Below are 71,054 nucleotides of genomic sequence, written 5' to 3' on the forward strand. Positions count from 1 at the left end.
ATAAAAGAGCCTCGCCTGCTGGGGGTGATTTAAAAACATCCGACTAGAGGGATATACTTATTCATTGATCGTTGAATGTGATTTTTTACCATCCCTGACCAAGAATGTGACCAACAACGACGAATCATACATTCGACTACCACATTTTATAGATCTTCTTTTATGTGATAAAAACATTATTATTCATTGTCATCCTATATCGTGTTTTCATTCAATGTTGATAAGAAATGTAAACCGACTGACCTTCACATAGCAGAGGTATAAAATTGTTCAAGTTTTTCAAAATTTTCCTCTATCAGAGAACCATCAACCAAATGTGTGTATTTACCGTTAATAATTGTATCAAATACCCTCCGGTCAGTCAACGTTAACAACACATATTGCTACAAAAGGCGCTTCTGCTCATGATGCAAACCAAATGCAAAACAAAAATCCAGTTTCTGCGCGGCTAAAAGCAAAACCGGATCTGTATCAAGCGCTGGTACCAGAAACTAATATAAAGTGATGATTCACATCGAGCACCGAATTACTACCATTCTGCGGATAGTGCGAGGTGAACATCTAGTTCCACATTGCATCTATAATATTAAAATTTCGTAATTTATTTCGCTCCACAGAATGGCGCTTCCTCAGTTATTAGTATTCACGTGCTTTTTGTTGCAGCTCATCTTAGCCAGTGGAACACAAGATCTGCGTGAGCAATATGACGACATCAGTATCCTTCAGAGGCGATGTCCGTGTGTTCCGATCAACACCTGTCGCACGCAAGTCATTAGTTTGAGTGAACAAAACTACCTCAACAATTTCTTCCGCTGTCCAGATGAAACCCTCAGTCATTGTTGTGGTTCTTATTTCTCCACTCTTGGTGATGATGATTTCTACTTCGATGGGCGGAATGGAGAGAAAGTTTTTGTTGTTATGGCGCAACCAGTGACCACCGAGAAACTCACCGCTTCTGCTGTTATAACAGTTCTGCCGGAAGCCGTGCCCACGACGACAGTTATCGCCGATACAACTCTTGAAACAACAACTTCTGATGCAACTGAACCTTCAACAACGGAATTCACAACAACTACGGAAATGTTCACTGCTACAGAGGTCATCACAACAGGGGCTTCTGCAGAGGAAACCGAAACTACAACAGCTGCTCATGTGACGACAATGACAGCTCCAACTAAGCGACGCTTTCGGAAACTGTTAAGTAGAATTAAAAACACGTCCACGTTGAAACCTCGAAAACCATCAACATTTTCTAGCACAACAGTAGCATCCCAAACTGGCCATCGAAGTACCTCTACGACAACGGAACGAATTTGGACCATTCCAACTCGAAAAGCGCTTTACAATCCAGAATTTCGGAAACGATACCATGCGGGACGGTTTCAACAAGGACGAGACGAATAGGCTTTCTCATCTGAAATCAACTGTCTCGATGTGTTCAGTTATTGTTAAATATTTTAATGGTTAATAAACTTACACAACTGTTACAAATTGAGTTGATGTCCAGCCGGAACATGTGTTCGCAGGGTTCGAACCACACCGCTCTTAGACCTTCTTAACAATTTGGACAACGTCTTCGTCGTTCAGCACGTGATCGATGCCCACTTTCTGGGGCTGATGCTTGACAGAGGAACCCCACACGAGGGCGCTGAAACGAGCAAATCATGAATTCATCTCTACTCATCTTGTATTCGCGAGCCAATGATAGATTACTATTTAAATTCCTTGGCGATTGTGCGATGCAACTTATTGCAGAAACTCTCGATGCTCGTATGTTCACTGTGCAACACGATTGGTGAACTGTAATCCGGAAGCTGTCCCTTCGGTTTCGTATAGCTGAAAATAATGTTTCAAAACATTAGCTCAATCATATTTTTTCCACAAATAAAGCTTACATTCGCACGAGTTTCAAATATTTCCACATCATCTCAAGCAAATCGTCAAAGTTCCAGTGGTGATGAGCAGAAATGGGCACACAATGTGGAATCTTGTAGATCACATCCAACTCTTCGATGCTGATCTGATCGATCTTGTTCAGCAGATAAATGCAGGGAATATAAATCCGATTGCCTTCGATCACATCAATCAAATCATCGGCTGTGGCATCGTATTTCAACGTAATGTCCGCATTATGAATCTTGTACTCGGACAAGATTGACTTGACGGTATCAAGATCCAACTCAGACTGAGTCACGGTGACGTTCAAATTGACTCCACCTTTGTCCTTCCTCCGGTAGCTAATATTCGGCGGCTGCTTGTTCAGCCGCAATCCGAACCCTTCCAACTCGTGCTCGAGAAGTTTCTTGTGGGTGAGAGGTTTCAACACATCCAGTACCATGAAGATCAGATTACACGTTCGAGCCACGGCAATGACCTGCCTACCACGACCCTTACCATCCTTAGCACCTTCGATGATTCCGGGCAAATCGAGCAACTGAATCTTCGCACCTTTATACTTGATGCAACCCGGGACAGTTGTGAGCGTTGTGAACTCATATGCTGCCACCTCGGAGTACACTCCAGCCAAGTTAGACAGCAGGGTCGACTTCCCCACCGATGGAAACCCAACGAACCCAACTCGAGCATCTCCGGTTTTGGACACTTCGAAACCCTGCTCCGAAGCACCGCCGCCTCCCTTCGGGGTGATCAGCTCACGGCGCAACTTCGCCAATCGAGCCTTCAGCAACCCCAAATGCCCAGCTGTGGCCTTGTTCCTCTGAGTACGGGCCATCTATTTTGGGTAAAAAAAAAAAATAACAATTATCATAACCTCATTCACGGAACATTGCTCCCATACGAAAACAAAGTTCAACCAACCTCAGCCTCGATTTGGGCAATCTTTTCCAGTATCGTACTCATGGTGGACGGTCAAGGCGCGCCGCAACTGCCAGCTAATAACAAACCGTAACTATTTACGTAAAATGCAGGAAAACATTCGTTCTCGATAAGGAACAAACCGGACAATGCGTCCGCACTGTGGATGGTGCAAAAAAAAAAGACGTGCACGTCAACACGGACGATTTTGAAAGCCGAATCAGCTGTCAATTCGTGGATTGACCAAGGCGCCTAGAAGTATATCCTAAGGTGGGCCAACTTGCTAAAACCAAGGCGCCTAGAAGTATATACTAAGGTGGGCCAACTTGCTAAAACCACTCTTCAGCCATCTTGGAAGTCTATTGTGTTTTGTTTGTAAACAAAACACAATACGCTATTGCCGAAGCTCGCTGGTGATCAGTCTGTCTCTTTCACGCTACAAGGAAATAATTCCCCTTCTACTTTCTTCCGTGCTGTTTTCATATACCGCTCCCCTACCCAACTTAGTGACGAAACGGCCTCACCTAGTACCATAGACCCGTCTTGGCTAAAACGACTCTTCAGCCATCTTGGAAGTCTACTGTGTTTTGTTTGTAAACAATACACAATACGCTAATGGCGAAGCTCGCTCGTGATCAGTCTGTCTCTTTCACGCTACAAGCAAATAATTCCCCTTCTGCTTTCTTCCGTACTGTTTTCATATACCGCTCCCCTAACCAACTTAGTGACGAAACGGCCTCACCTAGTACCATAGACCCGTCTTGGGATTGACAACAGTTGAGGCGGTATCCTTCTATTTTACCGAATTTGTGGAACAAGGCGGTAAAATGATAGAGATTCATAAAAGATGAATATAAATATTATCAGGTGAGCCAATGTGCTAAAACTATTATACGGAAATTTAGAAATTCACTGCGTTTTTTTCCAATTCGTTTATTTATAACGGTGCTCATACACTGCTTGACCGAAGCCAAATATTTGACTCTTTGACAGATAAAAATTGGTCAACGTGTACTGATCAAATATATTCTACACAAAACACGACAAGCAAATATTCAATTATTGGATGCCTAAAATATTTTTTCAGTCTGTTCTTCGAACCTGTCGGTACATGGTTAAGTTACCTTGAATATTTCAGTTCATTTTTTCCATGTTCGGTGTTTGATATTGTTTACTACTGTTGAAAATTAAAGAGTGGCAAACAAAATAGTGTTTGTACAAATATCAAAACAAAACTTATCTGTCAAAAAATAACAAATATTTGACCTCCGGGCAAACAGTGTACGGCCACCTTAAGGCTCATTCGAAGTAAGGAAGTAACGGGCCATCAACTCAATGTTTGAATGACAAAGGATTTTTGTCATGCGTTGATTCGACACTAAGGCAAGGCGCAAATTGAGACGCATATAGCGCGAGTAACTTGGCGCGATATAACGCCTGTTTTTGTGGCTAATGAAAACAGATAGAACGGCGCAAATTGGCCAGGTGACGCGCGATGGTGGAGCGCTCGTGAGACACGACTCGCGCGACGCTGTGGCTGAACCACAGTTTCTCGTGCTGGTCATGCCGGTTGTGGTAGTTGTGTTGGTGAACAATCATATAGCGCCGTGGTGGGGAACATTGTATGGCTGTACTGGTCGGGTGATTGTGTTAGTAAATAAATATATCGCGCAACTCTGTGTTAATCAGTCATTGTATGCGAGTGGCATGTTATTTACACCAAACTGCGACTCAATATGCGCTCCACCACGCTACGTTTGTGGCACGTATGAGTCGTGTTGGTAGTCTCGCGTTTGCTTACGAGCGCTATACGCTTCTCAATTCGCGCCTAGCCTAAATGTTGTGCTCGCCGACACTAGATGACAATTCATCCGAATCTATCTTTGACAGATTGGTTTGTTTACAAGTTTTAGATGAAGAAACTATGAAATCGATTCATAAAATTCAAAATATTCGGCAAAATATTGCAGTTTAATAATGTTGATTTCAAGCATTTTAAATTTACAGCCCGATATCAGTACAATTTCTACGGCAGCAATTTCAATACTCGCATCGTCATTCAGTTTCTTAACGTTTTTGATGGTAAATAAAAACAATAAACATTCGATCGAAATACTCACCGATTGTTTGGACCGATTGCATTGAATTGAACATTCACTTCACCGTGTAGCAGCACATTCGTCACAACATTTGTCGATTCATCGAGTCAAATGTTTGAGTCCAACATTCGAGTGAAACGTTGGACGAATCGTGTAGCGCCCGCATAACCAACTGGCGTTTGACTCTAAGATGAGTTTTCTTCACCTCCGCTTAAGATTTAAGCGAGGCTTAACGGCAAGTTTTTTCCCATTTCTTCACCTCCGCTTAACGGCTAAGCCAGGGTTTAATAAAGCCTGGCTTAGGCTAAGCGTCGCTTATCTTAAGCGGTGGTCTATGACCGCTTAACGCCGTTAAGCAGTCGATTTTCAGTTTTTGCTTTTCTTCACTGTTGTGCTTTGGTAGTAGTAGCAGATATTTTTTCAGCCATTCAACTAGTATTAAAAACGATTTTATACAAAATGTCTTGTTATCGTAATTGTGTTTGGGATACATATTATTGGAGATTTTTAGATGATGATGAAGAAAATAGTGAACAATACGGCGAATTACTATTAGCACGTCGTCAATATAAAATGCGTGTTCGAATAAATATTGATAATTGGGACGATCTGGATTTCTTTATGAGATTTCGTCTTCAGAAGAGTACGGTCATGATGATACTGGATATCATACAACCTTCTTTAGAAATCGATGAGACAAGGTAGAAAATATAACCTGTATTGCAGCGTATCTGAAAGATATAATTCTTACATCCTTTGTATCTATGTTTTGCAGATCGCGTTATATTCAGCCATTAGTACAATTATTGGTGGCTCTTCGATTCTACGCACTAGGGTCGGTGCAGATAGCCGTCGCTGATTTTGCTGGTATTTGCATTTCTTCTGTGTGTCGTATCATTCGTCGTGTATCTTTTGCGTTAGCTCAATTACGGTCGCGGTTTATCAAGATGCCGAAAACGCAGCATGAACTACATGCAGCAAGTCGTGAGTTTTACTCAATCGCAAAATTTCCTCGAACAATTGCTTCAATTGATTGTACGCACGTCAAAATACAATCACCTGGTGGTGATCATGCCGAAAACTACAGAAATCGAAAATCATGGTTTTCGATAATCGTGCAAACAGTCAGCTCTGCAAATTTGAAAATTTTGAATATTGTCGCAAGGTGGCCTGGAGCATCCCACGACCAACACATCTTTAATAACTCTTCACTGAAGATGCAGCTTGAGCGAGGAGATTATGGACACTTTATAATCGTAGGCGATTCCGGGTATCGTAATACAAAAAACAGGAAGTGGGTTATATCTATGGTATAACCGCAAGGGTGACGTAGGACTATCGTTGATTTAGAGATCATTTGTTTGAAGTTGAATCTAAATCCATTATGAATGAATGAATAAATGAATATTTGGGGGACTTCGAAAAAGAGAGCGTTACGTTGGAGGCACAAGGTTTTATGCATCCAATATAGGATACGAAACCTTGTTCTGAAGAATAATCTTCAGAAGCTAACCTGCTAACTGTACTTGATTGACAAATCACAAACCCAAATGTATTATATGGATATTTTATGGATAGAAAACATTAAAATAAACTCTTTCGCTTGAATGTCATTTTTAATTCCAAGGGGAACTGGCAGATTATTTTCCAGCAACGATTAGATATTTCCACATTTTCCTCGATACTGGAAGCCAACCAGTGGTTAATACTAACTCGATAACCATCTGTTAATAGTACTTGATGAAAATTTTTGGTCACAGTGTTACATGGATAGAAAACATTCAAATAAACTCTTTCACATGAATGTATTTTTAAATTCCCAGAGGAACTGGCAGATTATTTTCCAGCAATGATTAGATCTTTCCGGAACTTTCTAGATGCTGAATGGCATCCTGCGCGTGTATGTGTCGATCCTTCGCCGTCCACCTCCTCCAGCACGTTAGGCAACGATGTTGTCTTGTCGATGTCCTCTCGAAAAATGAATGTGTCTCACCACCAGAATATCGCTTAAGTATGCTTTTTGTGTGTGATTGAATCGAGAGAAGGTGTGGTTTACGATGGCAATTTGGAAGGCAAACTAGAGGGGAATGAACTCTCTGAGCTCGGAACTTTCGGCGACTGAGCAATAATCGATTGCGGGCGCATACAATATTGGATACGGAAATATCCTACTGATGGGGAAGAATAATTTTCTGAAGCTATCCTGTTAATTGCGATTGATTGAAAAACCACAAAACCAAATGTATTTGGTCACAGTGTTACATGGAAAGAAAACATTCAAATAAACTCTTTAACATGAATATATTTTGAAAATTCCCAAAGGAACTGGCAGATTATTTTCAGTAACGATTAGATATTTCCACATTTTCCTCGATACTGGAAGCCCACCAGTGATTAATGCCAACTCGATAACCACCTGTTAATAGCACTTGATTGAAATATATTTGGTCACAGTGTTAAATGGATAGAAAACATTCAATTAAACTCTTTCACATGAATATATTTTGAAAATTCCCAAAGGAACTGGCAGATTATTTTCCAGCAATGATTAGATCTTTCCGGAACTTTCTCGATGCTGAATGGCATCCTAACGGAAAGAGTTCTGCGCGTGTATGTGTCGATCCTTCGCCGTCCAACTCCTCCAGCACGTTAGGCAACGATGTTGTCTTGTCGATGTCGAAAAATGAATGTGTCTCACCACCAGAATATCGCTTAAGTATGCTTTTTGTGTGTGATTGAATCGAGAGAAGGTGTGGTTTACGATGGCAATTTGGAAGGCAAACTAGAGGGGAATGAACTCTCTGAGCTCGGAACTTTCGGCGAATGAGCAATAATCGATTGCGGGCGCATACAATATTGGATACGGAAATATCCTACTGATGGGGAAGAATAATCTTCTGAAGCTATCCTGTTAATTGCGATTGATTGAAAAACCACAAAACCAAATGTATTTGGTCACAGTGTTACATGGATAGAAAACATTCAATTAAACTCTTTCACATGAATATATTTTGAAAATTCCCAAAGGAACTGGCAGATTATTTTCAGTAACGATTAGATATTTCCACATTTTCCTCGATACTGGAAGCCCACCAGTGGTTAATGCCAACTCGATAACCACCTGTTAATAGCACTTGATTGAAACATATTTGGTCACAGTGTTACATGGATAGAAAACATTCAATTAAACTCTTTCACATGAATATATTTTGAAAATTCCCAAAGGAACTGGCAGATTATTTTCAGTAACGATTAGTTATTTCCACATTTTCCTCGATACTGGAAGCCCACCAGTGGTTAATGCCAACTCGATAACCACCTGTTAAAAGCACTTGATTGAAACATATTTGGTCACAGTGTTACATGGATAGAAAACATTCAATTAAACTCTTTCACATGAATATATTTTGAAAATTTCCAAAGGAACTGGCAGATTATTTTCCAGCAATGATTAGATCTTTCCGGAACTTTCTCGATGCTGAATGGCATCCTAACGGAAAAAGTTCTGCGCGTGTATGTGTCGATCCTTCGCCGTCCACCTCCTCCAGCACGTTAGGCAACGATGTTGTCTTGTCGATGTCCTCACGAAAAATGAATGTGTCTCACCACCAGAATATCGCTTAAGTATGCTTTTTGTGTGTGATTGAATCGAGAGAAGGTGTGGTTTACGATGGCAATTTGGAAGGAAAACTAGAGGGGAATGAACTCTCTGAGCTCGGAACTTTCGGCGACTGAGCAATAATCGATTGCGGGCGCATACAATATTGGATACGGAAATATCCTACTGATGGGGAAGAATAATCTTCTGAAGCTATCCTGTTAATTGCGATTGATTGAAAAACCACAAAACCAAATGTATTTGGTCACAGTGTTACATGGATAGAAAACATTCAATTAAACTCTTTCACATGAATATATTTTGAAAATTCCCAAAGGAACTGGCAGATTATTTTCAGTAACGATTAGATATTTCCACATTTTCCTCGATACTGGAAGCCCACCAGTGGTTAATGCCAACTCGATAACCACCTGTTAATAGCACTTGATTGAAACATATTTGGTCACAGTGTAACATGGATAGAAAACATTCAATTAAACTCTTTCACATGAATATATTTTGAAAATTCCCAGAGGAACTGGCAGATTATTTTCAGTAACGATTAGATATTTTCACATTTTCCTCGATACTGGAAGCCCACCAGTGGTTAATGCCAACTCGATAACCACCTGTTAATAGCCGCGCGTGTATGTGTGTGTAGCGATGTCTTCCCAGGGAACCGTTTGTGGCATCACTCTCCTCCTGATAGATTCCCTTCTGGCCTAGGGTGCACAAACAGGCTCTTGGTGACACCGTTCATCCGCGCTTTCATGATAAATAAAGAGCTTCACCGCAACAGCGACAACATGCTCCAATCGCTGTTCAATTAGAACTGAATGGATTTCCGAGCGCCGCTCGCTTATATACGCATTGATGATTTCAATAGCCTGTTTTGAAAGCAATTTTAAGACTATTGAAACAAGTTTTTGGATCAAAAAGTAACAAGTATATAACGCGTAGACATTTTATCTTTCGAATGAAGTGTTTATCATACCATTTCGTTCAGTTGTTTAGGAGCTATTAACGCTCAAAATCTCGGTCTCCGGCGTAACGCTTTCGTTTTCGAAACATTGATTTTACACCCCGGTATAGAAATGAAAGACGTAGTCCTACGTCAATATCTGGCAACACCGTTTCTTAGATGTGAAACCGCAGCCGAAAATTTGTATAACGAAAGTCAAATCCGTACTCGTAATGTTGTGGAGCGATCATATGGTGTTTGGAAGCGACGATTTCCAGTACTTTCTTTGGGAATGCGTGTGATAATTTCTACAGTACAGCTAATAATTGTTGCATGTGCAGTGTTACATAATATAGCAATCGATGCCAAAGAGGAGGTTCCACCACCAGAGATAGAAGGATTTGAAGAAATGTTAGCTGCAACAGTGGTTCCGAACGCTTCAAACACAGAGATAAATGATGCAGGTTGTGTTCGCGATCACTTGGTTCAAAACTAATTTGCTCAACTGTAAAAGGATCTTACGTAAATAAAAGACTTGTGTTTATATTCATATACATCAAACTTTAATTGTTGTCATCGTTTATTATTAGTAGGTATATACCTGATTCAGTCACTCATTGAACCAGAACTGTTCGTGGTTGTTTCCGTATTATTTCCGATGGAATTGTTCAACAATTTAATCCGAAGCGCATGCTCCTCCCTCATATGCTGATAACGAAGCTGCTCCATTTGTAGCTTTATTTTGTCGGTTTGAAGATTGATGTGAGCCGATTCCAATTCAGTTCTTCGTTTTTGGACATCGAGACGATGAACCTCCTCCATCATCTCTTCATTGCGTTCTAAAATTTTCTTTTTAAGGTCCTGCTCAATGGTCTTCTGGCGCTTCGATTTTGCCTGAAGGAGATTACTTTTCGGCCGTTTGAGCATAGCGGGGCTGTATTTGTCCCATGTATCACCAGATTTTGGGACAGAACTCGTACTTTTGCTGGGACTCGCTAGTTGATCTCGATCATCACCGGTTGATCCTTCAATGTGATCACTTTCGATCACTTTATCACATGCAACCTCATTGTTGATAGCAGATCTAGAATCGTCATCTAGATATTCAACCTCATAACCATCGCTCGTTGCTGCTTCCACTTCAGCATGAGGCTCTATCTGAGAATCTATCTCGGGCTCAATCAATGTTGTGGATTCTTTTGGCGCAGCAGCAACGGTTTCTTCATCATCATCATCGTCGCAAAGAGATTGAAGTCCATCGACAGACAACGCGATTACTAAAAACGGTATTTCGGATGGGCTTGGAAAAAAGATTTAACACGCGGGAATTAGCAAAGAAAGGAAACACGTTTATTCTCGATGAATATATAATTTGGAATGACAAACAGTATCAAGGTATGTGATACAAAGGTAAGCACACAAGTGGTGCTGTCACAGTATTCTATATCAAGGTATGACAAGTAGCGAGGGGTTGCCCACTCTAACACCCCCGCTCAACCACTGCAGCTTGCCAACCCTATGGCTAAGCAGTTCCGTCGAAAGGCCGCAACAGGTAGACCCTTGGTCAGCATATCTGCCTGCTGAATCGATGTTGGGACATACTCAAGAACGATTTGCTTTTGTTTAACCAAGTCCCTCAGAAAGAAAAACTTCACATCTATATGCTTCAACCTTCCGAATCCCTTGGAATCCTCTGCGATGCGAATCGTTGATTGGTTGTCTTCAAAATACGTCACGGGAGTATCAACCTTACAACCCAAGTCTCGGAGCAGGCGCTGCATCCATAATCCATGGCAAACGGCAACGCACAAAGCTGTCAGTTCAGCCTCCGTCGAAGAGAGCGCAACAGTATGTTGTTTCCTAGTGATCCATGCCACAGTCGACCCAAACACCTTAAACACGCTACCGCTCACTGATCGCCTATCGTTGGGATCGTTTGCCCAGTCGGCATCCGAATATACCTCCAACTCCTTTCCTTTACCTCGAAGGTAGACAAGTCCTACATCCAGAGATCCTCTGATGTAACGAAGGATTCTTTTTAAATGCGTCCAGTGCTCATCAGTTGGACAACTCTGATACTGACTGAAAAAGTTAACAGAAGCTGCCAGATCAGGTCTCGTTGTCAAACACGTATACATGAGACAACCCACTAATTCGCGATAGGGTTGCACAGTTCGCTTTTCCTCTTCACCCTTCGGAAGTTTTAGCCGGTTCTCAATTGGCGTCGAACAAGGCTTACAATCTTCCATCTTGAACCGTCGCAAGACTTCCTGAAGGTAGTGTCGCTGGTCGATCTGCATCACTCCATGCTCTCTGTCGTAGCTGATGTTCATCCCGAGGAAACACTTTATTTCGCCAATGTCCTTCATCTCAAATTCACGTGAGAGGCAACTCTTCACGCGTTCTACGGCCTGCAATGTCGAACCCACAATCACAACGTCGTCTACATACAAAACGATGATAACGATGTCATTCTTCGTTGACCATATGTAGAGGCACTGATCGTTCAGGCTTCGCTGAAAACCCAAACATTCACGGATGACTTGGTCGAATCGGTCGTTCCATGCTTTGGAAGCTTGTTTAAGTCCGTACAGAGACTTCTTCAAACGACACACAAGATTTCCATCACTCTTCATCCCCTCAGGCTGCGTCATAAAAATCTCTTCGGTGAGCGAACCGTTCAAAAAGGCGGTTCGAACGTCCATTTGATGGACCATCATCTTTCTCTCGTTCGCAAACGCCAGCACTGTACGCAGGGTGTCCAATCTTGCAACCGGGGAATATGTTTCATTATAATCGAAACCGAACTGCTGGCTGAAACCTCTTGCTACTAAGCGAGCCTTATAACGGTCAGGCTGGCCGTCAACACCCCTCTTCACTGTGAATACCCATTTGCACGTGATGGGTTTTCGGCCCTCTGGTAGTTTCACCAGTTCCCAGGTCTGATTTTTCATCAGGGACTGCATCTCTTCATTTACAGCAACCTTCCATTTATCCCAGTCGTGCCGCTTCCGAGCTTCAGCTAGTGAGTTTGGGAGCTCCTCAACGTAGCTTGCGGCATTCAGCGCGTACGCAGCGTACTCCATTTCATAATCCCTGTGCCAGCCAGGGACCGTCCGCTTCCGCTTCGCTGTTTGGTTCTCTGCTTCTTCCTCGGATTCGTCTCCCTCACTAACACTGTTGAACTCTTCATCCTCAAATACCTCCGATTCGGCATTACTCGATTCATTCTCCAAGTCAGCCCCCGCTGAACCGCGCACTGAGCCATCGTCAGCTGCCTTCACTAAGAATAAATCATCAGATGACACACCTTCAACTGCTTTGGTGGGAGAAGAACCTTCCAGGAACACAACGTCACGAACATGAACTATTCTCCGCTGGTTCGGATTCCATACCCGATAACCATTGATGGCATAACCAATAAAAATTCCTTTCCATGATTTAGCATCAAGCTTACCTCGTTGTTCCCTAGGAACGTGAACGAACACGCTGCACCCGAACACCCGAAGCTTTGCCAAGTCAGGCTTGTTACCTTCCCATCGCTCGTACGGAGTCTCACTGCTGTCGATCGCACTCGTGGGGCTGCGGTTTAAAAGATACGCAGCCGTCTGCACGGCTTCTCCCCAGAAGCATTTGCTGATACCGGAATCCTCCAGCATCGTCCGGGCCTTGTCTACCAGAGTGCGGTTCATCCGCTCGCTGACCCCGTTCTGTTGGGGTGTGTGCGGAACCGTCCACTCTACGATAATACCCTTCTGCTTCAGGAACTTTTCAAAATGCTTGCTCCGGTATTCACCGCCGTTATCGCACCGCAAACGACTGATCCGTTGACCAAACTTTGCCGTTGCAGCCGCTTCGTAGTCGCGAAAACACTCGAACACTTCATTCTTCGCACTAATGAGAAATACCATACAAAAATGGCTCCAATCATCCACGAAAGTCACAAAGTATTTCGCGCCACCGACACCGACTGGCGTAACCGGACCACAAACGTCCGAATGAATAAGTTCAAGCACTCGCGACGATCTCTTTTCTGTACGAGACGGAAATGGATTCCGCGTCTGCTTGCCGATCAAACACGACTCACACACAACACTGTCTTTATCCGTATGTGACAACTTCAGTCCCGTTACCATCTCGTCTCGATTTAACTTTTCGATACTACGCACGTTTAGGTGGCCAAGACGTTTGTGCCACAGTTCCAGATCTTTTGACACACGACCGGTCGTCAACATCGAACTTTCACCACGTCGCTGACTGCAAAAGTCTAACTGGTACAGCTTACCGACTCGAGAACCACACGCGACGATTTCACAACCACGATGGATTTCGACTTTTCCGTTTTTGTACACAACTGTCATCCCGGCTTCATCGACACGCATCACTGAGAAAAGATTGCATCGCAAATCCGGCACATACAATACATTTTTCACCGTGCACTCTATTTGCTTCCCAGCGACGTTGCTCATCACTTTCACGGTTCCCGAATACTCCGCCCTTATCGTTACATTGTCCTTCGCAATGGCGATCTCCACGGGAGTCTTTAGCCGCGTCATGTCTTCGAATAACGATTTATCGTTCACTAAGTGATCGGAGCAACCTGAGTCAATGTACCAATGCACTTTTCTCAGTCGTCCTTCTTTCACCCCCACAAAACACACGCCACTCGTTTCGGCTACGTTAGCCTTCGATTTATTTTTGTCACTTTTCTTCTCCGAATCATAATTCTTCTTGTTCGGACACTCGGACAATTTGTGTCCTTCAACTTTGCACCCGAAGCACTTTATTTTCTTCTTCGTCTTCGGATGTTGCTTCGTACCGGAAAACGCAGCCTCATTTTTCGGGACACACAACTCTACGCCTTTTCTCTTCGTCTCCTCATCCAACAGTCTGCATTTCACAAACTCGATGGACAGATTCTCCTCGGGCATTGTTTCCAATGCTGTTACAACAGTCGAATATGAAGATCCAAGCGTTAACAGCAGGTGGCACACCACATCGAGCTCTTCCAACGCCGCACCGGTAGCCCGATATTCCCGCACAAGTCGATCAAACTTAAGAAAATGCTGCTGCAACGTTCCGCCGTCGAATCGAAGTGTGAGCATCTGTCTCTTCAGATGCATTCTACTAGCTATGCTGCGTCGCTCGAACACCCGCTGGAGGGCGTCCCACACATTCTTCGGAGTCTTCTGATCGTGAATGTACTCCAATTGAGAATCGTGGATTCTCGACACGAGTAAAGATTTACACCGCCGGTCTTGCTTAGCACGCTTTTCGCGACGCTTCCCTTTTGCTTCTATCACATCCGCAGTATCACCCGGCGCGTCCTTCAGCGCCTCAACTGTGTCCGCATCCGTATAGACACACTCCAAGAGCTCCTGCTCCTCCAGGAGAATCGTCATCCGATACTTCCATGCGGCATAGTTCGAGCCGTCGAACAGCGGAAGAAAGTGCCGCTCGTACTTTTCCTCTTCCATCACACGAAACCGATTTTTCACTTAAACCCGTCGAACAATAACGACACTGGGCCCATAACCTAAAAACGGTATTTCGGATGGGCTTGGAAAAAAGATTTAACACGCGGGAATTAGCAAAGAAAGGAAACACGTTTATTCTCGATGAATATATAATTTGGAATGACAAACAGTATCAAGGTATGTGATACAAAGGTAAGCACACAAGTGGTGCTGTCACAGTATTCTATATCAAGGTATGACAAGTAGCGAGGGGTTGCCCACTCTAACAATTACTTCTCGTAGCTCAGCCATCGCTTCTGATTTTGGCCGCCATTCTTCAGGGCCTCGACCGCCACCAGTGGCTCTACGCGATAATGTCTCCTTTGAAACCGCCTGACGGATGTTCTTTTTTATATTTTCATATTTCTTTTTGAGTACTGTCAGCGTTCTCACCTGTTTGATAAAATTGATAAAAAAAAAATATTTGTATTGATAGAGCCATAACCCGATCATAAATATCATAATGCTTTGAATGCCCACGCATAATAACAGGGACAGTTTCGGCAGCCCAATATCAATGAGAGTTGAATCAAGTTGAATTAGTTTTAGATAACATCAATCCTACTTTGATTTGATCAGTAGTGTATCCAGGGGGAGGGGCTTAAGGTCAAAACCTCCCCCAGAGCCTAAAATTTTCATTTACATCCTCTTTTTAAAATTTGTTCGACACAAATCCTCCCTAGACCGAATTTCTGGCTACGCCACTGAGCGATGAATAAAATCTGGTTTGCCGCGCTACCACTGTGTCACTCTGTCGCTGTCATTGTGCTTGGGCCTTAAAAAGGTCTGGCTCGCATTCGAAGTATATTCAAAATTTACAGATTGCTCAAACTAAAATCGTGCGTAACGAAGAAACGCAAATTTACTTGTGAATAGCACACGAAGTACTATTATACTTACCGTATTGAGGCAGCTCGTATTGAACTCTCTAGTGATTTCCTCCCACATGCGAACTTTATCGTCGTTCCTTTTAACGTCGCTGACCTTGCATTCAATTACGTCTTTTCTATTCAATGCTAATCTCAGCAGCAATTCTTCTTCCGCATCTGTGAAATTAATCGAGCGGACTCGCTTTTTGTCTCCGAGTTTCGGCGTCATTTTACTTTACCTTTTTGTTCAAAGTCCCAACGAGTTGTTAAAAACAGAAAAATAGATTCAATTCTTCTACTACTGACACTATCTCATAAGAGCCAAAGTCTTATTTATAAAAATGACTGTTTCCTGGTGTTATGTGTTGAGAAATATGTAATTCTCAAGGAAACATTCATCATTACTGTGAAAAGAAAAACACATGCTGTTGCATAGAATTGATGAGTAAAGTAAAAAAAAACATAACAACATGGAAAATCCATGAAAATCATTTATTACATTTACGAAATTGGCCCTCATTAATGATCAATGTCGAATTTCTCGATTGCGTATCACATCAAAACAATCATCGTCGGCTTAAAGTGACAGGTCAAATGGAAAAATAGGGCGACCAAACGGGAAATATACCTAAGCGCGGCTTACGGTAAGCGAGCCTCTCAGATTGCTAAACCGGGGTGAAGAAATGTAATTTTTTAAGCCTCGCTTAAATGTGCGGCTTAACGTTAAGCGAGGCTTACCGTAAGCCAGGTTTAACGCGTTAAGCGGGGCAGGTGAAGAAAACGGCCCTAAGTGGTGCGGACTCAATCCACTTAATTTTCAAGCAAATACATGCATTTTTTCAAGCGATTTCTTGCAATAAATTCTCAGACTACCAGAGATGCCAGATTTACAGATATGTTTGTAAATTCACAGACATCTGTAAAGTACTTTTTATTTTTGTTGCAAACTTTTTGAATATAACCATATTTCAGAGATTTTTGAAAAATTAGAGGCTCTATTCATCAAATCAAAGATATTTTCCTCACCGTATGACATTTTTCATAGTTTTAATATATAAAAAGTTTTTATTTTTATGTTGTATCAAAATACATGACGTTAGTCTATTTTTTGAGTCATTCATTAACGGGAAATTGAATTCCCATATGATTGAAAATTACATCATGATAAGCGTTGTTAGTCCATTCGATATTTGCGCTAGCGAAGTTGATCTTTGTTCGAAAGTGAAAAGGGGTTTTCAGGCAAAACAACGCCCTCCTTTATCTTCTATATAAATCTATATAAATAAAAATGGAAGGCCAAATGTGTTACTAATCGCTAAATCCGATGAAGGAAAGGGAGCCGTCTTCATTTTGTTGTATTTGTTGTATTCTGCCCATAGAACAATGTTATGGTGAGAAAAAGTTTAGAAATTCGTTTTAAAGAGTTCATATCAAAACAATAATTTTGGGGCGGGACGAAGTTCGCCGGGTCAGCTAGTATATATAGAGCCATTCTATGCCAAACCAATAAGTGGTTCTCAATGGGAAAAATGATTTTTTTCAAGAATGAAAAAATATATATCTCTGAAATCGAGATATGTCATGTAAAACATCCTCAGCTTCCTAGAAAATATAGCGTACTCTAGTCCAAAGCCATGAAAACGATAAAAAACAACTGCAATCGATTATTAAGAAAATAAGACCCAAGTCCAATATTTTTTAATAAAAGCTAGCTAATTGGCTTCAATTAGATATGTCGATAATCTAAATCGGTTCAGTGGTTCTAAAGTTATGAATTTTTGAAAAAAGTCAGTTTTGGGAAAAAGTTGGAAAAAATGATTTTTCGGACAACCCTAAAATGGAAATCACCCTAACGAAAAAATAAAAAAAATACGGGTCTAATGTTTTGGGATGAAGAACAAAAATACCACTTTCATCGAAATCTGAGAACCACTATATCAGTTTGGCATGGAATGGCTGTATATATGCAAAATATACATATACAAAATATACAATAATATACAAAAAAAAAAACAATCTTACGTGCATCGCGATGTACAAAATCTGTGAAAATTAACGTTAGCAGACATTCCTACAGATCCGCAACTTTTACAGACATTTCCACATTTTTAACAGACTTACATATTTTTACAGATATTTTTTAAAAATCATCTGGAAACTCTTCGTTCCACTTTTCATCGAATATTTTCAAATCGCAGGAGTAAACATTTACGTGACTGTGACTTCGTTTGTTTTTATTTCATTCGGAAAAATATAATATCAGGGAAAGTGGACATTAAAAATGCGTTGCTCAGTGAAAGGCTGCCCGAATACGAGTGAAAATGTTCGCTTAAGCGTATACCCTCAGAAACGTTTTTACAGACGCGCTGGGTCGATTTTTGCGGAGACGAAAAACTAGTTCCGAATAAGGGTTCCCTATCTGTGGAGTAAGTACGATGTTTGAATTATTGAAAACTAAAAGTGTAGCGAAACTTTCATACACATTTTCAGGATTATTTTGATAGAAATACATCGTTACATTTCAACCGGAAAGGAAACCTAGTTAGAAACCGTAATGCCTTCTCCACATCTAAGCCGGTAGTTGACTCAGAAGATTACGTCCATCATCAACACGAAGCGCAGATTGCTTTACCGTTACATTCATCATAAGTTTCATTATTTTTGCCTTTGATAACAATACCTTTTTTATAGTGTTGATTATCATAAGAAAAATAACACTCCTGATCGTTGGATCTTTTGACGTAGGACTACGTCTTTCATTTCTATACCGGGGTGTAAAATCAAAGTTTCGAAAACGAAAGCGTTACGCCGGACACCGAGATTTTGGGCGTTAATAGCTCTTAAACAACTGAACGAAATGGTATGATACACACTTCATTCGAAAGATAAAATGTCTACGCGTTATATACTTGTAACTTTTTCATCAAAAAACTTGTTTCAATAGCCTTAAAATTGCAGGCTATTAAAATTGCAGGCTATTGAAATCACCAATCGGTATATAAGCGAGCGCCGCTCGTAAACCCACTCAGTTATAATTGAACAGCGATTGGAGCATGTTGTCGCTGTTGTGGTGAAGCTCTTCGTTTATCATGAAAGCGCGGATGAACGGTGTCACCAAGAGCCTGTTTGTGCACCTTAGGCCAGAAGAGAATCCATCACGAGGAGAGTGATGCCACAAACGGTTCCTCGGGAAGAGATCGGAGCAGCCGCCACACACACCCATACACGCGCGGAACTCTTCGTTTGAATGCCATTCATCATCGAGAAAATTCCGGAAAGATTCAATCGTTGCTGAAAAATAATCTGCCAGTTTCCCTGGGAACTGAAAAATACATTCATGCGAAAGAGTTTATTTTAATGTTTTCTAATTATATAACACAGCGACCAAATACATTTGGTTTTGTGATTTTTCAATCAAGTACAATTAACAGGTGGTTATCAAGTTAGCATTAACCACTGGTGGTGGACTTCGAGAGAAATCGAGAAGAATCTGGAAAGACGTTACTGCAAAATAATCTGCCAGTTCCCCTTGGAATTGAAAATTACATTCAAGCGTAAGAGTTTGTTTTAACGTTTTCTATCCATGTTATACTGCGACCAAATACAATTGGTTTGGTGATTTTTCAATCAAGTGCTATTAACAGGTGGTTATCGAGTTAGCATTAACCACTGGTGGGCTTCGAGTATCGAGGAAAATCTGGAAAGAACTAATCGTTGCTGAAAAATACTCTGCCAGTTCCCCTGGGAATTGAAAAATACATTGATGCAAAAGAGTTTATTCTAATGTTTTCTATCCATACAACACTGCAACCAAATACATTTGGTTTTGTGATTTTTCAATCAATCGCAATTAACAGGAAAGCTTCTGAAAATTATTCTTCCCCACCAGTAGAAAATTTTCGTATCCAATATTGTATGCGCGCGCAACGGAAAATGTTTCGCATCGTGAAAATAATATAATTTTCAATCGATTATTGCTCAGTTGCCGAAATTTCAAACTCAGAGAGTTCATTCCCCTCTAGTTTGCCTTCCAAATTGCCATCGTAAACCACACCTTCTCTTGATTCAATCACGCACAAAAAGCATACTTAAACGATATTCTGGTGGTGAAACGCATTCATTTTACGTGAAGATATCGACAAGACAACATCGTAATTGAACGAGGTGAACGTGCTGGACGAGCTGGACGGCGAGGGATCGAGGGATTCGTTACCTAGCCTGATCTGACCTGAAAGACATGCAGTTTGTTTGGAACTGTGAGGGAGGGCAGGTAAGCCGTGCCATCAAAAGGAGAAGAGAAGGTGACCAAGAGAGTATCAGCAAAGATATTATCGTTGCTGAAAAATAATTGCCAGTTCCCCTGGGAATTGAAAAATACATTCATGCGAAAGAGTTTTTTTTAAATGTTTTCTAACATATAACGCAGCGACCAAATACTTTTGGTTTTGTGATTTTTCAATCAAATGCAATCAGCAGGAAAGCTTCTGAACATTATTCTTCCCCATCAGTAGGATATGTTCGTTTCCAATATTGGATGCGCACGCAACGGAAAATGTTTCACATCGCGAAAAACATAATTCTCAATCGATTATTGCTCAGTCACCGAAAGTTTCAAACTCAGAGAGTTCATTCGCCTCTAGTTTTCCTTCCAAATTGCCATCGTAAACCACACCTTCTTTCGATTCAGTCACGGACAAAAAGCATACTTAAGCGATATTCTGGTGGTGAAACGCACCATTCTTTGTGTGGACACCGACTGGACAACATCGTTGCTGGACGAGCTGGACGGCGAGGGATCGAGTGCCTTTCTCAAGGCAATGAGGGTGGAGGTATAATGCAGGAGTTAGAGTAGAGTTCCAAGGGCCTTTCTCAAGGCTAGAGACGAATGAACTGAAAAGTTTAAAATCTCTATAATACAAAACCATTCTATCCATGAAACGCATTCATTTTTCGTGAGGACATCGACAAGACAACATCGTTACTGAACGAGTTGAACGAGCTGGACGAGCTGGATGGTGAGGGATCAAGGGATTCATTACCTGGCCTGACCTAACCTGAAACCCATTCAGTTTGTTTGGGATTGTGACGGAGCGCAGAAAAGCCGATCCATCAGAAGAAGAGAAGACGACCGAGAAAATACCAGCATCGAAAATTGGTTCCGCATGAGACATCGGAGCAACCGCCACACACACACACACACACACGCGCAACTCTTTACATTTGCTGGTTATCGAGAAGAATCCGGAAAGAAGTGATCGTTGCTGCAAAATAATCTGCCAGTTCCCCTAGGAATTGAAAATTACATTCAAGCGAAAGAGTTTATTTTAACGTTATCTGTCCATATAATACTGCGACCAAATACTTTTGGTTTTTTAATTTTTCAATCGAGTGCAATTAACAGGTGGTTATCGAGTTAGCATTACCCACTGGTGGTAGACTTCGGGAAGAATCCGGTAAGATACCGCTGCTGCAAAATAATTTGCCAGTTCCCCTTGGCATTGAAAATAACATGCAAGCGAAAGAGTTTATTTTAATGTTTTCTAACCATATAACACTGCGACCAAATACATTTGGTTCTGTGATTTTTCAATCAAGTGTAGTTAGCAGGGAAGCTTCTGAAGATTATTCTTCCCCATCAGTAGGATATTTTCGTATCCAATATTGGATGCATAAAACCTTGTACCTCCAACGTAACGCTCTCGTTTTCGAAGTCCCCCAAATATTCATTTATTCATTCATTCAGAATGGATTCAGGTTCAACAACGATAGTCCTACGTCACCATTGCGGTTATACCATAGATATAACCCACTCCCTGTTTTTTGACATTTCAATTGGATCTTTTTTGACAGCCACTTTGATTCAGTCCGCACTACCTAGGTGCGAACCCAACAGCTTTCGGGTTGAACCTAGTTCGAAACTAGGTTGAAACTGAGTGAATAAAAAAACGTTTTGACAGCAGTTAGTTTGGCACTGGGGTACAAAAGAACAAGGGAACAAAAACAAATTCGCTATCAGTGCAAAAAGCTATCAGTGCTCTTTTGAAAATTAAATCGTACGGGAAGTGGTTAACAGTCACGCAACTCAGCCCTTCACAAATTTTCGAGTGTGTCATAACGACAGTAAATCGAGCAGATCAAAACAACAATATTTTAGGCAACCTTACCATGTACCGACATGTTTGACGAACAGACCGAAAAAAATATTTTAGGCATCCACTAACTGAATATTAGTTTGTCGTGTTTTGTGTCGAATATATTTGATCAGTAAAGGTTGATGAAATTTTATCTGTCGAAAAAAAGGCAAATATTTGGCTTCGGCCAAACAGTGTATAATCCAGACATCAATTGAATATAGGCTACCCAAAATCAAAATCAATATGGCGTCATTTGTTTACCAACATATCATTTGCGAGGATTGAAATCGTTGAAATCACGGAGAAATGCGCTGCTTTATTTCTAACTGCATGAGCTATTTTCATATTTCGGTTTCACATGGAGGTGTTCACATTTAACATGAAATTTAAAGTTAGTCACTATTCGACTATATAACCGGACCGAGTTGTAAACAACAGTAATTGACAAAACCAAAATGTCAGTGAACCGCAGCAATATCCGCGTTGACGGCATTGAGTTTGACATTTCAAATTAGGGGGTGAAACGTAAACAAACGCAGTGAGAAAAACTATAATTTTTGTTCAAAGTTATCTTGAGATTCTATAGCTTTCTGCAAAAATGGTGAGTAAGAAAATATCATATACCATATGCATAATCTTTTTTCACCATTCGTGCAAATCGTACTTGTATTGTTCGTCCATAATTAATATTCAAAAACTAGTATGATTTGCGAATTGGAATTTCATCTCTCGTTTCAAATCAAAATTATGAACGAAAATCGATGTTTCGAGGTTTCTTCCTGAATCTGTGGTAAAAATCTTTAGTTACTTTAGTGCGATTTGAACAAAAAATAGTTCCGGAATATTTCTAATGCAATGAAAAGCTAATGAAAACCTTTAATATTTCTTTCTTAAACAGGCATCCAATGCGATAAACTCTTCGATGATGACGGTAAATTTGCAGCTTGCCGATATTTTTCAATACGTCGGAGGAGGAAGCAGGTTGATAGTCGAAGGTGAACGGGTGTTTCAAGCTAACCACTTGCTTCTTGTCGGAGTTCAAACCGTGCACGAGGACGGCTTTACCATATTTGCGACTTGTTTGAAGTCATCATCACCTAGAGCTGATCCACACAAAATTTCCATCCGCACCAGACCTTCCTTTGAAAAGTGGTCTTTTCAGTGTTCGTGCAAAGCTGGAATGGGAAAATGCAAACACATAATGGCCGTTTTAAAACATCTTCTAATGTGTTTTTTTGTGATTTTCTTGAATACAAATGGCAAAAATCAATTTTTCTATTTTTAGGTTCCCTTCAGTTCCATTGCTTACAGTAACAGATTTGCAACAAAAGTGGGGTAAAATTGCAGAAAAAGTTGCTGACGATATGTACAAGACAACACCATTGACCGCATTCTGCAAAAAAATGACGAATACAAAAGATACGACTGAAGCTGTCTCGCCGGCGGGTTTGACTCACGATGAGGGTACCAACATTCTTCAGCTTTTCGTGAAAGGTTTGCTTCCAATTTATTGATCGATTTTTTAAAATAAAATTTTAATTATTAATTATTAGGATTCCCTGAAAGCGGTCTGGCATACGAAAAGAAAGGACGAGAAATGAAAAATATTGACAAAAATAATGAATCTGATGTTCTGAATACACTTCTCGATATAGATGTGCAAAGTCATTCTACAGAATCCATTGATTCGTTAATTTCTATTGAAGAAAATATGACTTGCAGTCTACTTAAATCCTTCCTGAGAAGATCGTTTCATCCTGATAACTTCACGATGATCGATCGTGAAATAATGGAATTTATAGGTCCGTTAGAAAAGGATCTGCAACTTCATTTCGAAATTAATGTGAAAGTATCGGAATACGAGTCTTTGAAAATATGTACAAGAACTATAGAACAAAGAGTATCAACACAATGGAAAAAAGAACGAAGCCGGCGCATCACTTCATCCAGTGCATACTCTGTGTATACATACTACACAAATCAACCCGACAAGAACAAAAATTGGAAAAGTAAAATCCTGAGTATGGTGACACCGAAACATCTTTCAACACCAGCAATCGTACATGGGATCCGATGCGAATCAAAAGCCATAGCAGCATATGAGCGAGACTACAGAAAAAACGTTTGGAGTTGTGGTTTCGTAAGTTGATGTCTGGTATGGCTGTTCTTTTTAAAATCATCCGTTCAGTAAGCCTTCTCGCAGCTAGAATAAAATATTAGACATTAGTATTTTAGAATGCAACAGAAAAACACTACTTACTAGGAACAACAAAGTTTGTAATGCTAAAATGTAAGCTGCAAGCTTTCGACGACGGAGATGGCTCATAATTCAGTCGCAATTTTGTCAACCAAACCTTATACCGTTTTCTATCCGCCTTCGGGGGAAAGTTGTGGAATGAATATCCTTGGCCATTCCGTGTACGACATCCAGGAACTATACAAACCACTTTACTAGAATGCGGTGTTATAGATTGAATCCCGATATTTTCATCACAAGGCTCGTTGCAAGGTTCACTTTGCTTCCACTCGGCCATTTTCTCCACGAAGCACTGCACTGCAAATGAATTGTATCGTAATGTTTTTCGCTTTATTATTAAAGACAATGAATTGACAGAACTGTTTAATATAACAGCACTTCATTTCTTTTCAAGTTTCATTCATAATTTTATTAAAGAAATTACCCTAAAATCTCAGTCCTCCAGATGCGCCTATTTTTTCTGCCTCCTACAAACGCTGAATGAGGCCAGAATATTCGTTATTCACCGTAATATGCTGTTTGAAAGCTGTTTAAAGATTCCTAAAACTAGCAGACGACACAATCAAAGAATTACAATGAGTAATCACTGTATCAAATTTGTATATTTTCGATGGCGGTTTGTTTATGTTTTGCCCCCTAATGAGAAGCCAACACCTGCCAACACCAGGAGGCACTACCGTCGCACTGTCAACGCGAATTGGGTACACTGGCAATATGAGGGATTTGACCCCTGATATGAGCACCCTAAAGCCGGGTTCAGACGGTGCGAGCAAGCATACGAGTCGGTCTAGTCAGTTACTGCAGTGCAGCTACTCACACCGTGTGAACACATCATGCCAGTTATTGTCATGTGTGATCCGGCGTGCGAGCTACTTCAAAGTTTTTTGAATTTACTCGCACTCGCATGCTTCAAAACGTCAAAAACAGAATTTAGCGTTCGAATCAGGGATGCCAAATGTAAAGAAATGTCTCTATTTTTAAGATATTTGAAAATATGCGAAGATATTTATAGACTTGAAAATTATTGGAAAAACAAATAAAACCCTCATAGTTTCTTAACGAAATCATTGTTATTCTGTTTTGCACGCTGGCGGGGCACGCTTTCTTTTTGAGATAGTTTTCTGGAGAATGTCTAATATAGAATCATTATCAGGCACAATTTTCATTCAAAATTCACTCACAACTTGCGAAAAAAAGTAAGGTTCTAAGAAACAGAATACATATTCGATTTAAAAAAGTACATTTTCATTCATTATTTTAATTTTTGACGCGTGTGAATAAAATTTTAAAAAGTCTTCTAGACTATCATTTAAAGCATCACATACTTCCGGAATTATCTTAGCTATGGATGCTTTCGAGATTCTAAAAAATATCGACAACAATCTGAACAATATTCCAGAAGAAAGGCATATCAATGTCATTTATATTATCACTCTTGCAGGTACAGCATCCTTCATGAGTGTATCTTGGCGTTGTATTTGTGGAGCAATTAAATTCAACAGTTTTTCCACTTGTTCAGGTGTTATTCTCAACACTGCTCTGTAATCTCTATAAAATTGTGTAATGATACATTCAACTGAAAACCTAAGATGAAAACTACCAATAAAGAAGTCGATTTCGGACCAATCATTTGACAAATTCGGACCTGATTGCTGTTTCTGACTATTTGATGGACATTTGAAAAATCGCCTGGCATCCCAGGTAAACCCGTGCCGTAGTATCTAGTTTCTCGCCAGCAGCTCACACTATGTGAACGGACAAGGCGAGTCAACCAATTGTCAAGCGAGTCCACCGGGTCAGTAGCTGCTCATTGTCAAGTCAGCTACTAGCAACGTATAAATGGGCCTTAAAGTTGGCTAATTGTGGAATTTGCATTCGTAGATAATTGGTGCTCAACTGTAAGTGCTAAAATTTAGTACCATTCGAAAAATTTGACAGTTGCCGAATCGAAATCAAAAATCAATTTGAACTGAACGTTAATCAAGACCACTCTGGAATATATTTAAATTATAATAGGAAAATTAATTAAATTATAATAGGAAAATATTCCTAACATGAATATGATGTATAAAAACTGTGAGTATATTCATCTCGTTTCTTATCGAAACAGTTGTAAAATGTTTTCTTCCCATTTTCGCTTCAGCACTGATGAAGTGTCCTCGTACACCGGCTCCGATGAGAAACTCGAGCTTTCTCATGTCCGCTGCAGCCATTCTCGAGACACCGACGTTGCTGAAAAAAACACCTACCATTAGTGCCAACACTAATAATCGTTCAAACGTATCACATTTACAAACACCCTCTGCTGCTCCGAAAGCCGCGATGCAGTTGCTCATGTTCAATCAAATGCAAACATCCGCAGCTATTTCAGGTTCAGGAGAGTCTCCTTTCAGCCACACATCTTTTGAAAAATTCAATTTCGTAAGGTTCTCGTGCATCTTTGTTTTTCAATAGTGTTTGACCGTGGATTTTCAAATTTTTAGAGTAGCAGCGACGGCTTTAATTTCGCTACCTCAAATGTCCCGAGAGCCTACACGAACCACCCAACAATTGCTGCCAGACATCCGCCTAATTTTAGCAATGAAAACTTGAACAAGCGGAAACTAGAGGAAAGATTTTCTCAAGCTGGAAGGCAAGCAAAACGGGTATCGTTCGATATGTTCCCATTAAAACCGAACAAATCATTAAATGCAAACAGGCGGCTTTCAAGGGTTTCCCAAGCCATCAGATCCAGCTCTTCGATGACCACTAAACACACACAAAGTGAACTAACTAAGTCAGTTCCGAAAAGGTTGCGAATTCTAACTGGAACGGTTGAAAACGTTCTAAAGCTCACCAAAACTGCCCCGGAGGGCAGCTCACCACTGGTTGAGGTCTTTGCCATGGTGCTCAACATCAAAAGTGGCACGTACGAATGCGAGAAGGTGTTGCTTCTGAGGAACAAAACCGGTCCCATAATGCAGGGAGTTTTCTACGAAATCGATTTTCGTATGGAGCTGATAAGCGTTGGGGATTTGGTGCGCTGCGTTGGCCGATTGACCGGAGGAAGTCGACTGCAGATTTTGAAGATTGCGCAGGCGACCCCGGAGGAGGAGCGAATGGCTCAGCGTCTGCAAACGGTAAGTGGATTTGTGTTGGCGATCAAACGTTAATATGGAAGACTATTACTGCAATGGTCGGGTTAGATTTTGAGTCAAATGAACTAGACATTATATTGTTGTCACGTGAATTTAATCAACAATAAATATGACACACGATTGTTTTATCAAGAGAATTCTGCAACAACAGCGTCATATGTTTGTACCAAAAACTATTTAGGCCGAGATATAAAATATTAGTGCTTAAACTATTCTCAGTTTTCCACAAATGCGTAAAAGGTTAGTCTCGTCTCTCTTTTCTCCACCCGCTATTATTTACAATTAAGCTAAAGCCGAATCGATTTTCTCATTTTTCTCGCACTTTCGTGGGTGACGAATGCTCGACTGCTCCAAAGCGTATAAATTATGCCGACTGGAATAAATAGTGTACTTGTGTGTTAATGCCTAAAAATATACATCTAAAACACTTTTATAAGATCTCAAGTTTATGTTACGGTAAGATTATTATGCTTCTCGAGCTAGACTGCGACTAGATATATGGATGTGCTCGAATGTTAGTCGACAAATAGGATAATCAAAAACACGGTGAGGCCACTCAGGAAAGCCGTTATGTAGCCCAAATGAAACCGTCGTTCTTTATCGGAAAACCTCCTGTTGAACAAAAGAATGATTAAATGCGTTAACTTGGTTTTCGGGAATAGATCATCTATAAGAACTTACCTTTTCTTACTGGCGGAGAACGGCGTCGGTGGATTTACCCCTGGGATGCTGCTGTCAAGGTACACCACATAGTAAGTGAACCACGTTATGACGGCAGCAAACATCGCGGCAAAAAGCAACAGTGATGGGTCCTGAACCAGAGTGTGTACTTCCTGCATTTTCGATCGGAAGATTGTGTCCCATCGATCGTACTCGATGGTCGAAATAACCCGATCTCTGGCGAACTGTCGCCACTGCCGTATCGTGGCCAGCGCTGACGAAAGCGACCCTGAAACGAACAGTTCGAGAGAACAGCGCATCAGAGCTTGCGTGTTTGATGATGAAATATTAAGCAAGAGAGAAACTGAAATTTTCACGCTATGCGAGAGATTCCGACACGTTCAATTTGCTTCCTTTATTTGTGCGAGCGATGAATGCGACGGTTTGGCGAGTGTTTGTTATGATGATTTCATTATTACTCAATCTGCGTTCTGCTTGCGTCGGTGGTGGCCGATTAGCGGATTTTCTCCATATATCTAGTAGTGTATATGCAACGTTTTATTCGGTCGGTAGATGCAATTGACCACGGTGTGTGACATGTTTCCAGAAACGCTTCATTGAAAAATATATATTAACAGTAGCTGACCCGGCACACCGACCCGACGTTCTGCCATATAATTTTTTTCTAGAGAACATTTTGGGTGTTAAATAAAGCATAACTAATGTATTTTAAGTGTCGATCTATGAAATTATTCGAATGTTATCGATAAAAAATGAAACAATTTCAATGGGAGTTGGTTTAATGTTTCATGATGCAATGTATTCTATTAACGTAACTAATATGTTTAATCTCTCAAAAGTTAAATGTAAATAGAAAACATGTTTTGTCGTAAGGTAAAAAAAATGCAATAAAGAAAAACAATATTCATATCGTTCACATGCTGTCTCGTTGGAGGAAAATAAGCGCTTCTCATTTTCAATATGCATTTCTAAACTTATTTGTCTCGTTCATAAATTGGGAAACCAACGATATGCCAGACACCAATGGAGCTGATGTATCGTTCTTATTTGGAATCGCATTACTTCTTTATTCTCATGGAAGGAGTATTCACAGCGGTATTATAAATTGGAAACACAGCCATATTGCTTCCTTTATCTACGGACTTGCAAATGTATTAATTCTAGAGCAACATGTCAAAAGGGCCTATCTTCTTTGATCGATTCTCTTCATCTGCATTCTCTTTCATTAATAACTCAGCGGTAAAAGCATTTCCTGATGTGTTCTACGATAAGGAGTGTGAAAGGGAACCTCGTTTATTAAACTACATGGCAAAACTAGAGCAAAATCTAAGATAAGATCAGACAATAGGGGGTCTTTTACGGACCAAATTTCTGTCAGATACGGACCAAATTTCTGTCAGTCGTTCTGATTTCTGATTGGTCGATTTCGATAAATTTTGTAAACAAAGTCGATTTTTCCAGTGTTGCCAATAAAAATAAATTACGTTGGGTTTGTATTGAATTTAGAAAAAAAATGAATTTAATTGATATTACGATACTTTGTTTAGAGGAAATGTGAAGGAATTGTATACACGTTTTACCTAATTATTTTGTTACTATATTTTGATTGAATTGAAAAATTTATATATATATATATATATATATATATATATATATATATATATATATATATATATATATATATATATATATATATATACATCCATTTCATGTCAAACCGATATAGTGCTCCTCAGATTTCCATGAAAAGTGGTAGTTTCTTTCTTTATTGCAAAATATTAGACCCGTTTTTTTTATTTTTTCGTTAGGGTGACCTTTTCTTATTTTAGGGTGGTCCGAAAAATCATTTTTTTCAACTTTTTCCTAAAAGTGCCTTTTTTAAAAATTCATAACTTTTGAATCACTGAACCGATTTAGATGATCGATATATCAAATTGAAGCCAATTAATCTTTTTTGGAAAAATATTAGGCTTGCCAAGAAATCGAATTTTGTTTTCGTAACTATTGATTGTAGTTGTTTTTTGTTATTTCTATGTTTTTTGTTTTTATGTTTTTATATTTTATGTTTTTTCTTGAAAGCTGAGGATTTATTACATAACATATCACGATATCAGATAGGCTTTTTTGTGTTTTTGAGTGACTTTTCAAAGTTAACCGGTCGTTCGTAAAATCATTTTTCCACTCTTATCCAAAAATAATTTTTTGCAAAAATTTATTACATTTGAACTACTGAACTGATTGAGATGATCGACATATTAAATTGAAGCCAATAAGCCAATCTTTTTTGAAAAAATATCACACTTACCGGAAAGATAGGATTCTAGTCGCATAGGTCTAGTCTAGTCACATAAGAATATTGAACGAAGACTTAAAACATGTTAAATTTACAAAATAATGACTCTAAAACGAAAAAAACACCTCTCTAGAACCCTCTTTCCAAGTTCAATACTTTTTTCAATATTTTTTCTATTAAAAATCTACCTCATTGGCTTCAATTAGATTTATTGATCATCTGAATCGGTTCAGAGGTTCAAAAGTTATGATTTTTTGAAAAAGTCATTTTTGGGAAAAAGTGGAAAAAATGAGTTTTCGGACAACACTAAAATGGAAATGGACATAAGTTTAGTTTCATAATAATCTATTTGGTTTCTGATACTAATATATTTTATTTCTACCATGCCATGCTCCTGCTATCAAATTTTCGTTTCCTTGTTTTTTTGTTTTCTCCGCTTTTTAAACGAAAAGATATAAATTTTTTTATAATGTCATTCCTTGTTTTTTCACAATGGAATAAAGTGGATGGCAAAACATACATTTCTCCTGCCATTTTCTTCGGCAAATCAACTTCGTTAGGTTCCAAATGCGATTTCATATTTCGGAATAGAATTTCCATTGCTAAGAAGAAATTAAAAGTCTCATCATTCACTATGCAGATGGGAGAGTTAGAAGCTGTAGCTCGCAAATATGAAAAAAAAAAGTTTTGCTGACTACCAATCTCTTGTTACACTGCTGACATGTTCTTTCCCGCTGAATAATTTTTTTGATGATGAAACCAGCTATATAGAACAACGAATTTTGTTCTGTTCTGTCGAGAAAAGTTTTCGCTTCATCGACGGTGTACTCATAGTCGAATTCAATATTCATATCATCCACATTATCACTAGAATTAGATGAAGCTGAAATTCGATATGATGTCGATGCTGCTTCATTGTCCATCAATTTCTGGGCTGAACATTCTTCACGCCGCTTTGATAGCAAATCTATCAATCCAATAAGATGTTGTTGTGTATCGGCTGTATACGAAGCATTCGGTACTACGGTCATGTATTGCGAAAGAGTCACAATTTTCAAGTTATTGCTGAATTGCAATGGAGTTGGGCGTCGTTGCTTTGCACGAATCAATGAGAAAAGACTCTCCAGACAATCTTGGACGAACCTCACAATTGCATTCGTGCAAACGATTACACTTGTTTGCCATGGTTTCCAATGTCCGTGTCCTACTTGGAGATCATACATTAACCGCACCATGGTCTTCAGATGAGCGATATCCTCGTCATATTTCATAGGATCATTCAAACAAAATACTTTTTCTTCTGCCCTATTATTGATAAGCTCGAACCATCGAGCAAAGTCTTCTATGAAGCATGCGGTAGTAAGAAGCTCCGGTAATTCTCGTATTTCCGCATGAAACTTCAATGCTGCAGCCACCGTCCTGTTGCAATATTTTGTTGCGTTGCATACTTTCATTTTATCTATTGAAGATGTTCTGTTGTCAAAGCACACATCCGAGGCCGTTAGTCTGTGACAAAGCCGCAACGTGTTGTTTATTTCGGAGTTCACGATTGTGGTTAAATGGTCTCGATGAACAATATTGGATGTTAGCTTTTTTTCACGAACATACCAATCCGGAACTTTCAGGTAGACATTGTTCAACCAGCCATGTACTGTATTTTTAAATACGTGTACGGGATCGGGTATGATCTCTAGCATTCTGTTCTCAGCGTTTGGATGAGGTATCGCAGCATTTAATGTCTCATTTTTGCGACGAATATCGATCCCCAAATCCTTCCACATGCGCTGGTTTTCGGACCCGGAATCTGTTGTTATAAAATGGACACGCAAACTGATTCCCTCTGCTCTTGAAACTGCAGACAATACAGCATTCTTCAAAAACTCTTTTTGTATAGAGTTGCCGGTGTACTCGAAAGCAACCACCTGTTTCCAGCGCGCTGCGATTCCAACTAGCATGAATACCAAAGCTTTACAGGCTAAAGTTTGGGACATAGGAAGCGTTGTTGTTCCAACAAACTGCTTCGTATTTTGGCAAAACTCATTTGCCTCGTCTATGCTCATTTCGTCTAGAACCAATCCGCAGTCCTTTTCTTCAACCGACATTGTGGAGACTTTATGTTGTAGCAGCTCGAATATATCTTCAAGAATACCTACAAAATATCATTTCATATATTAACATGCGATGAGACATATGATTATAATTACATACCAGGACTGAAACGAACTCCTTCAATTTGGCGTAGTAGAGTCCTCGTGGATGGGAACGGGAAGCCTTTTTGAATAAGCTTGTCGTATCCACCTTGACATGCAAACCGAATTTGTAAATTTTCCGTAATCGTTTCATTGGACCAACGTTTCACTTTTTTAACCTCTCCTGTTAATAGCTTAATTTGATCTTCTCTGAAAAGCTTCTTCAAGGGTTGTTTTCCACGAATTCTCGAGGTCAGATATCCGCATTTTTTCTTCCATTGTTTTACAATTCTATTAACGGTTACATCAATATAAAATATTAGAAAATAACATATTTTTTGACACACTACCTTTTCAGCTTGGAAATTTGATGTTTCAAACGAAATATTTCTTCCTGTAGTTGTTTATCTCCTTCATATACGTCAACCAAATCATAATTGTTCTCAATACTTTGTATCTCTTCCCATTCCTCATACTCGGATGCAGCTAAGGTCGGAATTTTCGTAACTCCATTTTCATTGTATTTCCCATCAACAAAATGAGCCTGTATATATACTAGTATTAGGATATGTTTTAGAATTAGTTTTTAATACTTACGCTACATATTCTTGTGCTTGATTTGATTTCAAAGAATGGAACTTCTAATTCACTGTTCACGCAAAATCGAATCCATTCTTTCCGAATATTTTTGTCTTGAGGGAACCGATAAAATTTATACTCAGGATGAGTATCCGTCCTTCGCTCACAATTTAAGGCTTTACACTTCATTTTTATTTTTGAATTACGTTTTGTATGAATAAAATGGCTTCCTAACGTTGTTTTGGTTGTATTCCTGCTCATATAATAAGATAGAATGTTTTGGTTCAGACAATGAGAATCTGCATAACGCTGTAACGGTTGTCAGATTAGATTTATTTGCTAAAAAAAAATCCCAAATTTGTTTTGGAAACGATTATATTATAGATATGGGTATTTGAAAGACTTATTTTATCCTTTTAAAGCATATTTTTGAGATTGTCTATTTGAAAATATGCAATAATCATTGAATTCGCACCAACCAAATGTTACGATTCATTAAAATAGAAATTTGAAAAATCCGATATTTTATAATATTTGGCAGCTCTGGCATCTTCATGTCATGGCTTCGTTTTTGGACGACGAAGAAGAGTAAGAAGCCAGTTGTCTGGTCTTGTCTTAGAGCAAAATCAGTCTGAAAGGCCGTGGATATCGAAAGAGAAACGATCAAAGAAGATAGACCCTTTTGACATGTTGCTCTAGACGGAGGCGATCTGGCGTAGTGGTAACATCCATGCCTCTCACGCTCAAGGTCACGAGTTCAATTCTCACTCCCGACATTCTTCCAAAAATGGAAATAGAAGTGACGAACCAGCCAAATGAGTTGAAAGTCACTATAATACAGATAAAAAAAAAAAAAAAAAAAAAAAAATGTTGCTCTAGAATTGCTCTTTGCTCAGCTGAAGCTAGTACTACTCAACGATTTTCTATTTCAATGTCTGCATTGTTGATATTAGGCTTTCAAAAAAGTCCTGCGGTATTTCCGCGAGGTGTCGTTGTAAGCGCGTAGTTCTAGTTGTATTCATTGTATCGAGTCATACTATAGCTTGTTGGAAAGGTATTTTTCTTGGACAGAGATTATCAGTGGAAAATAAAAGGCCGAGTTTAGTTCACACAAGAAAAAGAAATTATTATTTCATTCACTCAACGTTTGTAACACTCCGATAGTTCGAAATAGAATGAGGACAAAAATGGCGCGCACAACACGTTTCTACTTGAGCTAATTGCGCTGTTGCCATTATCTCGAAGTACCTCATATTACAGCAGCAAAGTTTCTATGTAAGGTGGCACAGTCGTTGCACTCATAATACTCCTTCTCAACATATAGTGCCACCATCCGATGATAGTCCAAGCATACTTGAGAATTTTCGCTGTTTTGTAGTCCCTAAAGGCTTAGTAAGCACGTCAGCCGCCATATATTCAGTGGGACAGTACTCTAGCTTCAAGAGACCTTGCTCACACAGCTGTTTGACGAATTGCTCTCTGGTTTCTATATGTTTGGATCGACGATTGGTCCTCTCAGAATTCACAAAACTAATACAGCTTTGATTGTCTTCCATCATCTTTGTAGGTTCATTGTCATGTTCGCCCATCTCGTTCAGCAATCCTTGGAGCCACACCAATTCCTGAGTAGCCTCGCTTAAAGCAACATACTCCGATTCCATGGATGACAAAGTAACACAAGACTGTTTACGACTGGTCCATGAAACAGCTCCATTCGCGTAGCAGAAAACAAACCCAGTTGTTGATTTTCTCGAGCTTATGTCCCCAGCCCAATCTGCATCAGTGTACCCTATCAGACCATCACCATTTCTGTTGTACGCCAGCCTCACCAGTTTTGTCGCTTTCAGATAGCGAACCACTCGCTTTGCTGCCATCCAGCACGCCTCCGTAGGTGCACTCACCTTTCTGCCAAGGATCGCCGCACTAACGGCAATATCTGGTCTAGCACATACCGCAATATAGAGAAGAGCACCAACAAGACTTCTATACAATGTTCCATCAGTGAAAGTAGGACTTGCATCTTCTGTTTTCAGGAAACCTTCATCCATTGGTGTCTTCGCATTTTTCGCATCACTCAATCCAAATTTATCGATGATTTTTTGTATATAACCTTCGAGACTAACACTGTAACCACCATTTTCACGTTTTATCTCTAGTCCCAAGAAATAATTCAAATCTCCGAGATCCGTGATCTCAAAATGTTTCTTCAATGACTGATACGTTGATTCAATCATTCGTTGATCTTCACAGCAGACCATTATATCATCCACATACACTAGCAAAAACACTCTTTTCTCATTTTCCATTTTCATGTACAAGCACTTATCAGCACTGCTTTGTTTGAAATCATTTTTCAGAAGTACATCGTGTAGCTTTTGGTTCCAGCAACGTGCGGACTGTTTGAGTCCGTATATACTTTTCCTCAATCTGCAAATAAAGTGCTCTTTGCCTTTTTCTTCGTATCCAGGTGGCTGTCTCATAAATAATTCTTGGTCGAGCTCACCGTACAAGTAGGCTGTCTTGACGTTGAAATGCTTAAGTGTCATGTTTTTCTTCGAAGCAAGAGCAAGCAATACACGAAGAGTTGTATGACTCGTGACGGGAGCGAAAACTTCATCATAATCCTCTCCGAACCGTTGCGAATAGCCCTGAGCTACCAGACGTGCCTTGTGCTTGATAACTTTTCCAGCTGCGTTTCGCTTCAATTTATAAACCCAGCGACAACCAATCACCTTCCGTCCTGCAGGTAACTCGACTAACTCCCATGTACCGTTTTCCGAGTGTGATTCCAACTCATTCAGCATTGCTTCTTTCCATTCTGCATTTTCTTCACAGTCAAAAGCTTCCCTCAAATTCTTGGGTTCACATGCTTCCACAGTAGCGTAGGCCTCCTCAACCAACCGAACTGGTGCAATTCCTTTGTTGTTGCGTTTTGATCTGCGCGCGGTCTCGTCCAGTGAAAAACCGTGGAACGAAGGTTCCCCATCGGACGCACTGTCGTATTGCGTTAAATCAAGATCCTCATCGCCTAACAAATTTTCCGAACCTGCAGAAGGTGCAAGTGGAAATGTAACCACTCCTTCTGAAGTCACAGTCTTCAGTTTGGAAATACTCTCAACATTAAAATGTTCTTCGAACTTTGCATCCCTGCTGATTGTAATTCTTTTCGTTTCCAAGTTTACGAAACGATAGGCTTTCTGCCCCTCAGCGTAACCGACAAACACTAATTTTTGAGCCTTTCTATCCAGCTTCTGACGTTTCTCTTATGGGATATGAACGAAAGCTTCCGAACCAAACACGCGTAGATGCCCATACGTAGGTTTCTTTTTGTACCAAAGTTCGTATGGCGTAGATATTACCGACGACGAAGGCAAACGATTCTGCAAGTATGTTGCAGTACTAATCGCTTCACCCCAGAATAGCTTTTCTAGCCCTGAGTCTGCTAACATGCACCGTGTCATTTCAACTAAATAACGGTTTTTCCGTTCGGCAACCCCGTTTTGTTGCGGGGAATATGGAGCCGTACGCTGATGCGCTATTCCACAATCAACGAAAAACTTCCGCAAATTTCACTGGAGTACTCACCACCTCCATCCGATCTAATGATGGTGGGGTAGCGCCCAAACTGGTTTTTCACCAAGCTACAGTACTCTCGAATGCGCACCTCTGCCTCAGATTTCCTCTGCAGCAAATAAACGATGGTATAGTGGCTGTAATCGTCCACCAATGTCATGAAAAACCGAAACCCCCTCGCCGTTGACTCTTCCATTGGCCCACATAGATCAGTATGTACCAAACCACCGACGGCTGTCGTCTTTGAATCCAACACTTTCGGAAAAAACTCACGAGTTTGCTTACCTTCACAACACGGTCCGCAAATTGATTTCAAATCACACTGATTCAGCTTCATGCCGTGTCCCAAATTTTCACGTACTATCTTCATTACAGCTTGCGTGTCACGATGACCAAATCGACGATGCCAAAAATGCAAACAGGAAACGCCGTGTTTTAAATCCGTCAGCATAGCTTGCTCGTTAAAACGTTTCAAATTATACAGACCACCCTGACGCTGGCCCACAAGCACAACATTTTTGTCTTTCAGGACTCTACACCCATCCTTATCGAATGATACTTCAAATCCCAAATCTGTGATTTTGCTAACCGATAGTAGATTCGCTTGAAAAGAAGGCACATGCCACATATTGTCCAACATCACATTCATGCGACCACCATTGCCGTTTACAGCTACAAGTTTACTACTTCCAACACCAGCTGATTTGATGCATTTACCGTCGGCCAAAGAGATTGTTGATTGCTTCGATTTGTCTAGTTTTTCAAGAATGGATAAATCGTTCGTCATGTGAGAAGTAGCACCGGAGTCAAAATACCACAAACCGGCTTCTTCAGCTCTTCCAAAAAACAAACACAGATCCATGCTATCTTCTGATTCGACAGCGACGTTAGCTTTTTCACTAGCTTCCTTCTCTTTTATATCGGCCGCCCATTTTCGGCAATCTCGCCGGAAATGGCCAACTTTCTTACAATAGTGACATTGCTTGTCCTTCTTCTTGTCACTTTTCTTTTCAAAGTTATTTCTGAACTTTTCACTTGTTCCACAAGACACCAGAACTTTTTCTTCTTCACCGATTTCTTGCACTCGCCGCCGACCTTCATCCAGCAGTTTCCCCTTCACAAAATCAACCGTAAGATCTGCATCAGGCCGGCTCTCTAATGCTACGATCAACCCATCATACGATTTAGGAAGACTCGACAACATTAAAGCTACAAATGAGGGATCTTTCATTTCTTCACCAAGTGCAATTAATCGAAGCCGTAATGACGTGAGCTGCTTCAGGTGTTCTCCTATATTACCACCCTCCGGCATTCGAGTAGCAAACATCTGCCGCATAACGTGGATTTTGCTAGAAAGAGATGACCGCTCGTGATAGCCTTTCAGAGCATCCCACATCTCCTTCGACGTAGTCGTTTCCATAACATGAATCAACTGGCTGTCTTCCAGTGCCAAACCGATCAACGCCCTTGCCTTCTCGTCATTAGCGAGCCACAAAGCACTAGGTTCCTCCGGTTTCGTTTCAGACACAACAGCCAGCACCTTTTCACGCGATAGCAAAAGCTGCATTTTAAATTTCCATATCGTATATTTCTGATCACTCAACTTTTCAATGGAAACATTTGATTCCGCCATTTTCACTATCAAAATTTTCAAAGTCAATATTCACTTCTTCTCGCGACAACGAACTTCAAAACTTAACACTTTCTGCAATTTCCTGGGCCCATAACCTCTTGGACAGAGATTATCAGTGGAAAATAAAAGCCCGAGTTTAGTTCACACAAGAAAAAGAAATTAATATTTTATTCACTCAACGTTTGTAACACTCCGATAGTTCGAAATAGAATGAGGACAAAAATGGCGCGCACAACACGTTTCTACTTGAGCTAATTGCGCTGTTGCCATTATCTCGAAGTACCTCATATTACAGCAGCAAAGTTTCTATGTAAGGTGGCACAGTCGTTGCACTCATAATAATTTTTGCGCGCTATAATATAGTGCTTGACAGTGTTTTGTTTGGTTAAGTCGTTCGTGAGTTATAGTGTCGCAAATATGGAGCAAAATAAAGAGAAAATCCGACATATTTTACAGTACTACTATGACAAAGGCAAAAATGCATCTCAAGCTGCCAATAAAATTTGTGCAGTTTAAGGACCCGATACAGTTTTCATTTCCACCGCACAACGATGGTTTCAACGTTTTCGTTCTGGTGTAGAGGTCGTCGAAGATGCGCCACGCTCCGGAAGGCCTGTCGTCGAAAATTGCGACAAAATCGCTGAATTAGCCGAGAAAGACCGGCATAGTAGCAGCCGTAGCATCGGCCAAGAGCTGGGGATAAGCCATCAAACCGTTATTAAACATTTGAAGAAGCTTGGATTCACAAAGAAGCTCGATGTATGGGTGCCACACACGTTGACGCAAAAAAAAACATCTTTGACCGTATCGACGCATGTGAAACGCTGCTGAATCGCAACAAAATCGACCCGTTTCTGAAGCGGATGGTGACTGGCGATGAAAAGTGGGTCACTTACGACAACGTGAAGCGCAAACGGTCGTGGTCGAAGCCCGCTGAAGCGGCTCAGACGGTGGCCAAGCCCTCATTAACGGCCAGGAAGGTTCTGCTGTGTGTTTGGTGGGATTGTCAAGGAATAATCTATTATGAGCTGCTTCCCTATGGCCAAACGCTCAATTCGGACCTATGCTGCCAACAACTGGACCGCTTGAAGATAGCACTCATGAAGAAGAGGCCATCTTTGATAAACAGAGGCCGCATTGTCTTCCATCAGGACAACGCCAGGCCACACACTTCTTTGGTGACGCGCCAGAACCTCCGGGAGCTCGGATGGGAGGTTCTTTTGCATCCACCGTATAGTCCGGACCTTGCACCAAGTGACTACCACCTGTTTTTGTCCATGGCGAACGAGCTACGTAGTCAGAAGTAAGAGAGGCCTGTGAAAATTGGCTATCCGAATTTTTTGCCAATAAGGAAGCGAGCTTTTATAATAGGGGTATTATGAAGTTGGCATCTCGTTGGGAACAAGTCATCGAACGAAACGGCGCATATTTGACTTAAAACAGATGATTGTAACTAATTTTATGAACAAATGAAAATTAAAAAAAAAATACCGCAGGACTTTTTTGACAGCCTAATATTTGTGAATGACATTATCAGTATTTAGTCGTTGATATATTAGGTATCTTGTCGTTGGTGAACATATTTCATCTACCATGCAAGGCGACAAAGGTTTCGAATTACCACATGGATCATACAGTAACATGGTAACAGTATCGAACAGTTATTCATATTCCGGAATCCGATTGGTTTGAATAGAATAAAAGACATAGTCCTGACCAGGGCTCTGCATAGTCTTAGTCAAGGATGGAAAACAAGAGAGCATGATGTGATTTACGATTAATCGCAAACTGCACAGATCGCAATCTGTGCAAACTGCGACTAACTATTAATCCTCACCCATCATAACCAAATGATTTTCTCTCGGTAACTCTGAGTTGACCAAAGCATTGCTAGACTGGAACTAGTTCGAGTAATTGAGTTACTCTCCGGCCTCGTTTTGTTTACAACTCCTAACAAGAATTTGCTCCATGGGAATGAGTGTCTCTATGACGTACGCTTTACGATTCTCGCTCTCTCGTCCGGGCGTTCAATTTTCCTTTCCGAGTGCGTTTACTTCGATGAAACTGGGTAAAATAAAAAAATGCGCTACAGCAGATAGGACGACTTTACTGTTTAATGTTTCACAGAGTATTTCTCAGATGGTGTTTAAATTAATCTACAAGAGCTTGAGCTTGAGCTTGGGTAGACTGTACAATTCGTAGTTGCTCTTCGTGATTGACCTGTACGGAATACTTGGAAGCTTCTCAATCATCACTTTCATCATTATAACAATAGCGATTATCTGTTTTCGCAGGAAAAAAGTTGTATTTACAGTTCGTTATCCCCGTTCGAACAAAAAGTCGAAACAGAAGAAACTAGGAAAATCTCAGCAACTGGCCGAGGACGTCCAATCTTACCCCCCGGAGGAATTACGTGATGGAGCAAGCCACGTGACATCAACACCAGCACAGAACGCATAAGTCAGCATTCTGCTCACAATAGGAAAACGCAACATCATCAACAACCATGAACCACGCCACCCGATCAAAGTCCATAGACGCCACCATCGAATCCGAAATGTCTCATCAGCAGATTTAGGTTATTTAAGATCTCACCTTCGAATAGCTAGGTCATTATGTGTACAACCTTGTAGTGATAAAGAGTGAAATAAATGTTTTTTTTCGATTAAACCGTGAATGTAAACGTAATTATATATATAGAGAGAGAGAAAGCAAGAGATAGAGATAGAAAGAGAGAAAGCAAGAGATAGATAGAGAGAAAGCAAAAGATAGATAGAGAGAAAGCAAAAGAGAGAGAGAGCAAGAGATAGAGAGAGAAAGCAAGCGATAGCAAGATAGGAAAAGAGAGAAAGCAAGATAGAGAGAGAGAGAGAGAAAGAGAGAGACAGCTTTTGTCGGTTAATGTAAAGCCAATCTTATGTCACTCAACGCTTCGAAGTGCTCTGTTATTGCCTTCTCTCGGAAACCACCAACGATACAATTTGAATACGAGCTTTTAGGTTGTGTGCTAAATAGAATAACAACCATCAAAGACCGAGTATCCAAAGCTTCGTAGCACCAAACATTTCGCCGATATATAGTGCCTCAAAACTCTATACTGTTCTCTGGTTTCCTCGATCTTGTAGTTCTCGTCCGTAGTTTGGGCTCTATATTACGCTTCGTTTTACTACCCTGGAATTATCCATAGAAGATCGTTGAAAGCTTATGGAACTGAGTTTGCTTAGTGAACGACGTAATACAGCAAAAGTTCTGGTTGTTTTCGATCTCATCTAAAGAAAAGATGGTCGTCTTCTACTTACAGCAAGCTACATTAGAGTAGATTTCAGAGTTTATGGTTCAAACTGTTGATTGTTGTAAAAATATTTAAAAAAAATTAATATATGGTGAACATCTTAATAGGAGTTCAGACTGAGTATATTTATTACCAATCCTTCTTCAATTGCACTAACGTTCCTGAGGAACTTTGTCGTCTAAACGTAGACTATTGTGTCATTTTTATTAGTACTTAAACGAGATCTCTTTTGCCAAATTAGTTTTGAATGCATTCTGAGTGGCAAGTTCTACAATACGCATGACCGCGTGAAGAATAATTCCCCGGTCGAATTGGTTAACTGGGCTGCAGGTTTGATTGGCTGCAGCCCAGTTAACCAATGACTGGATTAAAATTGACTTGAGAAAAATTTATTCAATCTTATAACTTCTAACGAGATAGCTATAACAAGAAAAATCTCGTTTTTTAACAAGAAAGTGAACTCTTCTGGATAAGATTGATTATCACTGCTATTTGTTGCTTTTTGTGGACTAGCGACTAATAGTTTCAAGCAACACAGTTTACTTTAAATAGAATTCACAGTAAGGGGTTGTCCACATACCACGTGGACAGAAAAAGCATGATTTTAGACACCCCCCTCCCCCTCCGTGGACAAGCGTGGACATTTCTTATACACCTCCCCCTGTTGTCCACGTGGACATTCCTCCGGTTTTGAGGAAAAAATCAAGAAATTTTATTTTTTCGCATAAATTTCATTTCAAGTTCGTTTCTATTTTCTATTCCATATGTTTATTGATAAAAATTATAGCCTTACCAATGGTAACGATTTGTCTTGAAATCTTCGATGTTTTTCAACATTCTCCGGGAGTTCATTATTTTCTTCCGAATTCAATTCACGTTATCTCCATATCCATTTTAAAATACCCTTTGTGAGCTTATTCTCGAGTATTTTTATTAAAGCTGGCTGGCTGTTTGAGTTTTCAAAAAATCAGACAATAAAATCAACCACTTTGTTTGAAAACAGAATTTTCTCGTCTAAACATCAATGACTTTCGCTTTTACAGGTTCGGTAGTGCCTGATGGCTATAATGAACCTAGTAAAATCATCGCAATATCATCGTGATCGATGTTTCCGTTGACCTACAACCCTTAATTGTTAAATCATGCTGAATATTGTCCTTAAAAATTCATGCCGATTCTAAGGAAAAAACCAAAAGCATATTTTTGTAGGCATACATCTTTTCGATCATAGATGCACGGTTTTTTCCTGAATATTTCAGCATCCTTCATGCAACTTGAGAATTCCATCCTCTCTGAACTTATGCTATACAGTAAGTTAACAGTTAATAATCTGAAGATGCAATATCTGGTGTGTAAGGTGGGTGGAGTTTTAGAAGTGCCCTAGAAGCGTTCTGGATCGTTGATTTTCATACGTTCAGCTGCTAGCAGTACTTGTTGGAATTCATCGAAACTAGTTGCTTGGTAAAAGCTCATGATACAGATTTTCTTCCAGTCCTACCAGACCCAGCCATAACTTTCTTCAAGCGAAAACCTGCTTCGGGGTTCCATTCACTTGCTAAGATTTTTTTCAACTCAACATTCTTGTGAATGATTTGTCCTTTACAATTCGCTACAAATATGTATTTTCGTTGCGTTTATGAAACGAATCACAGATTGAGATAAGTCCCTTCAAGTGTTTTTCGGTAAAATAAACCCTTATTCCTGAATCCGGTCGGATTTGAAATTAGCACAATGTTGCGTTCTTTAAGAGGGAATTCTAGTCTAGAAATTTGAAAAAAAAAATATTTTTTCTTCATATTTCTCTAATTCAGACATTTAAGAATATACCATAGAAGAGACTTTTTGAAAATCTCATTATTTACCAAGTTATAGCCATTTTAGTGATGCGATATCTTATCTAGTACGGCCATAACAATTAACTTCAAACGCGTTTTTCTCGAAATATGTTTTTCAAACTGGTTTACACGATATCTCAAGTTCTACTTATCCGATCTATGTTCATATTAATACAATCTGTATGTATCTTTCTATCGCATGAACCTATAAAAAATCATAATTTCGTAACTTTACTATTTTAAAAAAATCAAGAAACTCAGAAAAAAAGTTTTTTAACAGCATTTTTTTCCTTCAAATTTCCGCCATTTTATCAAAAAACACATTTTTGACTTGTCCGAGGCTCATACGATAGTGGCATCTTTACTGATTCAGAATATGTTCGATTTGTTTGTTTTAGAGAACCAGATGGTGGAATCTTGTACGCCATGGCACAACTTTTTTTTGAACCCCCTCACTCGATCAGCTTCTAATTATGGATATATATTTTTCCGTTCAATTTTTGTTTTATTGATATAACAAATAGTGATATAATGGATGGTAAAAATATTCTTTGTTTTACTTTTTCGGAGCTCGAACAAACGTCCGAAATTCGTGTCTCTATCCCCCTTAATTTGATCGAGTAAAACCCTATCGGATTGTACAAATAATGCAACCTTGAAATGCAGAATGCATAAGTTTATTTCGTTCGGATTGCGATTTGTCAAATCCGATCGGGTTCCGTAATATGGGTTAATATGTAGTCCATGCATTGCCCCATTCCCTCTATTATCGGGTGGAATAAATTGGATCCTAGTTTATGTGCGTTACCTTCAGAATATACATTTCAGGAAAGAGGTTGTCATATGAAAAAATATGGATGTTTGACCGAGCAGCACTCTCAGGCAGTTCAGTATTTTTATTGATGAATACTGAGCACTCAGGGCGGGCGTGAAGTTCGAAAAATCGTGTAAATACAAAACAGATTTCATTCAACTTTGACTTCTAACTTGAATGTTCTACTTTAAAAAATACTTAACGTTTCCACGTGGACATTTTCGTAACCCCTACCCCCCCTAAAATAGTCCACGTGGTATGTGGACAGCCCCTAATGTCATTGCAAAACCATAGTGTTGGATAAACGGCTAACGATAAATTTAAATGTACGCATGCACACAACAAGATGCGACTCACTGTACTCGAACAGCGACTGCGGAAAAAGTAAACAAACTCGCTCTTCGTTCATCTTACGTCATGTAAACAAACACTCGGCAGAAAAAATAGCGGAAAACCTACATCGGTTGACTCTTGCGGCAAAGCTTTGACCTAGGGGAATAAATAAAAATAAACGCAACTTACCCGAGCCGACGAACGACCATAGGTATGGCACCAGTAGACTCACTGCGGTGCAAGCAACGAATCCAGCGAGCATCAGAGACAGCGGCAATTTACGAACGGTTCCGTTGACCAGTTTCAGCTTGGTTAGTTCCATATCGGTATCATCGAAAGATAGCTTCCGGGGACGTTGCTGTTCTTGCTGCAGATGAGTTGAGTCCGAGAGAAGATCTTTTTTCTCGCGTTCGATGACGGTCACATTTGGTGGTGGTTCATGGCTTTGCACACCATTACCATTTGCCTGATGGGCGTCCGCTTGGATGGATGATTCCATTTGGGGTTACTGCTCTATACTTCCTGACCTTTAACCAAAACAGATCTGGAATCGATATGTGAGATTCAGTTGAGATAAATATTTACAAACAAACCGAATCAGTTGTAGCGTGTGGGACAGAGAGGATGGGTATGCGGTGTAACTCTACTCTCAAGGTTATGTAGTGCGCTTGCGTAGGAGTGAGTATCGTACAATATGTGTATATGGTGAGTCGTAAATACAATACCAAAACAGTTGAAGAACGAAAATATGCAATTTTGACTGACACCGATTAGAATTCTAGGCCACTATTCCACAAAGTTGCACTGACCCAATTCTCTACTTTATCGTAAATTATGCACTCACTTTCCTTTTTACATCTGCTGCACACAAATCAAACTATTTCCTAAGGTGGGCTTTGTAGGAAAAGGTCCGAATTTTCAAAATGGTTAACCACTGAACTGAGGCCAGAGAATCGACAACAAACAGTGGATGGCACTCCGTTGCAGCAATGAATGGAAAAGAAGAGAGAGAGATTGTATAATATTGAGAGACGCTTCAACGGAATTGAGAGCGGCATTTGTCGTTGCATGTGCTTGTTGCGAGCAGTGCGGATTTAAATAACTGACATTCGCATTCAGGTTTCGTTTGAAATGTGTGTTCCACAAGTTGTATAGATGCAGGGGTAAATTCAAATTGTGTTGTCGGATTAACACGTGGTAGAAGCGAGATATTTTGATACAGGGCGGACTTGATTTATTTTCACTGTATATAAACGGATCCTGTATATGATCGAGTCAAAAAAAAAAGTTTTATACATATAATTATCGTTTTTTGAATATAAAAGAAGAATTTACTCTTTGGATTCATCCCCTTTTTTATCCTATTTGTTTATTTTAGGCTTATTAGCATTTAGCTGTAACAGAGCCGAATTTTAATCGTGTACATGTCACATGTTTATCATATCTATAAATAGAACATTACACAGGTGTCATTTTCGGCGTAAGAGTACTCCTTTTGTTCTTCTATTATCCAGTTAGACCACCGGCCAGCGGAGACAGTTGATATGATCATTGTTGAGTTATTAATAGAGCAGCAGCCCGATGTTTTTTGCAGAGCAGAGCAGTTGTATGGATGAATCGATTTTATTTCGACCGTGGATCGATCTCCATCGCTGATGGTTATTGCGTGACGTAGTTATTCTGTAACAACACAAAGATGGTCAATGAGGGCCCTCAGTTTTGAACTCACGATCGATCGCTTACTAAGCGAACGCGCAACCAATGTGGCTACGAAGACCCCCCTATTCATCCCCTTAAAGTCATAAACTACATTTCTCACATAAAAAAAAAAGACGGGTGGGTAATGTCGGGGACATAACCGGAGTGACGTAGGACTATACAAAGGGGACAGCTTTTGTTAAATATATATTTTAAATATATTGTTTTATTTTCTTCTCATACGTGAATACCTACCTATCTACCTGAAAAATGGATTAGTTGACTGTTTACTCTTTATGAATATGTTGATGGTTCTGAAAAGAACCTTTGGTGTTGTGTTTTTGTTATCACTCGATATTCCCATCTTGTTCGGTTAAACCTTCCTGTTTAGCTATTGCGTTTGCCACTCGCCACAGCTTTCACAGTTGGAAAATTTCTTCCCATCCAGCTTGTGACATGTTGTTCAGTAAATTACATTTAATGCGACGTGCCGGAGAAACACTCTGCCACTCACTGAAACTAATTGTTGCCTTGATGAGCGCCGAACCAAAGCTGCTCTTTTCTTGATGCGGGTTTTCTGATTGTCGTGAGCAGCTTTGCAAGCCAACTCGAGCACTCCGACGGCCAAAACTCTATAATCGCTGTTAGGTATACTGGTGCTCCGGCACCAATCCGTTCGACCTAGTTACCCTTGCGGAGCAATCAGTGAATGCGACCAACAGGGAACTGGAGACCTGCACGGTTCGAGTGATACTTTGCCTTTCCCTTAACATGTCCTCCTTTGTTACGTCCACGATGCCGATGCCGTACAATCACACGGGTTTACGGTTTGAAAGAAAATAAGATATTTTTTTGGGGTCCGCGTGTTTTATACTCTAGCGGTACACACTCACATAGAGACAAATCGACAGACTCAGCCAGAGGGGCGAGTCCAACGAGACGAACGAATGAGCGTTAAAAGGGAGCGATGGCAAAAAAATACATTCATTACGATTTGTTCGCTCGTTGGATTCACATGCAGGCTAAAAAGGGTCCTTTTCAGGATCACAAAATTATCTTCAATCTAAAGAGTTTATTGTTTTGTTATCACTCGATATCCCCATCTAGTTCGGCTAAACCTTCCTGTTTAGCGATTTGTTGCCACTCGCCACAGCTTCCACAGTTGGAAAATTTCTTCCCATCCAGCTTTGTGACATGTTGTACAGTAAATTACATTCAATGCGACGTGCCGAAGCGCCACTCAGTGTCGCATTGGAGGCGATTTTAACCTGTAATTGAACATTTGCGATGACAGTGGTACAGTGTCGACTTTCAATGTGGGGTCATAATTTGGATCTCTATGTTTACAAAAATGTCAAACTAAATAAGTCGCATTACATGTCCGTCCAATTAGCTAAATGTCGAACTAATTGTAAATTACTGTACTTTCAATCTGGAAACAATTTAAGAATTGGTGAAAATTGAATAATCAGGAAAGTCCCCAACTATCAATAAGCTCAGAACAACTGCCAAATTCACATACTCATCAGATCCTGGCAAACAAATTATGAGAAAATCAATTTGTGTTTTATTATTATTTTGGATAATGTTTTAGAAAGCATTGAACTGTATTTCCTAAACTCTTTTTTGGAAGGTTTAATGGCCCTGAAAAGCGCCTTGTTTTATGGAATGGTTCCAATTTAGAAAACTTTGTACTCGTGGTTTTGAAAAAAACCATTTCGAACGCCCTCGATGCCGCCTTGTTCTGGATTTGCCACCAAAGCAGTTTGTATAAAGAACAAACTTTTTTCTTCTGCTACCTGATGCCATTTTGCGATTGCGTTTGCCACTCGCCACTCGCTGCAACTGCCTGTTGTCTTGATGTCCACCGAACCGAATGTGTTCTGTTCCGAATGCGGGTTTTCTTATCATCGCGAGCAGCTTTGCCAGCTAACTCGATCACTTCGGCGGCCGAAAGTATATAACGCCGACTATGTGGACTGGTGCACTGTTACTAACGCGCTCGGCCTAGCTACCCTTGCGGGGAACTCCAGACCGACACGGTTCGAGCGGGTTTTGCCTTTCCCTTCACTTTTCCTCCTTTGCCATGTCCAGACACGGCTGCTTGGGTTGGTTTGTTGGTGTGTTGTGATGCGAACTTATGTGGTGTACGGTTTGAATGAGAATGATCGTTACGGCAGCGGAGCGGGGATTTTTGCCTGACTGGCTGGCTCGAGAATTACGCATGTGTGAGACTGCGACCAATGCTTCGTTCGTTTTTCCTTTCCAGTCGTGCTTCATTCTATTTCGCTGCTGCTCTGGTTGCCCGTTTTGGTCGGTACGATTTGAGGAGCACAAAATGGACCAATCAAAAATGGGCACATAGTGCATTTTGACAATGCTTGATATTTCACAATTATTCAATTATTTATCTCAAGAAAAATGAAATGTTATTCGTTATGATAGATGCGTAGATATATTTCCTATCAATTGATGCAAAAACCTTTGCGATCTATTGAGAAATGCTCGAGTTATAAGCGTTCCAAATCTTGCATTTTTTCCTACTTGTTAACTGCCTAGATTTCCATTTCACCCCCTATATCTTCCGGTTAGACGTAGTCCTACGTCAAAATTATAGGAGGTTGTGTCCAAGATACGACCGCATTGTTGACGTAGAACTACGCTGTTATTTTATATAAGTCGCTTGTTTATACCTTCGGATATTATTCTATAATGCTTTGGCGCACCTTAACTTCTGCTTCGCTATAACGTCAGTTTAATGCATTCTCAAAGGCACCAACGAAGCCCTTATGATGACGGAAAACAAACAATGTTAACTACTTGGAAAAAGACTGAATTGTGCCACACAGCTTGTACTCTGCTGAAACACCCATCGATGCGAATTCGCTTATGAGTTTGTCAAGAGCGACCGCCTTCACCACCTGCGGGGGGAGCTTGATTTTGGTTGCTGCCTGGGTAACGGCGCTTACATTTTCGACCGACGCGCCGAAATCGCCTATTCGCTGTTGTTCGATGCGGTGTCACACTCGCGAAAGCTCGGTTCAGTGCGAGCGCTTTTCACTGCACCAACATCGCGTGCATCATTAGATGACGCTTGCCTCGAAATTTTATTGCCCCTGGCAATGCGTTTGTTTTTTGCAGGGCTCGAGCCTGTCTTCCTCTTCTTCTTGCTCATCACACACTACGCGAAGCGTCCAATTTATGACGCGGAAAGAAAAACACACGATACGAATAACGCGAAAAACGAACAGAAAAACCAAACGACGATATCCAAGTTGGATTACCACTGGTGGGGTCCAATCTTAGATCGAAGCGCAGCGAAAGCAAAGTGAACTGGATTGCTCAACAGTCCGATGCCGAATGAAAGTTTGCCTCAGCGAGATCCACTGTTTATACTCTAGGCAAGTATTCCCCTTCATTCTTCTTCTTTTACTTTGTTCACGGAGACTTTAAATCCTACGATTTCCCCTCCGTTGGTCGTCGATAAGTTGCTCGTTATTGACAGCTCTGTTCGGGAAAGCACACAAATGGACAGAACAAATGTATGGGAAAATGGAAACGCTTAAAGTTTTCATGAATTTTAACCATTTACAAACCAGAGGATTCTAATGTATAGCATATTAAACAAATCTTACGGAATTTCCGATTCGTTTAGTATGTAAATCGCCAAAATCCGTTAGCGCAAAAATAGTTATTAACATTAATTTTATTTCATAAAAACGTGACCTGTTTTCTGATTTGGCACCCTTAATGAAAGACGTAGTTCTACGTCAAAAATCCGAATTCTTCCAGGAGCTGTCACAATGAGAGAGTGTTCCATTTGAAAGATGAGTAAATTTTATACAGGATACAGTTGTGAAACTTCCATGTTAGTGGATATAAGAAACATTTTAGAAGAGAAAGAAAAGAATGAAAAAGAAGTTAGTGGTTTTTAAGATGTGATTTTTAATTTTATCCAAAAAATACATAATAAACTTGAATGTATCTATCAAGCAAATTAAAGCTCTCTAGCCCCTCTACAATTCGTTCTTTGACACCCAACCTCTATCACTTTTAATTTCGCTGCAATATCATTTTAAACAATTCATGGGGAATCTTCAACTAGAATCTAGCAAATCACGATTTCACTTCACTGTACTCATAATAGCCAATTTACATTCACTTTGACCTTGAAATGTTTTATTTTGGCTTCAAATAAGTTATATTGAAACATAAAAAAAAATATTTTTTTCGAACTGTATATAATCGGGTCTAAAATCTTTATATATAAAAAAGAGTTTTTCCCACGTACGTATAACTCATCATCACGGGAGAACGGCTGATCAGATCTACGTCGTCCATATATTTTGTGAGTTTGTCTACACCCAAATAAGAATGATAGAGTGCTTTGGAAAATGATTGAGATGATTAGAAAAAATCGAAAAAATTGACTGTGCATATCTTTATACACTCGACAAAAAAATTAGAGGAACAGAGTGCGAAGTCGGAAATTTTAACTGATTTTTGACATGCTGTAAGTTACACGCAGATACACATGGCACCAAAAATAATATTGCTGACCCGATTAACTCATCGCACGAGTGCACCAAAGTACACATTTAGTGCTGAGTTAGGCAAGCGCAATCGATCGTCCGATCGACTTGTCGCCAGGTGTAGGTTTTTGTAGAATAAGCATTTTATTGTAAATTCATTTCGAGCAACAAATAAAGTCAGTTCTGATTTAGACTCCCTTGACAGCAGGTGTGATTCCTTTTTTTAAAAAGAAACTCCACCAGCTGAAATTGTAACTTGTATCTTCGTGAAAAATCAACGCATATCGATGGAAGACGCATCATTTTGAAGCTACAAGCTTTCAGGTATTAGCATATTTTATGTACATATTTTTATATTGGTGTGTGTAGGTGTAGTGGGCAACAATATCGGGAAGAAATGAAAAATCGATTTTTCTTTACTTTTTCAAGAATATTCTGGACTAACCCAATTTTTTGCCAACCAACTCAACAGCAAATCCAATTAACCTCATCAATCAGATTTTTTTTGGTTCCAACAACGTTCATGTAGGACCTTCCCACAAAGAGATATTTCAGTTTGAATGAAAAATCACCCCTTCGTCTTTGATGATGAATAATTCAGTAAACAACCATCGCACCGCAAATCGAAAGGCAGTTTTTATAACTCGAATAAATTCTGCACAAGGATAATTTGTTACTTTGACGAAGAAAAAATTATTTAAATTTTTGTATCGATTTAAAAAAAAGTGCCAAAACAGGATTTTCATAGTGCTTTACAAAATTCACTGTAGTTCTGCAAATATCGCAGTAAGTTCTAATGTTTGCAGGTAAATTTTTGGCCTAGTGTATTCCCTAAACATCTGTGCCGCAGCCGTTTTTTCAAAGTTTGGAGTAAATTAGAGTAGCATTTGATTGCAATCGTATCAGAAGTACAAAATACTACACGACTCTCAGAAGGACGATTCATAAATTTCGTCTTTATGAGTTTGTGGGTGAAGAGTGCGTGTATGTGTGGAAATGCGTATAAATATGTGTGAGTATCATCATTCCTTACAATTTTTGTACCTACAAATGCATGAAAACAAAAGTTACGAATCGTTCGTACTGAGAGTCGCGTAGGATTTTGTACTTCTGATACGATTGCGATCAAATGCTACTCTAATTTACTCCAAACTTTGAAAAATTAGCTAGAAAAAACGGCTGAACGTATCAATATGAAACGTTCACAGATGTTTAGGGAATACATTAGGCTATAAATTTGCCTGCAAACATTAGAACTTACTGCGTTATTTGCAGAACTACAGTGTATTTTGTAAAGCACTATAAAAATCCTGTTTTTGGCACTTTTTTATTAAATCGATGCAAAAAATTTAAATAACTTTTTTTGTCAAAGCAACAAATTATCCTTGTGCAGAATTTATTGGAATTTTCAAAACTGCCTTTCGATTTGCGGTGCGATGGTTGTTTATTGAATTATTCATCCTACAGGAACGTCGTTGGAACGAAAAAAAAAAACTGATTGATGAGGTTAATTGGGTTTGCTGTTGAGTAGGTTGGCAAAAATTTGGGTTAGTCCAGAATATTCTTGAAAAAATAAAGAAAAATTGATTTACCATTTCTTGCCGATATTGTTGCCCGCTACACCTATACACACCAAGATAAAAATATGTACGTAAAGTATTCTAATACCTGCAAATTGTAGCTTCAAAATGATGCGCCTTCCATCGATATGCGTTGATTTTTCACGAAGATACAGCATGACAAAAATCACTTAAAATTTCCGACTTCGCATTTTGTTCCTCTAATTTTTTTTGTCGAGTGTATATGAGAAAGATATTTAAAATAAAAAGGGAAAATTTGAAAATAAGAGGTAAGCATATGTATGTTTCGCTGTGGAAATCATCATTTAGATAAATTTTACAGATCTGAACGATAACATACAAACTCTCTTGAAGTATATTCGTTATTTTTGCCAACCAAAATATTCGCTAGAAATACATTATATGGCAGAACAACGTTTGCCAAGTCAGCTAGTTGTATATAATCGAATCATATATGGTCGGTGTTCAGTCTGACCAGACTAAGCTACAAAATAAGAAAAAAAAGTAGTTAATAGTAGCAAACAGTCAAGAATTTCTTGACCTACGTTCTATATTTATCAGATTACACTTATGTTGCATACAGCCAGGTTCATAGCATAAATTTATTTTGACTGATTAGAAAAAAAAAACTGATAATAGTATGCAGTGAGAGTGAACCAAATGCATACGGCCATAGCGTTTAGAGAGCGAATATTATTTTTCTGCGCATCAGAGAGTGAAAAAATGTACTTACCAAATTTTTCATGGTCGATTTCAAATTCAACCGTGGTCTTTCATTGACTGCCGGTACTCTTTTACAAAATCCCGCTATCCCGTTTGTCGTTAAAACATTTTTTTTTGAAAATCAAGAATTGTATTTGGAAATACGATCGAATATTTTTGGTAAGTGAAATACTGTTTCAAGCCATAAAACCAGTTTGTTTTATTTCAAAATGATATGATTTTATCATATCACAGTTTATTCATAGTACCATCAATACCATAATACCATAATACCATTATACGACCTTACTTAAGGTTAACTTAGAACTGTAGAAAAACAATCGGGGAGAGTAATTGGATGCTATTAAAATTACACAGCTTTAAACTTTGAGTTCGATTTACTCGAAATCATAATTATGTTACTTAGTCCGGTCTGACTGAACACCGACCATATAATCGAGTCTGACCTGTATCCTCGTGTGGCTCGTGTGGAATATACAATAATCGTTCGATAACTGGACCTGCTTCAACTGGACTGCTTTCTCATTGAGCGAACGTTAACTGGGCTTTGGCTCAGTCAAAAAGCTGAATTTTGTAAACAATTGACGTCATATTTAATATGCAGATTTGCTGTGAGGGGCATTCGAATTCAATTCAATATGTCATAAAAATAACATTATTTTTGCATGACAAAAACATTGATTAAATTACAGAAAAATAATTTCCTCAAATTATATTGGTTTGGAGAATAAGTTCGTAGCGTGGCTTTTATTTAAACAAAAAACAATAATTTGATCAATTATCAACAATTATTTATTTTCCGCCAAAACACGACTGGTTTGGCGCCCGTTCTCTTTCAAACGTGATTTGAGACGTTTTTCATCGAGTTCAGTAGGGGCTTGTCATCGACGTCAAAGTCGCCATTTTTGAACTTTGCAAACCAAGACATTCTCCATACACTTCGCAAATGTCCCGGACTGCTTCGGCAGCTCGTTGGCCTCGAGGAAAAGCAAAGAAGAGCAGGTGTCGAAAATGTATTCCATTGCTGAGCCTCAAAATTAAAAAAAAATTAAATAGTTCAAAAATACAACTAACATAGTTTTGTAGAGCAGAAAGAGTTCTATCGAATGAATATTCACTCTTTGTCAAACAACAAACAAATCGTTGCAAATAATAGAAATCCAATATTTCATACCTGTTATCGCATTCAATGCAAAACTTCCAGTGGAAACCTTTTGTTATCCAATTCCACGATCAACGCGAATCAAACGATTCATTGGAGTTCTTCTCGATTTTATATGCCGGTCCAGTTAGCGAGCGAATGTCGATTTTTTATTTATTTTTATTTATAATGATACTACATCCCATTGAGAGATTAGATCTTCTTCACAATTTTTCGCCAATAATCACGATCCATGGCTGCAGTTCTCCAACTCCCGGCTGCACCGATTCTTGCCAAGTCCTGCTCCACCTGGTCCAACCACCTCGCTCGCTGGGCTCCTCTCCTTCTTGTTCCTACCGGATTCGATGCGAACACCATCTTTGCAGGGCTGCTGTCCGGCAATCTTGCAACATGCCCTGCCCATCGCACTCGTCCAGCCTTGGCGACTTTCTGAATGCTGGGTTCGCCGTAGAGTTGCGCCAGTTCGTGGTTCATTCTCCTTCTCCATACTCCGCTTTCCTGTACACCACCGTATATTGTTCTGAGCACTCGGCGTTCGAAAACTCCAAGCGCTTGTGAGTCCTCTTCAAGCATCGTCCATGCTTCGTGCCCATAGAGAACAACCGGTCGAATTAGGGATTTGTACATGGTACACTTCGTACGGGGTCGGAGTTTGTTGGACCTCAAGGATTTGCGGAGCCCATAGTAGGCACGACTTCCATTGACAATGCGTCTTCGAATTTCACAGCTGTTGTTGTTGTCAGTTGTTATCAACGAGCCAAGGTAGACAAATTCCTCTACCACCTCGAGCTCGTCGCCGTCGATCACAACACTACTACCAAGAAGAACTCTGTTGCGATCAGTCCCTCCAGCTAGCATGTATTTAGATTTAGACGCATTGATCCCAAGCCCAATCAGCCCTGCTTCGTGTTTCAGTCGGGTATACAAGTCGGCTACCGTCGCATGAGTTCTTCCGATTATGTCCACGTCGTCGGCGAAGCAGATAAACTGACTAGACTTGTTGAAAATCGTGCCCCGCATGTTGAAGCCCGCTCTCCGCATAACAGCTTCCAGCGCCACGTTGAAGAGCAGACAGGAGATTCCATCGCCTTGTCGAAGTCCCCTGTGAGTCTCAAATGATTCCGACAGCTCACCTGAGAACCGCACACCGTTCATCGTTGCCTGAATCAGTCTTGTCAGCTTTCGGGGAAAGCCGTGTTCGTCCATGATCCTCCATAGCTGTCGTCGGTCGATTGTATCATATGCGGCCTTGAAGTCGACGAAGATGTGGTGTGTAGGGACCTGATACTCGCGGCACTTTTGGAGGATCTGCCGCAGTGTAAAAATCTGGTCCGTCGTCGCGCAACCGGGCATGAATCCGGCCTGATAACTTCCCACAAATCTACTTACTATTGGCGATAGGCGGCGGAAGAGGATCTGAGACAAGATTTTGTAGGCACCATTCAGGATTGTGATGGCACCATAGTTCCCACAATCCAACTTGTCGCCTTTTTTATAGATGGGGCAGATTACCCCGTACTTCCACTCCTCCGGTAGCTGTTCTGTGTCCCAGATCCTGACTATCAACCGGTGCATACACTCTACAAGTTTTCTCGGACCTCCCTTGAAGAGCTCCGCTACGAGGCCATCCTTACCAGCTGCTCTGTGGTTCTTGAGCTGATTAATGGCCTCCTTAACTTCACCCATCGTCGGGAGTGGTACGTCGTCGTTGTTCATTGCACCGGTGTAGTCCTCCTCAACGCCGTCTAGGTCTCCTGTCTGTGCGCTGTTCAGGTGTTCATCGTAGTGCTGCCTCCACCTTTCGATCACCTCGCGTTCGTTCGTCAAGATGCCTCCTTCCTTGTTTCTGCACATTTCGGCCCGCGGCACAAAGCCTTTGTGCGAGGCGTTTAGTTTCTTGAAGAACTTCCGCGATTCTCGAGAACGATAAAGCAGCTCCATCTCCTCACACTCTTTCTCTTCCAGGCGGCGCTTTTTTTCTCGAAAGAGATGTGTTTGCTGCCTTCGTTTCAGTCTGTATCGTTCCACGTTTTGTCGAGTCGCTCGTTGCAGCATGGCTGCGCGTGCTGCATCCTTTTCGTTCAGAAGCGCTCGGCACTCGTCGTCAAACCATTCGTTCCGTTGTCCTCGTTGTTCATACCCGATGACGGTCTCTGCTGTGCTGCTAATTGCTGATTTTAAGGAGTTCCAGCATTCATCGAGGGGAACAGCATCCAGTTCGTCTACCCCCGGTAACGCAGCTTCAAGACGCTGCGAGAATGTTGCAGCAACGTTCGGCTCCTGTAGTCGTCGTAGGTGGTACCGTGGTGAGCGCTGGTGTCTTATGTTATTGACGACTGACAGTTTAGAACGCAGTTTGACCATCACCAGGTAGTGGTCTGAATCGATGTTAGCGCCACGATAGGTTCTGACGTCGAAATTTGAAATTTGGATTACCAATGACTTCTCGGATATCAGTGCCGACCGTCGATCAAAACGTGGTCAATTTGTGTTTCTGTTTGCTGTGGTGATCTCCAGGTGTAACGGTATTGGAGGCTGTGCTGGAAGAAGGTGCTACGTATGGCCATGTTCTTGGAGGCAGCGAAGTCGATAAGTCTTAGGCCGTTATCGTTGGTTCGCTGATGGGCGCTGAACCTACCAATTACCGGTCTGAATTCCTCCTCCTGGCCGACCTGAGCGTTCAAATCACCGATGACGATTTTGATGTCGTGTTTTGGGCAGCGATCGTATTCACGCTCTAGCTGCGCGTAGAATTCTTCTTTATCGTCATGCTAGCTAGATGGGGGCTATGGACGTTGATAATGCTGATATTGAAGAAGTGGCCTCTCATCCTCAATCTGCACATTCTTTCATTGATCGGCCACCAACCAATCACCCGTTTTTGCATCTCCCCCATCACGATGAAAGCTGTACCCAGCTCGTGTGTGTTGCCGCAGCTCTGATAGATGGTATATCCACCATGGAACGATCGCACCATCGAACCTTTCCAGCACACCTCCTGCAGCGCTACGATGTTGAAATTGCGGGCTCTCAATATTTCCGAAAGAATTCGGGTACTCGCAAGAAAATTGAGAGACTTGCAGTTCCATGTTCCGAGTTTCCAATCTCTAGTCCGTGTTCTTTGCGTGGGTCTAGTCTGATTGTCCTGTCTCGAATTTCTTTGTGAATTTTCCTGTGCGTTTTATTTTTACGGATGGCTTGCAGGGCCTGCACCAACCCCCTGTCTCGCCGGAGGACCGTCGTGCACAGCTCTTTTTAGAGTCCCCGCTGGCACGAAGACAGTGATCAGCCGCCCCTAACATGGGGATCAGACGCTGTTTTGAGCCGCACTTCCATGGTGAACAGACGCTCGGATAGGCCCCCTTCCCTGTCAGCATACGACCAAGATCCCACCGGGGTTGGTTACCCGATCTTCACTATGGTTACTCGTACCCCTGCCGGCACCACGGGGAGGTAGGGATAGGAGTTACTGGACAGAAAGCTAAGGACCACGAATGGAGTCTATTTTATGCCTGCAGGTACGCGAAGTACCGATGGTACGCTTAGTCCAGTCATTTACCAACCAATGTCGCGAATGTCGATAACAGGGCTTTCTTTTTCGCTCAGTTACCGAACGAATACTGTATATCGTATCTTCTGTCATTTTATGCAATTATAATTTTGACAAGGCATATGTCGTTCCTAAAAAATCACCATCACTGCTTTTTCCAACCAACGATAAAGACTATAATCGAGAAATGTCCCACGCAGAAGCTACAAGTCTGCTCAAAGGTCTTATCCTTCACTACACCACCCGCGTGGGATCCTAAATAAACATTTTTGTTTCTTTGCTCTATCCCTTCTCTGCCCTTCGAGCTCATTCCATGCGTGATAAAGAGCAAGACCTAAACAAAACAACTTTCATCTTCTCTCGAGCGGCCCATACAGCGCTCTCGCCTTGGGTCTTACCAAAAAATGCTTCCCACGATAAAGGTTAAAGTGGGAAACATCTAGCTAATTGCCGGCAATAAATATTCACTTCTATTCCTTCGTCTAATGCGCTATCTCTGGCGCGCTTACCTTGGGAGCTATATAGAACAATAGAAGAAAAGGAAATTAAAGATTTGGTTTCCTCCTGCTGACTTCATCTTGTTTTTCAAATGCGCGTTGCGCTACAAATTTGATATTTGATTATTTAAATTTATTTCTAACCTTGCTGGATCCGCAACAGAACAGGTTGAATTTCTTCTCGTTGGAAAAAGTGTGTTGATAATAATGCTTGAGTTTTCGATTTATAATGCTATTTTCAAGCCAAAATATTCGCATTCGATTTCAATCTAATAGCTTTCGATGAACCACGGTGCACCCGTGGCCGAGTGGTTAGCGTCTCACATTATCATGCTGGGTGTTCGGGTTCGATTCCCGTTCTGGCCGGAGGATTTTTCGTCAAAGAAATTTCCTTCGACTTGCACTGCGGTCACGCGTATTCTAGAGCTTACCCTTCAGAATACATTCAAGGCGTGTTATTTGGCTTATGAAATCTCACCAAAGTATTAATAAATGACGCTAATTAATTCATAGGTTGAGACAGCGAAAGTTCCACAGGGAACGTTAACGCCATTCAAGAAGAAAGCTTTCGATGAAACGCTCATATTAACCTAAGGTTGGATTCAGTTAAGGTGGCCGTACACTGTTTGTCCGGAGGTATTTTAGAAATCCAATAACTGAATATTTGCTTGTAGTGTTTTATGTCGAATATATTTGACCAGTACATGTTGATCAAATTGTATCTGTCAACAAAAGCCAAATATTTGGTTTCGACCAAACAGTGTATGATCACCGTTAGAATCCGCAATCACCGTTCAGTTTTGGTAGCGGTCGTAGTAGGCGTATCTGAAATCTTTTGACAGCAAATTGTTTGGCGAACATATATCTTTCGACGGTAAAAAATTCACGTTGATCCGCTTTGTTTTTAAAAAAGAGAGAAGAAATTTGATTTTGAACACCCACTTTAAAAATAAGGCGTGATAGGCAATAAAATCGTGAAGCCGCTGAAAGTAGCTAAATCGACCGTGTATGGTGTGCTGAACCGTTTCCGGGAAGATACAACTGTTGTCCGGATGGATCAGAGGACGCGTCGTAGTGAAACTTAAGGTGGGACCAGAATGTCGCGCTATGCGTCGCGTTGCGACAATTGTGCTTTTAAATATGTGTGTTTCCATTTAGTCGAACACAATAATGCGTTGTGTCATTAGCATCGTTGTACTAAACGCTAACATTTGTTCTAAACTGCTTGCATCGAATTCGCGATGACAGTGGCATGGTGTCGACGTCTGGTGGCAACTTCAACTGAGGGCCATAATTTGGGTCCCAAACTCGTTAGTGTAATACCTATCAGATTAGAAGACACGAAGCCGGTTTTTAAATTCTAAAATTTGAATGAAAATTTTCACATTATGTTATTTGATTACTTGAAACACATGTTTCTGACTTTCATTCAACCATATGGCTAAACAATTCCAACATTGTTGCTGAATTTTTTCATCATAATATAGAGTTGTCTTCATAAACAATTTTCGTATGAGACTTTTTCACCACCTGCAAACAAAAATGTTTTTCATTTAAATAAATAGAGTTTGATATGGAAAAGCTAATTTACGTTCATAATTTTAATTTTGAAAACGTGTTCATTCCGACTGAAAATCAGCTATTCTTTCACGCTTCCCTAAACTAGTAAACGAAGCTCAATGCCACCAGCGCGGATATGTCAATGTGTGGTTTTTAAAAACATTCAACTGATCCGTGGACACAACAAGAACAAGATGTTCGTACGAATTTTATTTTGTTTTTGTTTACATGAAAAGTGGAGACGCGAATGCTAGATTGTGTCTGCAAATCAACAGACTGCGTCGGGTGAATAATTTAAGGTGGCCGTACACTGTTTGTCCGGAGGTCAAATATTTGACACTTTTTGACAGAAAAAAATTAGTCAAAATTTAGTACAAATTTCATGTTTGACAAAAATATTTTACAACCATAATTACACCCATTTGTTTTTATCAAAAATTTGACATAAAACTATTTGGCGAAAGACAGCTATTTGGAATGAATGACAAACACGGTTATCACATAGTACACTGTTCGTCGAGTCGGATAATATTTTGTGTGCGTCCGCTGTCATTGACGCATCGTCGTCATGTCGCTGTCAAAATATGTTTAAATGAAAATGGCTACTGCAACTGAAGACGTCATATGGTGCTAGGGTAGTTGTCCTAGCCGCTGCACTTAGGATAATTGCAGAGGATCAGAAAAAAACGAAAGGGGTCCATAACCGCAGCATGTGAATGAACGAGTGGATCAAAAAGCGCGAAACGCGATTTCACGTGAACTGGCCCGAGATCTACGAAATGAGTATGCACAGATTTCATATTCGTATGGAGTTTGAACTTCTTTCGTATGGAGTTTGAAGATTTCGATTATCTTCATTGGTTACACTCTTAATTGAAAAAGAGAATACGCAAATGCGGAAAGCGATGTGCATTGACATTAAGATTTTTGGCAACTGGAGACAGTTTCACGTCATGACAGTATCTTTTTAAAATCCCGAGAACAACTGTGTGGGCATCGGTGGCAAACTTCCTTGTGGCTTCGATCAAATCGGAGAATTCCTCGCGAAGGAAGCCGTCATCGTGAAAGCTGCTACTATCCATGATGAGTGCGGTGGTTTCCCCGGCAGTCATTCTTACGTCAAACTGGGAACTCTGTAGTAATCCCCCGAGGGAAACTAGCGTGAGCAGTAGGACCCGAGCGCTGAGAACGTAACTGTGAACGGCAGTGGCATTGGAACCGCTCGAACGTCTCTTTTGCAATACCTGCTGGATAAGATTCCCTCGAAGTTCTTCACCAGGTACAGCAAGTCTCCAATATCATCCGAACCATGGAAATTGAGCAAACCCAAAACCATACAGCACTTGGTCCGCACATCCTGCTAGACGGCGGTATCGTGTGCGACCGCTAACAGAACCGGCTTCAGAACCTTGATCAGCTCGTTAATATCGTTGACTTCCTCGAGCTGGATCACCAACATGATACGTGCAGCCCACGCTTGTTCGGTTCCCTTGCCCTTCTTAATGGACTTCTCGATCGCATCCACTAACGAGAAGTTAATCTTGAATAATAAAATAAACTTATAGAGAAAATTACGAACATACCTTCCTGCCATATTGCGAAATATAGAACTAATGTTTACTATCGAGCATGAATGCCAGATATACAGAATAATATGTGCTGCTCCAATTTTTAATACTTCTTAGGCCTAACATTCATTGATTAATTTCAATGGGGTAGATGGAATTAGAGGAATTACAATCTCAGCTGAGTAATTTAGGTAGAAAATACACGATACACAGATTATCACAGATTTTTCAACAATAAGTTAAAATAAAAAAGATCTGGCATCGCTTTAGGCAGTTTTATTTGCCACTTGCCACTTTGTTTGCCATTTTTCATCATTGGCAAACATGCCAAACATCAAAAATACCAAAAATTTGATTGAAATCTTTAACGTACGTCAGTACATTGTTTGACAAATTGGTCTAAAAAAGTTTAAGCAAAGAAGTACTAAATATTTGCTCGTCGTGTTTTGTGTCGAAAATATTTGATCAGTACACGTTGACCAAATTTTATCTGTCAAAAAGAGTCAAATATTTGGCTTCTGTCAAACAGTGTATGAGCACCCTTAGTACAAAACGCAAGCAATGACAGCTGATGAGAAGCAACGCACAACGCGGCATTCTGTTTCCACCTTTACGATCAAAAGCTGAAGCTGAAGGTATTGAGAAAAATCATGACAAACCCACGATTCTTGCACTACGACATCGCCAAAAAACTCTGATCTCTAGCTCTAACCGAGGTACCATCCGGAGAATCCTTATGCTTATCGTAATTTCCGTGCATGCAAGCAACCAAAACGGAAGCTGAAGCAAAATCTGGAGGTGAAAAGGCACATTCGAAAGTTGTACAACAAGGTTTTGAAGTAATACGAAGCATGCTGATGGATGACGAAATGTACGTGAATATGGATTTTGGACAGCTCCCAGGCCTAACATTCTACAAGGCCACTGTTAGAGGAGATGTCCCCAGAAAATTGAGGTTCGTTTTCGCTTATAAATTTACAAGTTTTAGATTCGGCAAGGGATTTGTAGCTGTGGGCAGGAAACCGTCACAAACAAAACAATAGACTCGGAAATGTATAGGAAACAGTGCCTACAGAAACGTCACGTTCCGTTTATCAAGGCTCGCAAAGGTTCGGTGGAGTTTTGGCCAGATTTGGCAAGCTGCCACTACAGTCAAGAGGTGTTTCAGTGGTACCGTGACAATGGGGTCGATATTGGGCAATTGTAAAATAAAAATTGTATAAGGGTGTCGAAGTGAATCGTGAATGCTGCAGACATGAATAAAATGGCCGCTGTAGTCGACCTAGAGAGAGTCCAAACTTTGATGGAGGGTATCCAAAAATACGAAAATTCATCGAAACTCTAGCGGAATATTTTTCTATTAAATTTTTTTTTGAAAAGAACAATAAATTATCTGTATTTTGATTTAAAAAGATTTTTGTACCTTTAACCCATTCTGAGATTCAACTGTTTTTGTGATTCCGGACTCTAAATGAATCAAGCTTCACCATGACTGTTACTATCTGCAAAAAGATTGCATTGATTCAACAAGTCGTGCATCGTTCAGAAGTTCGCTATCGCCAAAAGGACCTCACAAGGCTTCATCCCTTCAAGAGCTACTCGGAAAACCCACGCGCATGCCCTCCGCGTGTGATCCTTTTCCTTGTTATCTGTGGCGAAAAAGCACGACACAAACAGAACGCAAACACCTGTTTCACTGGGTGGTTGATCGCCTTTCACTGCTACCTTTCCGTTCCCACTCATCACAAAAATTCAATAGTTGTCTGCTGGGGAAGTGAATAAATATCCCACGTAAATATTACATCGACAAGTTGGTTTGTATGGGCACAAATTACGACTAAAACGCTTATCAGTCACACCTGGATTGACTAATGTATTAAAAGGTATCGATTTTGGTTCTATCGTGTTTTTTTTTGTGTCTGCTTTCATTCATGCTGTTCCTGATTTCCAGGCAAACAAGGAGGACAATTTTCAAGTTCATCCGCCTCAAGTGATTGAGGGTGAAAGATAAATAGTGTGTGTGAGTGATATCTACCCCCAAAAAAGAGATTAGCACTATGTCGTCCGGATACAAGCAGCTGTATTCCTGTGTGACATTTATCGTGTTTATGGTGGTGGTTAATTTCTATAAGAACAAGATGCATCAGGCCAGGGAACGGGAGACGTCCATTCGGGGAAGAATAAAGGGAATGAATCCTTCGAGGACTTCACTTAAGCTGATGAAAAGTCATCCGGTGGTGGTGGTGAATAATGACGATGATGAGGATCGTGATGATTGGTTTGATTCTGGACTGGAATATAGCGCGGAAACTAAACAAATCAATCAGGAATCGTTTTTGGACCGAATGAAGGAATACCCACGTGTATGTACGGATATGGAAGTATTTTACTTTTCCAGAGAGTATAGCGCAAAGAAAAGGCTATCAAAAAATCATGAATCATTCAAGGGTCCTACACCAACGAACTCTCCGATGTATGTGTTTCTATCAGTGTTGATAATACTGTTGGTGGCTGCAGGTGTCGATATTGCCAAGCACATCAGAGCGAAGCCGAAGCAAGATAACATCCGCCGGCTGTCGCTGCAAAACTATCAGGCTCTGATACGTGAGAAGCAAAAACAATTTCGCATGATGAAACACCACTGTTCGCAGCCATCGATGGTAATAAACCGATCGATTGATGAAGTCGGTGGTGGCGGCGGGGGCGGCGGCTATCCACCGACATCTGCCATCCGCGGCGGCAAGGAAGAACTCGAATGTAGGAAGCCGGCTCCTCTGTTGAGACGTCAGTCTGTGCCGACGTTGATGAGACCGGCCAATTTGATGGGTGTGAGGCATGGAATGCTCCAGAAACCGCTGTGCAGAAGACCTTCGGTGGATTCTTTCGGGTTTGGAGAGAGGGACCTGGATGTGAATGCCGCTATCAAAGCTAACAATGGCTCACCGACGGAGATGCGTCGGAGGGTTAGGATGCTGCACAGACATTGAATGCGTCGTATTGCACAAAGAAATGAAAAAAAAACTTTTTGGATTACATACAAGAGACAATCAGAGACTAAATTTGAAACTTTTTATGTGTAGAATGTTGGAAGTAAAACTTGATAGTAGAACATACGAGGTATGTGATATCAATAGATTGTATTTTTGAACGAACTCTGAATGTTTGGAGAGGATTTAGGTGTTTTATGTACACATATTGGTGTTTTATGTCAATGACCTTAGAAGTCATAGTTGCAAACATTTATAACCTTGGAGGGGTGACCGGAATAAATCGCCACAGTAAACAACTGCAACAGAAACAACCGCTTAGAAAAAGTGTAGTAGGCTAGAAATATTTGGCGCGGGAAAAACATCATGTGCCTCACATTTCTATTATAAATTTATTCTCTTGTTCTCGTTTTTCGAAATTTATTCTGAGGACAATGTAATGGGGACGAAGTCCCCATTTGGCGAGGATAAGGAATCGAGGCGGCCCATGCCGCCAAGATGACGCAATCCGAGTCCACCGCCGACCCGCCGTCGGAAGCGGCGGTGTCTCGCACGCAAACCTGGGATCCACTGATTGCCCGGTTAGTTTGAAACATAGGATACGATCCTTTAGCAATGTCCGACCGAGCTCTAGCGAGCGTCGGACGGTATACGTCTGCCCGGGGCGTTACGTTTGCCTGGGGCGATACGTTTGCCCGGTTAATTCTTGTTTTGAAATACAATACCGCGCCACAATATTTATAGCCTACTACACATTTTATAAGCGGTGGTTTCTGTTGCAGTCGTTTTCTGTGGCGATTTATTCCGGGAACCCCTTGGAGGATATGGTTATGGATACGGGCTAGGTTGAGCCATGAGCATTCTTATCACCCACTACATTTTCAACAGTTGTTCAAATTAATATTCAATAATTTCGTTTAACATTTTAGTGAGAAAAAAAAATGAATTGTGAATAAGATCGTCGAATGTTTGGGCTCGAATAGCAACACCCATGTGATCGATTTTCTCCAACAACAGAAAACTCATTACAATGTTTTTTTTCTCGACCACCATCTTTAGCTTTGTTTAGTTGGTAGGTTGGATTATAGAGGTTTCAATCCATAACACAATTATTTACCTCCCCACAATTCCCACTACATAAGACTTCTTTTTGTCCTAGAAGGTTGTGAGCTAACCATGTATGCAATTAGGATTGCATCCCTTTGCTCATTCCCTCAACTTCTGTACAAAGCAGTTGCATGCTTGCTATTGTCTTTTTAGTGCGTTCATAAAAAGGTGTTCGGTTACTGACAATGAAACATCTACCCCCTCCGTTGGCGAGTCGATCCTATTCCTTGTTCTCTTGAATCATGATATGCGCATACTTACGACTTACATAGTACTTATTAAATTTTGATTCCAATCAATTGTTTTATTTTTAAAGAGACTATTTTACATACAAAACATCATTACATCAACGTCCAATTTGTTGCTTGCCTTCCACAAAGATACATGGAAGAAAACTGAGGGGCTTAGATTGAAAGGGGCGTAAGTGATTTGATCGATTTCTCTACATCGGCTCTCTCTTTTGGTCATCACTTAGCTGCATATACATTCCCATCTGTATTTTACAATGTGGAAAATAGGTCAGAACCTCATCTGTCGGATTCTATAGCAAACTTAATAACTAAATAAAAAGTTGATGAAGAGAAATCGATCAAGATCACTTACACCCCTTGCATTCTAAGCCCCTCAACTGAGTAACGGTTTTTGATCCGAGGAATCGCTTCTTGTGTTCAATTATTGATTCTTTATTTCGTCGGGAAGATTGGTCTCCTTCAAGTAGGTAGAAACGATTTGCGAAATGAAGAAATGTCTTCTCGCGTAAGATCGGATGCTCAAAGTGCTTATACAGGAAGTCCAGATGAGCACCTTTTACCGTTGCACCAACAATATGTGCAACTTGAAGTGGAAAGAGGTGCTCTTAGGCTGAAACGTGCAAAACATTTTTTAGAAGAAGATCGCACAGTGCATTTACAAATCCTGGAATATTTTCAACTGAACTCTATAGTGACCATGAATGAAGACTGGATGGAAACATTGACTAACTTCAGTGTACCCTTCAAAGTGATTGAATGTAAAGGCAGCGAATGGAAAGATGGTGGTCATAAAACTCGTCCAGTACCGATGGGTCTAAAATTGCTAAATCTACAGGAGCTGGGATTATCTTACCAGGAGTCGACATGTGAATTCCAATGGGACAGTGGCTTACAGTTTTTCAAGCAGAAATACAAGCTATATTGCCACCCACAAAAAAAAATTTTTTCGCCGCACTTGGAATATTATTTCAATATTTTGCTCAATCAAAGGCTTCTTAAGGTATCTACACCCAAAGTTAATTTTTAGCACATTTTGTGGCATCCCGATTTATTACAATAAATGAGCTCCCCAATACATGTATATCATTTGTATAATATACTAGCTGACCCGTCAAACTTCGTCTCGCCCAGAATTTGTTTTTCGTTATCAATGCTTTCAAACATCCACTTTTTCTTACTAAGCGCAAGTTCATGAGTCCAATCGCAGAACTGTTCATTGATTGAACTTCCAATCGACTCCGTTGAATTTACCTTTTACTAAAAAATTCCTAGTACTTCTACCAAAACTCATCATTATAATATCAGATTATTTTCAGACACAATTCTCGTTCAAGATTTTTCAACCACTTTCAAATAACATGTTTCTCCGTTACATGGAATAAATGTTTGATACAGAAAATATGATAGAACAGAGACATACCCCTCCCTTCTTCTCCCCTTAGAGAGGGGGGAGGAGTGTCCATTCACCATAGAAACGTTTCGTGCCCCCTAAAATCTTCACATGCCAAATTTGGCTCCATTTGCTTGATGAGTTTTCGAGTTATGCAGACATTTGTGTTTCATTTGTATGGCAGACTCCCCACCCCCACCCTAAGAGAAGGGGGAGGAGTATCTAACCACCATAGAAACATTTATTGCACCCCAACACCTCCATATGCCTAATATGGTTCCATTTGCCTGAATAATACTCGAATAATGGTAGAAATTTGTGTTTTACTTGTATGGTAGTCCCCCCTTAGAGAGGGGGGAGGAGTGTCTAACCACCATAGAAACATTTTTTGCACCCTTAAACATCCATATGCCTAATTTAGTTGCATTTGCTTGATCAATTCTCGAGTGATGTAGAAATTTTTGTTAATTTCTATGGCAGTACCCCCCCCCCCCCCCCTTAGACCTCCATATGCCTAATTTGGTTCCATTTGCTTGATTAATTCTTGGAAAATGGTAGAAATTTGTGTTTCATTTGTATGGCAGTCCCCCCTTCTCGAGAAATGCAGAAATTTGTGTTTCATTTGTATGGCAGCACCCCCTAAGAGAGTGGATGAAGTGTCTAACAACCATAGAAACATTTATTGCACCCTAAAACCTTCATATGCGTAATTTGGTTGCATTTGCTTGATTAATTCTCGAGTAATGCAGAAATTTGTGTTTCATTTGTATAACAGCCTCCCTTAGAGAGAGGAGAGGGCTCCCAAACTATCATGAAAACCTTCCCCGGCCCCAAAAACCTCTAGATACCAATTTTCATGTCCATCGGTTTAGTAGTTTCCGGGTCCATAAGAATCGGACAGACAGACAGACAGACAGAAATAGATATGCTAGAGCCAATATGAGCGAGCAAAACAGGAGACACATTTAAATGAAAGCATATGAAAGTTTTTCGTATAGTTTGCCAAATACACGGCCTAGACAGAGAAATATATATTCTCGTTCATGTTCTTTTTTATCCTCATAGAAAACACTTTCCAACTTCATGTTATAATGAGGTGTAATATTATCACGCTTCTTTATAACAGCACTAGCAGCTATATGGATAGCGTGGTCGTGTAAAATAGCTTTGCATTCCAGCCGGCCTTGGTTCGATCCCCATTGACGTCGTATGCACAATGCACATTTTCTTTTGCACAATCCCAAATGGAATGAGAAAAGAAAACAGAACGATATGTCTGCTCGCATACATACAAACCCTTTTTAAGCTTTTGAAACAGCTCATTATTTGCGCATTTGACCCTCCAGCACACGAAATGGCATCATTTATGCCAAAGATGAAATATTTTCAGCCAACGCTAATTTGGCTGTAGCAATACTCCAATGTTTTAAGGGCTGCTAAAAATATACGATGTTAATTTGGGTGTCGTTTTTATGTTTTCATTCGTTGAAAATGGTACAAGTTGATATGTTTTTCACGTTCTATATCAGCGTTCTATTTAGAATCTAGGAAGATCATGCAGTTTTTCAACAAAATAAATGTTTTGATGAGAAATTAAATTTTTCATTTTTTTTTATTTTTAAGTCTATATAAAAAAGACGGGTGGGTAATGTCGGGGACATAACCGGAGTGACGTAGGACTATACAAAGGGGACAGCTTTTGTTAAATATATATTTTAAATATATTGTTTTATTTTCTTCTCCTACGTGAATGCGGGTTTTCTGATTGTCGTGAGCAGCTTTGCAAGCAAACTCGAGCACTCCGACAGCCGAAACTCTATAATCGCTGTTAGGTATACTGGTGCTCCGGCACCAATCCGTTCGGCCTAGTTACCCTTGCGGAGCAATCAGTGAATGCGACCAACAGGGAACTGGAGACCTGCACGGTTCGAGTGAGACTTTGCCTTTCCCTTAACTTGTCCTCCTTTGTTACGTCCACGATGCCGATGCCGTACAACCACACGGGTATACGGTTTGAAAGAAAATAAGATATTTTGTTGGGGTCCGCGTGTTTTATACTCTAGCGGTACACACTCACAGCATAGAGACAAATCGGCAGACTCAGCCAGAGGGGCGAGTCCAACGAGACGAACGAATGAGCGTTAAAAGAGAGCGATGGCAAAAAAATACATTCATTACGATTTGTTCGCTCGTTGGATTCACATGCAGGCTAAAAAGGGTCCTTTTCAGGATCACAAAATTATCTTCAATCTAAAGAGTTTATTGTTTTGTTATTACTCGATATCCCCATCTTGTTCGGCTAAACCTTTCTGTTTAGCGATTGCATTTGCCACTCGCCACAGCTTTCACAGTTGGAAAATTTCTTCCCATCCAGCTTTGTGACATATTGTACAGTAAATTACATTCAATGGCACGTCGCATTACCACCACTCAGTATCGGATTGGAGGTAATTTTAACCTGTAATTGATCATTTGCGATGACAGTGATACAGTGTCGACTTTAAACGTGGGGTCATAATATGGACCCCGAACTCTATGTTTACAAAAATATCCCACTAAATATGTCGCATTACAGGTCCGTCCAATTAGCTAAATGTCGAGATAAGTGTAAATTACTGTACTTCCAATCTAGAAACAATTTAAGAATTGGTGAAAATCAATAAGCTCAGAACAACTGCCAAATTTACATACTCATCAGATCCTGGCAAACAAATTATGAAAAAATCAATTTGTGTTTTATTATTATTTTGGATAATGTTTTAGAAAGCATTGAACTGTATTTCCTAAACTCTTTTTTGGAAGGTTTAATGGCCCTGAAAAGCGCCTTGTTTTATGGAATGGTTCCAATTTAGAAAACTTAGTACTCGTGGTTTTAAGAAAAACCATTTCGAACGCCCTCGATGCCGCCTTGTTCTGGTTTTGCCACCAAAGCAGTTTGTATAAAGAACAAACTTTTTTCTTCCGCTACCTGCTGTCGTTTTGCGATTGCGTTTGCCACTCGCTGCAACTGCCTGTTGTTGTCTTGATGTCCACCGAACCGAATGTGGTCTGTTCTGAATGCGAGTTTTCTTATCGTCGCGAGCAGCTTTTCCACTTCGGCGGCCGAAACTATATAACGCCGGCTAGGTGGACTGATGCACTGATACTAACGCGCTCGGCCTAGCTACCCTTGCGGGGAACTCCAGATCAACACGGTTCGAGCGGGATTTTGCCTTTCCCTTCACTTTTCCTCCTTTACCATGTCCAGACATGGCTGCTTGGGTTGGTTTGTTGATGTGTTGTGATGCGAACCGATGTGGTGTACGGTTTGAATGAGAATGATCGTTACGGCAGCGGAGCGGGGATTTTTAAGCTGACTGGCTGGCTCGAGAATTACGCATGTGTGAGACTGCGACCAATGTTTCTTTCTTTTTTTTTCCTTTTTCCTTTCCAATCGTGCTTCATTCTATTTCGCTGCTGCTCTGGTTGCCCGTTTTGGTCGGTACGATTTGAGTAGCACAAAATGGACCAATCAAAAATGGGCACATAGTGCATTTTGACAATGCTTGATATTTCACAATTATTCAATTATTTATCTCAAGAAAAATGAAATGTTATTCGTTATGATAGATGCGTAGATATATTTCCTATCAATTGATGCAAAAACCTTTGCGATCTATTGAGAAATGCTCAAGTTATAAGCGTTTCAAATCTTGCATTTTTTCCTACTTGTTCAGTGCCTAGATTTCCATTTCACCCCCTATATCTTCCGGTTAGACGTGCCATTGAGTGTAATTTACTGTACAATATGTCACAAGCTGGATGGAAAGAAATTTTCCAACTGTGAAAGCTGTGGCGAGTGG

At 40.4% G+C, this 71,054-nt stretch overlaps 7 protein-coding genes across 13 annotated transcripts; 4 read left to right on the forward strand and 3 right to left on the reverse strand.

Annotated features, from left to right (window-relative positions):
* The first annotated feature begins 143 nt into the window (after positions 1-143).
* On the forward strand, positions 144-1,495 carry LOC129764500 (mucin-2-like). 2 transcript variants are annotated; one of them, XM_055763624.1, is made up of 3 exons: positions 144-258; positions 362-1,201; positions 1,257-1,397. In XM_055763624.1, exons 2-3 carry the CDS (start codon positions 619-621, stop codon positions 1,265-1,267), a joined length of 594 nt encoding a protein of 197 aa, XP_055619599.1. In that variant the 5' UTR covers positions 144-258; positions 362-618; the 3' UTR covers positions 1,268-1,397. The 2 variants fall into 2 exon arrangements, with proteins under 2 accessions (XP_055619599.1, XP_055619598.1); XM_055763623.1 differs by having other exon boundaries at positions 148-258; positions 362-1,495.
* On the reverse strand, positions 1,438-3,026 carry LOC129764498 (GTP-binding protein 128up). Its single transcript, XM_055763620.1, has 4 exons — positions 2,818-3,026; positions 1,896-2,731; positions 1,714-1,836; positions 1,438-1,648 (listed from the first exon to the last, which is right to left on the reverse strand). The coding sequence occupies exons 1-4, from the start codon at positions 2,857-2,859 to the stop codon at positions 1,546-1,548; spliced, it is 1,104 nt and encodes a 367-aa protein (XP_055619595.1). The 5' UTR covers positions 2,860-3,026; the 3' UTR covers positions 1,438-1,545.
* A 12,151-nt stretch (positions 3,027-15,177) lies between these two features.
* On the reverse strand, positions 15,178-16,636 carry LOC129764246 (uncharacterized). Its single transcript, XM_055763146.1, has 2 exons — positions 15,889-16,636; positions 15,178-15,381 (listed from the first exon to the last, which is right to left on the reverse strand). Exons 1-2 carry the CDS (start codon positions 16,084-16,086, stop codon positions 15,178-15,180), a joined length of 402 nt encoding a protein of 133 aa, XP_055619121.1. The 5' UTR covers positions 16,087-16,636.
* A 5,832-nt stretch (positions 16,637-22,468) lies between these two features.
* Positions 22,469-23,722, forward strand: LOC129764247 (uncharacterized). The gene is made up of 5 exons (XM_055763148.1): positions 22,469-22,592; positions 22,890-23,218; positions 23,277-23,485; positions 23,545-23,648; positions 23,714-23,722. Exons 1-5 carry the CDS (start codon positions 22,590-22,592, stop codon positions 23,720-23,722), a joined length of 654 nt encoding a protein of 217 aa, XP_055619123.1. The 5' UTR covers positions 22,469-22,589.
* Positions 23,723-26,114: 2,392 nt separating this feature from the next.
* Positions 26,115-41,002, forward strand: LOC129764499 (uncharacterized). Of its 2 annotated transcripts, XM_055763621.1 has the most exons (4): positions 26,115-26,324; positions 26,392-26,669; positions 26,732-27,367; positions 40,628-41,002. In XM_055763621.1, exons 1-4 carry the CDS (start codon positions 26,303-26,305, stop codon positions 40,748-40,750), a joined length of 1,059 nt encoding a protein of 352 aa, XP_055619596.1. In that variant the 5' UTR covers positions 26,115-26,302; the 3' UTR covers positions 40,751-41,002. The 2 variants fall into 2 exon arrangements, with proteins under 2 accessions (XP_055619596.1, XP_055619597.1); XM_055763622.1 differs by lacking the exon at positions 40,628-41,002 and having other exon boundaries at positions 26,732-27,594.
* LOC129764501 (uncharacterized) lies at positions 26,119-45,591 on the reverse strand. 5 transcript variants are annotated; one of them, XR_008741164.1, is made up of 5 exons: positions 45,333-45,471; positions 44,797-45,151; positions 28,067-28,334; positions 26,536-27,997; positions 26,120-26,480 (listed from the first exon to the last, which is right to left on the reverse strand). XR_008741164.1 is itself a non-coding variant. In XM_055763628.1 (4 exons), the coding sequence occupies exons 2-4, from the start codon at positions 45,104-45,106 to the stop codon at positions 27,901-27,903; spliced, it is 675 nt and encodes a 224-aa protein (XP_055619603.1). In that variant the 5' UTR covers positions 45,107-45,134; positions 45,201-45,326; the 3' UTR covers positions 26,119-27,900. The 5 variants fall into 5 exon arrangements, 4 of the variants coding, with proteins under 4 accessions (XP_055619603.1, XP_055619602.1, XP_055619600.1 ...); XM_055763628.1 differs by lacking the exon at positions 45,333-45,471 and adding an exon at positions 45,201-45,326 and having other exon boundaries at positions 26,119-27,997; positions 44,797-45,134; XM_055763627.1 differs by having other exon boundaries at positions 26,120-27,997; positions 45,417-45,548.
* A 17,564-nt stretch (positions 45,592-63,155) lies between these two features.
* LOC129770508 (uncharacterized) lies at positions 63,156-68,958 on the forward strand. The gene is made up of 2 exons (XM_055773391.1): positions 63,156-63,360; positions 63,429-68,958. Exon 2 carries the CDS (start codon positions 63,535-63,537, stop codon positions 64,462-64,464), a length of 930 nt encoding a protein of 309 aa, XP_055629366.1. The 5' UTR covers positions 63,156-63,360; positions 63,429-63,534; the 3' UTR covers positions 64,465-68,958.
* The last annotated feature ends 2,096 nt before the right edge of the window (positions 68,959-71,054 follow it).

The sequence above is a fragment of the Toxorhynchites rutilus genome, chromosome 2 (genome assembly GCF_029784135.1).
Source record: "Toxorhynchites rutilus septentrionalis strain SRP chromosome 2, ASM2978413v1, whole genome shotgun sequence".
NCBI classification, from domain to species: domain Eukaryota; kingdom Metazoa; phylum Arthropoda; class Insecta; order Diptera; family Culicidae; genus Toxorhynchites; species Toxorhynchites rutilus.

Coding starts and splice junctions, on each gene's coding strand:
- LOC129764498 (XM_055763620.1), bottom strand. CDS start 2,859: ATGAGTACGATACTGGAAAAGATTGCCCAAATCGAGGCTGAG. Junction 2,732..2,817: donor TTGCCCAAATCGAGGCTGAG/GTTGGTTGAACT, acceptor TACCCAAAATAG/ATGGCCCGTACTCAGAGGAA. Junction 1,649..1,713: donor ATCGCCAAGGAATTTAAATA/GTAATCTATCAT, acceptor TGCTCGTTTCAG/CGCCCTCGTGTGGGGTTCCT.
- LOC129764501 (XM_055763628.1), bottom strand. CDS start 45,106: ATGGAATCATCCATCCAAGCGGACGCCCATCAGGCAAATGGTAATGGT. Junction 28,335..44,796: donor ATGGTCGTTCGTCGGCTCGG/GTAAGTTGCGTT, acceptor TGTTCGTTTCAG/GGTCGCTTTCGTCAGCGCTG. Junction 27,998..28,066: donor TTCTCCGCCAGTAAGAAAAG/GTAAGTTCTTAT, acceptor TTTGTTCAACAG/GAGGTTTTCCGATAAAGAAC.
- LOC129764246 (XM_055763146.1), bottom strand. CDS start 16,086: ATGACGCCGAAACTCGGAGACAAAAAGCGAGTCCGCTCGATTAATTTC. Junction 15,382..15,888: donor ATACGAGCTGCCTCAATACG/GTAAGTATAATA, acceptor TTTATCAAACAG/GTGAGAACGCTGACAGTACT.
- LOC129764499 (XM_055763621.1), top strand. CDS start 26,303: ATGAATATGATGTATAAAAACT. Junction 26,325..26,391: donor GAATATGATGTATAAAAACT/GTGAGTATATTC, acceptor TTTTCGCTTCAG/CACTGATGAAGTGTCCTCGT. Junction 26,670..26,731: donor CTTTTGAAAAATTCAATTTC/GTAAGGTTCTCG, acceptor TCAAATTTTTAG/AGTAGCAGCGACGGCTTTAA.
- LOC129764500 (XM_055763623.1), top strand. CDS start 619: ATGGCGCTTCCTCAGTTATTAGTATTCACGTGCTTTTTGTTGCAGCTC.
- LOC129770508 (XM_055773391.1), top strand. CDS start 63,535: ATGTCGTCCGGATACAAGCAGCTGTATTCCTGTGTGACATTTATCGTG.
- LOC129764247 (XM_055763148.1), top strand. Junction 23,219..23,276: donor GTTTTAAAACATCTTCTAAT/GTGTTTTTTTGT, acceptor TTCTATTTTTAG/GTTCCCTTCAGTTCCATTGC. Junction 23,486..23,544: donor TCTTCAGCTTTTCGTGAAAG/GTTTGCTTCCAA, acceptor ATTAATTATTAG/GATTCCCTGAAAGCGGTCTG.